The 72,076-nt window shown below is 36.6% G+C and overlaps 1 protein-coding gene across 1 annotated transcript; it reads left to right on the top strand.

Moving 5' to 3' along the window:
* The first annotated feature begins 11,724 nt into the window (after window positions 1-11,724).
* Window positions 11,725-59,351, top strand: MYOZ2 (myozenin 2). Its single transcript, XM_028087387.2, has 5 exons — window positions 11,725-11,800; window positions 36,222-36,391; window positions 41,861-41,990; window positions 47,181-47,364; window positions 59,117-59,351. Exons 1-5 carry the CDS (start codon window positions 11,725-11,727, stop codon window positions 59,349-59,351), a joined length of 795 nt encoding a protein of 264 aa, XP_027943188.1.
* The last annotated feature ends 12,725 nt before the right edge of the window (window positions 59,352-72,076 follow it).

Genomic DNA, 72,076 nt, shown 5'->3' with positions numbered 1-72,076 from the left:
TGTGGGATACAGAAATCCCCCACTCAGAGATCCTTCAACAGGGAAGGCAGAAAAGTGTCTTTCTAGTCCTTATTTGGACCAGTTCATCAATCACTCATCAATTATGAGTCCTGCATGCAAAGATGGGGGGCAGAATGGGAAAAATATTTAACATTAATGAAATTTTATGATTTTTTTGTGGTATAAAAATGATTTAACATAAAATTTCAGCCAAAAAAAGAAGGAAAGTAACAAAAGAGGAAAAAAGAGGAAAATATTCAAAAGAGTAACTGATGAAAGTATAAATGCAGTGCTTCTTAGATAAAAAGGAGCTTCCTATACACATATAGATTCATAGATTCTGATTGTAAAAGTACCAGATGCAATAGTTGCCTTAACAAACATTCTCTTCTATGCTGATGGCATGGTTTAATAAAAAACTAAGAACAGTCCCTCATCTTCTTTGCTACTTGTAGTCAGAATGAACTGCTACATAGTGATTAGGCAAAACTGAAATTATCATTTTGAAACAAGACATTTTCCACACCAAATAGCAATGTTAGATGAATTGACTCAGCTTCTTAGAGGTATATTTGCAACCAAATAATTTGGGTGCTCTTAAAAAGAAAAAATGGCCATAAAACTGAAATATTCTAGAGGAAAGAAAGGACAGTTCCTTTGCTTGACCCATAAATATCTAAAACTTTCCTTTATCCACTTGCTTCCTCCAATTCTTATGAAAACCATTCCAAAATCTTTCTTTTCATTCCCCTCCATGCACCCTATTGCTAAAATCTCAGCCCATAATTATTGCTTGATCATATTCCATCCATCTTACTACCACCATTTAATTCCTTCACTTCCAATATGGCCTTTCTTCTGCAGAAGAAAAAATTTCAAGCACTCCTCTTTCTTTTTAATGTAAATCAAGCAAGTTTCAAATTTGCTGCTGTCTGCTGCCATAGCTCAAAAAAGTATTTAGGAATTGCCACCCAAAGGGAAAGTTGTGAATATTTACATTAAAACTTTTTCTTTTTATGCAAGTCACATAGTATACAACTTTCTCCCCAACTGGACTATGAAATCCTCAAAAACAAAAACAACACTTCAATCATTTTTATAAATGCCTTCTATAGGCATGACCTCAAGAAGCCCTCTGTATGACTCTTGAGCCCCAACCACATGTACTTTCTACTGTACCATCTATGGGTGTTTCAGCATTTTTTAGGAGGAGACTAAGTGACGGAATTTTGAGGGAAGAGCGTATATGAGACAAGTTTGAAACAACATTTGCATAGCAAGCAGACTTTTTGCTGAGATTGTATGTTTATTGCATTCATTCATCCCATCCATCCATTTATTAAAGTATATTAAGCCAACAATGTATTAGATACTATTCTTGGTGTTAGAAATACAGCAGAGAACAAAAAACAGATAATAGTCTGTGCCTTCGTGGCATTCACATAAATATGGTAGATAGTGATTAGTATCACAGAGAAAATTAAATCAGGGAGGTGGAGGAATTCTGGAGGGAAGAGGTATTGTATTTTTTAACAGGGTAGACAAGGAATGCTTCACTGAGAAGGTGGTATTGAGTAAAGACCTGAACTATTTTGGAGAGAGTCACACATACCTGGAAGAAAGTGTTCCTGGCAGAAGGAACAGCCTAGAATGTTTGAACAAAGCAGAGAAATTTGGAGGTCTAGAGCAGCAAGTGCAAGAGAGAGAATAGAAGATGTGGTCAGAAAGTTATCATATGGTAAGAGTGTGGAGGATAATTTTAGGCTATTCTCAGGGCTGGATTTTACTCTAGGATATGAATCCATTAGAGCATTTTTGAGCAGAGAAGTTAAATTTGATCTTTAAAAGGTTCTAGCTACCTTTTGAGAAGATGCTTAAGTGAGATGTAGAAATATATGTAGAAATAGAAGACTGATGTACCTCTGACCAATCTCCTGACTTCTTTCTCCCTTACTTTGCCCTAGTCACACTAGCCTCTTCACTTTTCTCAAATATGCCAGACATGTTAACACCTTGGGATACTTGCTCCTTCTTCCTGGAATGTTCTCCTAGTACAACCGCATGGCTTCCTCTTGCCTTTCCTTTGGGTCTTTATTCGAATGTCACCTTTTCAATGAGGACTTCTTTGGTCATTCTAAAATCACAATCACTCTCCCCAACAATGTTGCCTGCCTTTTCTACTTTATTGTTTGTCTTTATAATTATCACATCTAGCATATGGTATATTCTACCTGTTCATCTTTCCCTATGCCTATCTCTCTCACTGGAATGTAAGCTCCATGAAGATAGCAATTTTTAAAATTTGATTTACTACTTGGTGCCTAGAATAATACCTAATACATGTCACTTGCTCAATCAATATTTTTTGAATGAATAAACTAAGAAGAAATGGGAGGAAAACCAGGAGTATATGGTTTTCTGGAATCAAGAGACAAAGCTTCTCGTATTATAATTGCATTGTATGGTGACAGGTGGTAGTACATTGTGAGCACAGCGTAATGTATAGAGCTGTCAAATCACTGTATTGAACACCTGAAATTAATGGAACATTATGTGTCAACTATACTTCAATAAAAAAAGAAAACCTTTCTAATACTGAAGACGCATTTTTGACTGAAGATATATGTGTCTATTTGAGATATATTGAGGTTGTGTTTGCATGGCATGCACACTAGTTCAGCTTCAAGGGTTTTGACACAAAATAAGGGAGGTAAAGTTCTCCAAACCAGCATCACTCCTTGACCCACCACTGCATATCATGGGATCGAGAGATAAGAATGGAGAATGAACGGTTAAGTTAACAGTGGTGAAAGGAACTAAAATCCATTACAGTCCTGCCATGTGCCATGCATTATACCATGCTATCCGACCAATATTTACCACACGACTATGATATGCCATTACCATCATAAGCACTGGGATTACAAAGTGACTTAATCTACTAGGGAATAAAACATTAGAGTCTTGTTAGAACAAAGAGACTGAATACATAATAGATGTATTGTACATTTAAACACAATACAACATAACCCAAAAGAGCAAGTGACCCAAGAGCAAGCACAAACTACTTGGGAAGATCAGAAAAGGTTACAAGGAGGTGAAACTATTTGTAGATGGAAGCTATGGAAAAATCAATGGAAACTCACCAAGAGAGGTCATCAGGTAGAGGGGAAAACCTGCTGTTAGCAAAACTTCAGGTTCCCAAACAATGAACATGAGTGGAGACCTGAGATCCTAACAACCTCAAGCCCAAACATAATTTTAATATAATCTTGTCAATCATATGAAATGAAAAACAGGAGAGAAGAGCAAGAAGGCTGGGACTGCAGTTGCCTTACAACCGTTGCTGCATGCTTGGAATAGAGAGCTAAGAATGGAACAAGACCTGCTTGTATGACCTATCAACACACTGTGACTACAGTCACCACCCACTCTGGCCAGATTTGTGTCTTGAGAGACAACACTCAAGTTATTATCTCCTCTCTTCCTTTGGGTGAGAGAGATGGGGTTAAGGTAGACTTCCATTCCCCAGGCTAAAAGTGATTTTAAGTGCTTGATTAGATTGTAAGGGGGAAAGGAAAGGAGAAGATTCTATGATGATTCCTGGCTTGGTCTGCAGTGTCGGTAGTGATGTCTACATTCTCTATATGCCTATATGGGGAATTCAGGATGAGGGGCTCATTTGAGAGGAAAGACGATGAGCCCAGTTTGGGATATGTTAATGTTATGCTGTTTGTAGGATGCCAAAATGGGAGTTCTAATTGCAATTTGGAAATACAGGTGAAAAGGCTGGGAGAGAAGTCAGGATCAGCAACTTATGACTGTCTTAAACGTAATTTCACGAACCGACGGGGCACAGCCTTACTAAGACTAATGCAGTTGGGAAGCTGGCATGTCTGGACCTGCTCAGAACCTGGTCCCTTGCAAATTTATCTTGGTGATGGCATGCTGGAGATCCTCCTGAGGGCACCACCTAGCCCTGATACCAAATCTCACTGCACATTTCCTTTTATTTTATTTTTTTAAGATTTTATTTATTTATTTGACACAGAGAGAGAGTGAGTGAGAGAGAGAGCAGCAGACGGAGAAGGAGAAGCAAACTCCCCACCGAGCAGGGAGCCCGACATGGGACTCGATCCCAGAACCCTGGAATCACGACCTGAGCTGAAGGCAGACACTTAACCAACTGAGCCACCCAGGCGCCCCTGCACATTTCCTTTTAAACATTGCATGTCACATACTTCTTTCCTCCTACCAGGATTTCTCTCCAATGATCAACCATCATAGACCTACATCTACCATGATGTGTACCACTCCAAATCTCAAATTATCAAATTTCTTATTGCTTCACAGATGAGTATTTCTCTTTTATCTCCAAATATTTTCGAATTTCCTCTTCCAAAACATGCATGCACACACACTCACACACACTTGCAACTTGTTTTCCTTTTAGCTACTGAACTCTTTCTCCCCTTTAGTTCATGGCCAGTCCTTTCAAATAAATAGTTCCCATTTGCAGCTTACACTTCCTAACCACTCATTATTGCCTTAAATCCTTTCTATTTGGGTTCTATGACTACCACATTAAGACGATGTCTCTCTTCTGCCAAAGACTGACTTCTTGCCAAATCCAATGACCTTTTCTCATATGTCAGTCTCTGTAGAAATTGACAGTGCCTGGAAATCCTCTTTTCTTTTGAACTTTGCTCTCCTGGTTCTTATCTAATTTCTTTAACTTTTTCTTATTCATTTTTTTTACTTTCTTACTCATTCAGCAAACATTTACGAGACACTGAATTTTTTACTTTTAAAATGTGCCATAGTTTAATGAAATAAATTAGTAGGTGGGTTAAATTTACACAAACTCATGGGAAACCAGCAAATTAGTGGACATTTGGATGGTGAGCAGATTCAGAATATGGAGAGTTATTCCTATTTATTTATTAATGCCATTAGGTTGTGAAAACACTGACAAATCACTTTCACATAGGATATATACTTACCAAGTACACGAACCTTCACTGTTCTTTTCTGGATGCTTTATTTCTTAGCAATCCCTCTTCTGATCTACACATGCTTTATTTCTGTGTATTACTACCACAGCTCAAATCATATCCGTCTTTCTTGGTTAAGGAGCCATTCTTTTCTTTCTATCTGTGTGATCTTTAGCATGTGATCTAACCTCTCTGTGTCTCATTGGCAAATGGGAATTAAGCTATTGTTATTTAAGGTGACTTCACATATTTTGCTTGTCATCCTATCACATGTTTATGCTACAGTTAAATTTTTGATGATAATAATAATGATGGTTAACCTTTATTACACACTTAATATGAGCCAGGCATTGTGATAAGCACCATGCCACAGAACTGCTCTAAGACACTGATGCTATGGTTGTCCATGTGATACATAGCTGTGAAATCCAGAGGCTTCGTAAAAAATTGTGGACTATACATTCTTTAAAAAACTTCATATTTTCTTTAATGAACCTTTATTTAATTAGGTCATGCTAAATTTGTATATAATAGCAGGGGTACATTTTCTTGCAGGTGAGAAAACTGTCAAAGAAAATGCTTCCATAGACTGTAGGAAAAATACAGGCTGGCTAGAATTATGAAAGGAAATGTGACAAAGTTCTGGATAAATGCTGGGATTATGCAAGCAAAGGAAAAAAAATGATTTGCGGGTTTGCTTTGGCAACTTGTTTCTTAATAGTCCTATATATGAAACTTTCTTTCTTTCCAAGTTCCCAACCCTATTCTGTGAGCTGTCCTTGACAAGCTGGTCATTGGGTTCTGTTTAACTCTCCTTTTCACCTCAGTTTACCTTAACGCTTAATTTAAGAGCCTAGAAGGAAATGCTTAAGCAAGAGAAATAAATTTGCAGAGGAAGGCAGGTAAAAAACCCTGGGTTTGCCTATAAATGGATTATTTTGATAGAGTTGGATTTGCTTCTTATTTTTGGCCCTGAAGGTAGTAAGCGTGTTTGTGTGTGTGGTACAGCAGCCAGGAAAGGAAGGAGAGGTCTGCACAGCAAATGGCACATGTTTCCATTTGTTTATGTTCAGCACTTGAATAACTTTAGTATTTGCACAGCTGAAGGAAAGGAAAGCACCCTGAGAATAGACACCATGAGGAACTCTAGAAGCTTGCAAACGAGAAAAACATGAGATGGAAAAGAGCCACAAATGTTATAAGTAAAAAGGACCCCAGCCAAAATAAACCACATGTTGGGGTGCTCTCTTCTAAAGGGAATCAATAAGGAGCACATTGAAATAATTATTCTGACAGTTCTCAATGCTGCTTCTTTATTTTTGTTATGAAGATATCAATGCGGAGAAATTTGGAGATTGGGAAGATAGACATTTCTGCACAGTATAGTGAAAATACAAGACGCTCTGGATCAGACAAAACAAATGGTTAATTCCATCTCTATAATTTTCAAAGATGATGCGTGGGGGTTTTACTTGATCTCTCAGAATGTCAGTTTCCTCCTCTGTAATGCAAGAGTAAGGCTAAAAATGTATGATGAAGTTAAAAGTTGTGTGTTTTGGTTTTTTTTTTTTTAAGAAAAAGCCCTTTGTCCACTTTAGACATCATATTTTCTCAGTTTCATCTGGTTTTACTTCTTCCTCTCTCCTCCACTTATTTTTTGATTGGGACCACAAGCACTGCATATATGTGTTTACGTGATGCTGTTTAGTACATATATACACACACACAATTTGGGGGACTTGATTTCTCCTTTCAGATTAAGGTGAAACATTTCGCCCTCGATTTATAGGCAGAGCAGGTTACAAAACCATAGACCAATGCGTGACCAACTGCCCCGCCTAGCAAACATTAACTAAATGGTGGTTTTAACAGTTCCTCTTACCCCTGTAGGTGCCCTTAGGCCTTTGCTATAGTGAGACCAGTTGCAAACTCACCTGTCTTGTACTGTCTCACTTTGGCCAGTGGGATGATCAGCACAGCACTGCTTATAACTATTCTGCCCTTGCTATGTCTGGGTAATGAGATTGATTGTAAGCTGGACCTTCCTCAATGTAGAAAAATAGAAACCATGGAAGATACGGCAAGCCAACTAGCCATAAGGAGAACAGATAGGCCTTTCACACAAACCAAAACCCATGCGTCCTTAGCCTCAACGGCTATAAGTTTTTACACCTTTGTTATCCTTTCTCTCCTCCCAGGGTTAGCACCATACATGACACCCTGAAGGCTGGTGAATAACTGATCATCCTATCAGATTTGTCATTTAACAGTAGCTTGGCAGCTGCCCTGTTTGGATTATGTGTGCGTTCTTCCAGAACTGAGTCTCAATAATGATGATATGTTGTCTGCCCATCTAGCAGACAGTCAGTTCCCACATCCTGCCCCCACCCCCACCCCCGGGGATCCTGCCCTAATCTCTAACTGCCCACAGTCACCTAATATAGACTGAAAATGGGACAAGGAGAAACACAGAATTTAAAAACAAGTGCTCAGTCAGAGGGAGATCAATGTAGACCTTGTTTACCACTTGGCTAAAGGGCTCATTGTTTACCACACTGGCTAAATAAGGTTGCCTTTCATGGTGTGGATTTTTGTTAGGTGGTATATTGGCAGTGAAATTCACCTTATTTAGTCTCTTTCTTTATTTCTTGTAGTAAGTGGCGAAGGAGTTGGAAACACACTGTGGCAGCCCCAGTAATGGAAATAGTTTGGTTACAGAGACACTGACAAGTTCAGCCATAAACTTCTTCCTCACTAGCCTCCCAAGGCACCGAGTTCTACCATTAGAATCCCATTATTTTGCCTACAAGAAAAGATCTCATCTTTTATTATTAGAACCATTTAATTTAAAATACTTAGGGCCTTGAGGGAAACCTAAAGTACTACTCTGCTTATATTAGGGTTAGGAAGAAGCATCAGGGACAAGAATAATTAATAGGACAATTAATAGGGCAAGACAAGTGTAGGTACTGAGATCCTGGGGGTAGGAAAGATCTTTTTCTGATATAGAGTGTGTGTGTGTGGAGGGGCGGGGGGGAAGCCATCTTGGGTCTTGGGGATGGGAGGGGGGCTGCTGAGGACAAAGGAAGATTGCAATACGACAAATGTAAGGGAAGTTTAATCTAGAGCCAGATCTCTGCAGATGAAATAGAAATATATTAACTGTGACTCGATTTAAAATTTAAATGCATTGGATTTCAGAATGGACCATCTGAAAATGCTTTATAAAAACTAGTAGAGTTCTTTTCCAAAATTTAGCCTAGTCATGAAGCACATGGATAGCATACACTGCCTGAAAGCTACAATACCAATGATTTGTTCTTTCTTCTTTTCAGAATAAACAATAACTCAGAAAGCAGAAAGCGATCAAAGATATATATGAATGAGCTTAAATGTAAGGCAAACAATTTTAAGTATAACTGAAAAACAAAAACAAGTAAGGTGTTACATTCTTTAAAACTTTTGCAATTATTTAAAATATCTCCTTTCATTTTAGGGGCTCCTGGGTGGCGAAGTTGGTTAAGCATCTGACTCTTGGTTTTGGCTCAGGTCGTGATCTCATGGTCATGAGATCAAGCTCTGCATTGAGCCTTGCATCAGGCTCCACCCTCAGTGTGGAGTCTGCATGGGTTTCTCTCTCTCTCTCCCCATAAATAAAGAAATAATTAATTTTTAAAAATCTCCTTTCAAAAAAAAATAATAAAAAATAAAAAATCTCCTTTCATTTTAGAAATCAAAGGTAACATAACAATTATTATCTGCTTAGGATACCAGTTCAACCTGTAGAGCTATATAACACAAAATTGGAAACAGATGAAGGTGACTATGTAAGAAAACTGGGGTTTTCTGAACATATTTTTATTTTTTACTGAATAATGCAGTAGATTGTTCTAATACTTTCATATTGCAGGAATAATAATAGTAAATGAAAAAATTAATATTCATTAAGCTTTTATTAAGTATCAGAAATTTCTAAAATTATTACATGTAAAATGTCCATGACATGATGTGGTAGAAACCGTAATCTCCATTTTATAGGTAAGAAAACTAAGAGTTCAGGAGACCTAACTAATAGTTTACTACAGTAAATGCTAGAGCCAGGAATTTAAGGGCAATTAGAGAATCTTAGGGGGGAGTTTAAATTCATTTGGCTTTGGCAAAATGGTTTCCCATCGGTACCTAATTAATATCTTCAAAGCAAACAATTGCTTAGAAGCAATTGTAATAGGTCAGCTTAAACCTACTACTACCTTGAACTGTGATCAGGCAATCCTATGATCAGGCACCAAAAGTATAACCTATTTCAATCTCATTCAAAACAATTTCTCTCATAAGTGGCCACCACCTTCCCATATTCAAATTACTCTTCATTTATTACAATCCTATTTTCCCCCCAAGTGTTTAACATAACAGGAAGAGAATTCCAAATTCATGCCAAACCTTTAATGCATTCCACAATTAATCTCCAACCCACTCATTTATTAATTCGTTCAATGAATATTGAGTGCCCACCACATACTAGTCACAATTCTTGATGCCCAAGCCTTTATGGACTTCCTTGTATTTTGGTAGGAAAAAGAGACACCAGATAGATAAAATAATGTCGATATGTTCTTGTGTCAAAATCTGGGAGTTGTCACACAGTAACCACTTAACTCCTTTGTCAGTAAGTTATCTTCTGAATTTTAGCTGGGCACACAGCCACACAGAATAAAATCTATATTTCCCAGCCTCTCTTGAGCTCTGTATGGCTACTAGACTAAGTTCTGGACAAAGGGATGTAAGCCAAAGAGATCTGAGCAATATCAGGACATGTTCTGAGGAAGAGACAGTGTGCCTTTCTCATTACTTTTTCCTTTTTCTGCTAACTAAAATATGAACATGCTGGCTAGAGCTGGAGCAGCCACTGAGGCCCAAGGGGACTGCATTTTAGGGAATAATGGAGCAAAAAATTAGAATGCAATTGAGCCCCTGATGATTATGTCAATCACACCAATCCTAGATTATTTACCTCTGGACTAAGTTTATATGTGGGAAAAACAAAGTTCTGTCTTTTTAAAATTTCTGTTTTGGGGGTTTTTCATCCACTTCCATTTGACTTTAATATTAATGAAAAATATAAAGAAAAATGAAGCAAAATTAGGAACCAGAGCATGGCACCATGTGATATTTTAGACATGGTGACTAGGGAAGTGCTTTATAAGGAACCAGTAATTGAATGGAGTCCTGATTGCTTGGGAGAGTGAGCCACATGGGTAGAGGAAGAGCATGTTCCATCAAGCAGAAAATAGTAAAAGCAAAGCCCAGAAATGAGAACATACTTCTTCTGTGCTCAAAGACCAGCAAGGAGGCCAATAAAGCCCACCTTCCAAACCTGTTATCCTCTCATTCTCCCAAACAGGAATCTTTCACTTCAGACCTTGCAAAGATTAGTCAGCTTTGTAGGCTCTCTTCTTTATAGGTCTCTTCAAAAAGTATGACCCAGTTATGAGTCTCCACTTTTACTCAAATAGCTTCATGGTTCAACCTTTACACCATTGCCAAGTGTTCCCCCACTTTGCCATTCAAATATTACCCATTTTTCTGTACCTAGCATAAGTTCTCACTCCTGCTTAAGGAATGGCTCTACTGGTTCATCCAACATTGCTTTCTTCATTCTTGAAACTCCATAGATATTATTACCCATACTTTCATTGTAATGGTTAATGATCTATCATCTGTTCTAATTCACATACGTGTCTCTTGCCACCTCAAGAAGATGCAGCATAAGATCTACATCTTAACAAGTTTTAAAAATCCCTTTTGGCTACTATCTCCTCATAGAGAAGGTGCTCCATAAAAACTTTCTGTATGTTCCTTCAACCATCTCACAAACTAGAAACACAATGGAAAGAACCTAATCTTTCTCTGTTCCTCCCTTTCGCCAGGAAGATATGAGTAGCTGAAGTATTTGGTGCTATATATAGTCAGTTGATGTCAGCTGGATGCCAGTCTCTTCAGAAAGGCTTAGTCCCCAGTTTGAGTCAGAGCTAGGGACCATGCCGTCCCAGGCTCAGGGATAAAAACCATCGGGCCCAAGTGCCATCCATATTCCATCTCCACTCTTTCCTCCACAAACTGGGACTCATCCCCGCTGCAAAGCACAGCCTAAGGGCAAGGTGAGTATATTGTTTCTTAAAATGTTTTATTAGTCAGTTGTCCAAGGAGGTTCAGAGTGGTGACTCATAAATGGGCATTCTTTGCTTTAAAGGGCAGCTGTTGATGCTAACATTAAAATGCCACCACCAAAGAGTTCTGGTTTAATCTAGTGTCCTTTCTTCGTTCTTACAGTTTGCTGGAACTGATGTACCGTGATGCTGGTACAAATGAAGGCCAGTAAGGAAACGATGACAGATTAAAATAAACTGTGGAAAAGAAAGAGGGAGGGGAGAGGAGGCAGCTCTCTCATTGTTTCTCATTGCCTGGGGACCATTGTACAAGTGTATAGATAAGACTGGGACTGAAACTCTGAGAATTATCTTCTGTTCACTGTGACATTGCCTGTCAATGAATAACATGCTCTGTCACAAGATAGATAAGGCATATTAAAGTCACTCAGTAGAAACAATAATAGATTCCTAATAAAGAACGAAGATGCTCTCTTTCAAAAGGATGATTATAAAATACTCCAGAGGAGTTCTTCACATTGCCTCAATAACGTTCCTTTATTTTCCACAGGGAACGAAAGACCATGCTTTCACATAATACCATGGTGAAGGAGAGAAAACAGCAAGCATCAGCCATCATGAAGGAAATCCATGGAAATGGTATCAGTGAAAATCCTTTTTTAGCATTACTCTAGCTCAGCATTAACAAAGATCCTTCCTGATGATATTTAATATTCTATAGTTTACTTCCTTTAAATTCTTGCTATTCTGTCATAACAAACCTGGAGCTCTAGGGGATGTAGAAAAGCCTATGGTAACTAATCCTTTTGTAGTCATCCTTTCTCATCTGAAAGCTATTTTCAGATGAACAACTGCTCTAAAGGAATGAAGCAATCTGACAGCTGATGTACATTCTGCTTGGCTTGCCTTTCACATTTCACATTATAAGTTAATATCACTCTCAATTCCTTTTTTTGGACAGGTCTCATACTTGTCTTCATGGTCCAACCCACATGGCATATCTTGCTTTCTTTTACCTTATATATTACATAAAACATTAAAAATATATTTTATCATCTTTTTTGTACAAAAACTCTTAAGTTGGAATTCAGATTGTGAATTTCTATAACCCCTAAACCAGTCTTCATATTTAGTAATTGGTTTACTAAGATATTTTCAATAGAAATCTACTTTTATTTATGATGTCTAGGGAAATATAAAGTTTATGTAGTCTCAAAGCATATGACTCAAAAAATTTAATATAAATTAGATGCAAGATGATATTCCATTCTCCTTTTCCTTAAGTTCTAGCAAATACCTCTAGAAAGCAATGCTTTATAAATTGCATTTTGATTGTTATAAAGGAAACTTTATGAGCGAAGGATAGCATCAATTTTAAAAGTGAATGGGTAGAATATCCAGATGCTTTTAAGGGCTGATTTGAGCCATTCCAGATATATCTGTGGAGTTTTCAGAATGCCTCCTTATTTCCCCTCCATTGACAAGGAATGTAACCTTTCACCTGAACACTATTGAGACCTAGAGGCATGAGATCTGGTGGGGGCAGCCGGGAACAGGGGTAAGTATAGTGTTTTCATATTTCACCTTCCATAAAGCACACTGCATAGAACCAATCAAAGACTGTTTTAGATACTCTCCATACAATGTAGACATATCTGAAGAGTCCTGTTGTTAAGTTTCGTTTTCTATTTTCTGCAATATAAAATTAGCATACTGGATTCAACTTAGTTTCCATGTTTTACTATGATGTCAGACTAGCTTGGAATAAAGTGAAAATAATTCTGAATCAGATTCCAGAACTAAACTTGTACCTGTCCAAAGTTCAGAAATTCACACTTCTTTTAAATTTTTATGCTTCTTTATAGTTCCTGGTTCAGGTAGTTTACTTGAAATTGTTTTTATAGTTTTCCTGATCAACAAGGAAAAACTGGATGAACACTTGAGTTTGAGAATAAATTATTTACCTTAAAACTGGACTTGAGATAAGTTATTTTTTAATTGCATTCTAATCATTAATCAATTGATCCATTTAATGTATTCCCAGTTTAAATCATGTGTTGGATTCTACTCTATGTTAGTCCTGACATAGACCTACAAGGGTAAGAATATTTTTTTCTTTTTCTTATAACGTAAATTTTGTGTTTATGAAAATAAAGAAAAAATACAATTCTATCTCAAGGGGAAAAAACCCTCCAAACTATTATCTTACCACCAGTAGGTCCTGGCCATGTAAAGTCTGCCGAAGCCTCCCTCTCAAGTCATGGGTAGATTTCCAACCCCCTTAAGTGGAGTCACATGCTCTGCCTGTGTTTGGAGGTCAAGTATCCAGATAATGCAGAATGATCGCAGACTTTCTTAACTCATCTCAGATAAAATAGCTGTAGTACTTTATGAAACAGCTTAAATAATTTCCCTCTCTTATTTCCTCTGACATCTTATATGGAATTTTACTATTTGTGTATGATATGGTGTCCAGAGATCCAGAGCTAGGGAAGTGTCGTGGATGCCGAGATGAGACAGACTACAAAGAAACCTTTTCGGGAATAATCCTCCAAACTTTCAAATACTTCACAGCAGTAAAAATCTGGATGATTTAAGATAGAGCATGCAACTGTTTCGATCTTAATTATAACACAGTAAATCAAACTTGGGTTGGATCTTCCCTTATAAAACTGAACAGATAAGGATGTTTTCAAAGCCCTCCTTCTCTCCTTGTGCATCAGGACTTTTTTTCTTTTGTACATTGTAACTCCTTTATTTTTTATATCACTTTTCAAAAACATTTAGCCTGGAGAAGGATGAAACGTGACAATGAACTGACTAAATGGGTTGTCTTTTAACATGAACTGCAAGTTCACTCCAGTTCTTGTCGTTTGGGAGAGACACTATAGCTGGTGAAACTTTGAGATCAATCGGTAGGAAAATGTAAGAATCAAAAAAGGAGAGTTGTACATCAGAGCACTCATTCCATCTGAAGGAGAAATAACCGTCAAGAATTAATGAAAAATCCTACCCATCTAGACTAACATACATAGAACTGGATAGAATGAGTAAAAATGTAGATAACTACCAGCCTCTACTAACTACACCCCAAATTGTTACTCATTACAGATCCATTATGTTTGTTGTGTCAGATTATGTCCCAGCAGCAAATATACCACACTCCCAACAAATAATTAATAGAAAGTATCCCCTGACACTAAGGCTCTATTCTGTCACATCGTTACATCATTACCATCATCATGATGATCATCATCAGTATTAGAAGGAATAGAGCTGATGGTAGCAACTGTCTTGCATTACTGCTGTGAAACAAAACTTCTGTCCTTTATACAGAAGTAAGAGAACCGTGTTGCTACCATCTAACAAGTGCTATTCTAAGACAGGCAAAAATACAAAAATATTTTGCCATTATCCGTGCATGAATTAGTTGTGGGGGCAAGAATAGTTGGCTTATCAAAGTTTCATGCCCACTAGCCCTGTGCCATTTACCTTTAGTTCGTACATATTCTCTGGTATTAATCCTGTTCCTCTTCTCACTAAATCTCTCAGACTTGAATACTGGAGGAGGAAGGAGAGAGATAGGGAAGCATAAAATTATAGTGAGTGATAAGTTGACAGAAAGAGGAGGGGGAGTAAGAAGAGAAGCAGGTGATGCTCTCTAGAGACACTGGCATCTGTCCCGACGTGATGGGGAGAAGGAATTGGAGTGACAATAACCATAAGAAGAACTGGGCGTATGCTGACCCCCAGTCTTACACACAGATGTAACTGACAGGTTAGAAGAACTTCAGAAACAGGAAAGACCACAGTGCCTCGGAAGGCTGCTTCAGTCACCCTACAGTTTTTTCACTGGGGCTCTATGAGGGCTTTTTTGGGATGTTTTTTGTTTATGTTTTTAATTTTTCCCTGCATGACTGGTGAACAGCTTTTCCCAGCACACAGAAGAGGACTGAGCAGCCTGTTTTTGTGACTTCAGGAAAAGAGTTTAGCTTTGTGGTCTGAAAACAGGAAGCCTGGGTTCTAAATGGAGTGCTGTTGTTGATAGGGTACCAGGAGCCCTGGGTTCCAGACCAGACCTCAGATGCCTCATCTGAACACGAGGAGGTTGGATTTGCTGATCCATTTAATTCTAAAATTCCATGATTCTAATTTACTGAGCTCTGTGCTGCAGTCAAACATCAACATATCTGAGTTTCTCCAATAACAAAGACAATGCTAATACTGACATAAATTGCAAGGGCACTTTGAAAAGTATAGAGTGTAAAATCTAGAAATTCAGATGGAAGATTATGTGAAGACCCCTTTTGCTTTTCCTGCATCAGCATACCTTAAACTATAATGTTTTAATCAAGCCATCAATGTTAAAATTAGGATACCGAGAAGGCCTTAAATACCACAGATCAAATATGAAAAGTTTGGGGAGAAAAAGAACTTAACCTAATGCTTCAGTGTACAAGTTTATTTGTCTTCCTTGGTTTAAATTTTCACATCAGCACTCCATAACCCCAAGAAAAAAGTGTGCTTTTTTGGAAAACTGGTGTGCAGTAACATCTTGTGAATTCATAAGATTTTTTGAGCATGCCATAGGTTTCTAAACTTCTATAAAGGTCCTTCAGGAAAGTAGCAGCAGAGAGCTAGAATAAATTCTAGTTACTGTCCAAGTAGAAATCACGGTATTAAGTCCAACCATACAATTCTATCATCCTAGTTTCTTTGTTGTCTTTTTCACTCTAATATGCTGTACATGTGCATTTCATAAACAGTACTAGATGACTGTGTAATTCCAAATTGTGTAATTCAATATATTGGTAATCTCATTTCTTAAATGTTTAAAAAGTTACAGTTATTAAATGATAATATTTTATAGTAAGTTTTTGAAAACTTTATAAAATAGCTGTAGAACTCAAATCAAAGCAAAGAGATATAAAATAGGAAATTAAAGAATCTCAGATGGATTTCAAAATCAACTTTTTAATGCAAAGAAAATTATTAATGACCTTATTATCAACTGTAGTCTTTTCAGGCATTATTCAAAATCACAGTCTGGACTATTATCTTTCATGTAATATGTATATGTGTATGTTACATTTTGAAATAAAGCATATTTTATTGACAATTATTCAATCCACTCAGGCCAACTATCTGTATACAAGCAGAAGAGACCTGTGCAAGTACAAAGAAAAATCACTGGCCTCAGGCTTCTAAGTAAATCAATAGGACCACCCTAGAGCAAGTCAGTTTTGTTAACTCCCCTCCACTGGTTTTGCCCATTCTACCAGAATTGCAACTGCCAGGGAATTATGGGAAAAGAGTTTTTTTTTTTATTAAGATCTTTTGTCTTACTACAATTATGTGTAAATGAGTATCTATATAAACTATGAATTAGATTCACTGATCTAAGTAAATATGTAACTTTTGGTAGGATCAAAATTTCACATTATATATGTAGAACTACCTGTGCACACACAAATCATTCGATCAAGTTTCAGAACGTTAATGTATGAAATAAATATGAAAAAAAGAATGTTTCCTTTTGGAGGAACTTAAGTCCAGCGTTTGTTCATAAGACTATGCATTAATGTAAGGTTTGAAAAAGGAACTGATCACATTTTCAAAGATCACATGTTGTCTCAATAAAATGCCATTTTCCATTTGGTTTCTAATACTCATTGCAATGGGGCTCCACAGTATGAAAGGTAGAAGGAAAGTATGTACTCAAAAATAAAAATATTTGAACTTTTTAATGTAAGATTTTTTTAAATTTTTTATTGTTATGTTAATCACCATACATTACATCATTAGTTCTTGATGTAGTGTTCCATGATTCATTGTTTGTGCATAACACCCAGTGCTCCACGCAGAATGTGCCCTCTTTAATACCCGTCACCAGGCTAACCCATCCCCCCACACCCCTCCCCTCTAGAACCCTCAGTTTGTTTTTCAGAGTCCATCGTCTCTCATGGTTTGTCTCCCCCTCCGACTTACTCTCCTTCATTCTTCCCCTCCTGCTATCTTCTTCTTTTTTTTTTCTTAACATATGTTGCATTATTTGTTTCAGAAGTACAGGTCTGTGATTCAACAGTCTTGCACAATTCACAGCGCTCACCATAGCACATACCCTCCCCAATGTCTATCACCCAGCCACCCCATCCCTCCCACCCCCACCACTCCAGCACCCTGTTTGTTTCCTGAGATTAAGAATTCCTCATATCAGTGAGATCATATGATACATGTCTTTCTCTGATTGACTTTAATGTAAGATTTTAAACCTTAGTTTAACTACAGAAGTATTGCACATTTGAGGACACTACTGAGGAAGAATATTTCTAGTAGATTAAAAATTGTGGGTTTTCTGTGGAAATTAATTTGATTATGGCCAAGACCCTTAGATTATGTCTGTATCAATTTATAATTAGGTATTCAACTGTTCATAAATAATCACTGATTCTTGAAATAGTAGCCAAATACAATATATCAAGTCCTATAAAATCTTTAAAGAACAAAGGGAAAATTTTGGGTCACTATAAATAACATCAATAGGAAAGTATGCTTAGCAATAGTATTTTCAATAGATGATCTAATGCCACAAAGACAACCTTCTAATCCATCAAGGCAAGGATATGTATCCTGAATAAGTTATATCATTTATCAGGCATCCAGATTAAAAACACTGTTAAGGGCGCTTGGGTGGCTCAGATGGTTAAGCGTCTGCCTTCGGCTCAGGTCATGGTCCCAGAGTCCTGGGATCGAGTCCCGCATCGGGCTCCCTGCTCCTTGGGAGCCTGCTTCTCCCTCTGCCTCTCTCTCGCTCTCTCTCTCTGTGTCTCTCATGAATAAATAAATAAAATCTTTAAAAAAAATAAAAATAAAAACACTGTTAAGGCCCTGCAGAGGGGTTTGCACTCAAGGGCAGTGAACAGCTGGACTTGGATTCTATGTGCTCAGTTGACAGTGTTCTTCACTCTGTAAGTTTAAGTAATGAAAGTGTTCATACATTAGATTCCCCTTACAGATGGTTTGGAACTACTGCTCCAGTTATAAATTTAACTGTTGGAAGGGAAGGGAAGAAAACCCTAGAGAATTTAGATACGTCTTTTGCTGTTTGTTTATGCAAAATATGTTGACTTAACATATTCCCCTGTCTAGTACCTTGCTAGTAAATACTTAACAACTGGGTCTTTGGGGCGGGGCGGGGGGGAAATGCCTTGGTTTCCAGAGTTTGCCAATTTCTATGGTATAAATACACCCACCACGACCAATTTCAAGCTACCATCAGGAAGGCACTGAATGGAAATTTAGGAAAATATGTGCAGTAATATGTTATATAGTATTTCCACCATACACATACAAACAGATAGAAATAACATTAGAAGCATAGGTAATAGCAAAATGCAGTAAGAAGACTTAAAAAGTGATATGTTTTGAGTATTTATTGCTTTGTTTTTAAATACTTTTTCTAACTATTAAATTTATATAATTTAATTTTAATTAGGGCTCTGTTTACTGAAGTTAACTACTGGCTCACAGAGTTCTTGAAAATTTATCAGTCAACGCTTGTGAGCCAGTAGAAGCTTGCTCTAGTGCTGACTTATCATCCAGTATTTCTGGCCCCAGAGGTCCTTAATACTTTCAGATGGCCACTCAAAGCCAGTTAACTCACTGTCTATCACAGAGTAGGAGGGAGAAAATGCAGGCTTAGAGGAAGTGGAATGGAGTATGATGAATAAGAAAAGAGGTTGAGTGTCCATTATTTTATGCACCTCCTCCTTTTTCCTTTTTGTCTCTTATTTCTCCTCTCTTATGATACAAATTTACTAGTAATAACAGACTGTGCCAGCTGATTAGTAGGTAAGTTCTTCATGGCTCTTACTGAACATCTATTCCTTGTAGGAGCTTGAGTCCCTGCTCGGTGGGGAGTCTGCTTCTCCCTCTCCCTCTGCCCTTCCCCAGCTTGTGCTCTCTCTCTCTCGCTTGAGTGATGGTTCTGGTACTTTGCTAAAAAGGAGTGAATGTATCTTACGAAACCAGATGAGTCCGTGACCAGCAGGATATCCATTTTTTTTTTAAATTTTTTATTGTTATGTTAATCACCATATATTACATCATTAGTTTTGGGTGCAGTGTTCCATGATTCATTGTTTGTTCATAACACCCAGTGCTCCATGCAGAACGTGCCCTCCTCAATACCCATCACCAGGCTAACCCATCCCCCTACCCCCCTCCCCTCTAGAACCCTCAGTTTGTTTTTCAGAGTCCATCATCTCTCATGGTTCGTCTCCCCCTCTGACATACTCCCCTTTTCTTCCTCTCCTGTTATCTTCTTCTTTTTCTTTTTTCTTAAAATATGTTGCATTATTTGTTTCAGAAGTACAGATCTGTGATTCAACAGTCTTGCACAATTCACAGCGCTCACCGTAGCACATACCCTCCCCAATATCTATCACCCAGCCACCCCATCCCTCCCACCCCCAACCACTCCAGTAACACTCAGTTTCTTTCCTGAGATTAAGAATTCCTCATATCAGTGAGGTCATGTGATACATGTCTTTCTCTGATTGACTTATTTCACTCAGCATAACACCCTCCAGTTCCATCCACGTCGTTGCAAATGGCAAGATCTCATTCCTTTTGATGGCTGCATAATATTCCATTGTGTATATATACCACATTTTCTTTATCCATTCATCTGTCGGTGGGCATCTTGGCTCTTTCCACAGTTTGGCTATGGTGGACATTGCTGCTATAAACATTGGGGTACACGTACCCCTTCGGGTCCCTACATTTGTATCTTTGTGGTAAATACCCAGTAGTGCAATTGCTGGATCAAACGGTAGCTCTAATTTCAACTGTTTGAGGAACCTCCATACTGTTTTCCAGAGGGGTTGCACCAGCTTGCATTCCCACCAACAGTGTAGGAGGGTTCCCCTTTCTCCACATCCCCGCCAACATCTGTCGTTCCCTGACTTGTTAATTTTAGCCATTCTGACAGGTGTGAGGTGGTATCTCATTGAGGTTTTGATTTGGATTTCCCTGATGCCAAGCGATGTTGAGCACTTTTTCATGTGCCTGTTGGCCATTTGGATGTCTTCTTTGGAGAAATGTCTGTTCATGTCTTCTGCCCATTTCTTGATTGGATTATTTGTTCTTTGGGTGTTGAGTTTGATAAGTTCTTTATAGATTTTGGATACTAGCCCTTTATCTGATATGTCATTTGCAAATATTTTCTCCCATTCTGTTGGTTGTCTTTTGGTTTTGTGGACTGTTTCTTTTGCTGTGCAGAAGCTTTTTATCCTGATGAAATCCCAATAGTTCATTTTTGCCCTGGCTTCCCGTGCCTTTGGCGATGTTTCTAGGAAGAAGTTGCTGCAGCTAAGGTCGAAAAGGTTGCTACCTGTGTTCTCCTTTAGGATTTGGATGGACTCCTGTCTCACGTTTAGGTCTTTCAACCATTTGGAGTCTATTTTTGTGTGTGGTGTAAGGAAATGGTCCAGTTTCATTCTTCTGCATGTGGCTGTCCAATTTTCCCAACACCATTTGTTGAAGAGACTGTCTTTTTGCCATTGGACATTCTTTCCTGCTTTGTCAAAAATAAGTTGACCATAGAGTTGAGGGTCCATTTCTGGGCTCTCAATTCTGTTCCATTGATCTATGTGTCTGTTTTTTGTGCCAGTACCATACTGTCTTGATGATGACAGCTTTGTAATAGAGCTGGAAGTCCGGAATTGTGATGCCGCCAGCTTTGCTTTTCTTTTTCAGTATTCCTCTGGCTATTCTGGGTCTCTTCTGGTTCCATACAAATTTTAGGATTATTTGTTCCATTTCTTTGAAAAAAGTGGATGGTATTTTGATGGGGATTGCATTGAATGTGTAGATTGCTCTAGGTAGCATTGACATCTTCACAATGTTGATTCTCCCAATCCATGAGCATGGAACGTTTTTCCATTTCTTTGTGTCTTCTTCAATTTCTTTCCTGAGTATTTTATAGTTTTCTGAGTACAGATCCTTTGCCTCTTTGGTTAGATTTATTCCTAGGTATCTAATGGTTTTGGGTGCAATTGTAAATGGGATAGACTCCTTGATTTGTCTCTCTTCTGTCTTGTTGTTGGTGTATAGGAATGCCACTGATTTCTGTGCATTGATTTTATATCCTGCTACTTTACTGAATTCCTGTATGAGTTCTAGCAGTTTTGGGGTGGAGTCTTTTGGGTTTTCCACATACAGTATCATATCATCTGCAAAGAGTGAGAGTTTGACTTCCTCTTTGCCGATTTGGATGCCTTTGATTTCTTTTTGTTGTCTGATTGCTGTGGCTAGGACTTCTAATACTATGTTGAATAGCAGTGGTGAGAGTGGACATCCCTGCCGCGTTCCTGACCTTAGGGGAAAAGCTCTCAGCCTTTCCCCATTGAGAATGATATTCGCTGTAGGTTTTTCATAGATGGCTTTTATGATATTGAGGTATGTACCCTCTATCCCTATACTCTGAAGAGTTTTGATCAAGAAAGGATGTTGTACTTTGTCAAATGCTTTTTCTGCATCTATTGAGAGGATCATATGATTCTTGTTCTTTCTTTTGTTAATGTATTGTATCACATTGATTGATTTGCGGATGTTGAACCAGCCTTGCAGCCCAGGAATAAATCCCACTTGGTCGTGGTGAATAATCCTTTTAATGTACTGTTGGATCCTATTGGCTAGTATTTTGGTGAGAATTTTTGCATCCATGTTCATCAAGGATATTGGTCTGTAATTCTCTTTTTTGATGGGGTCTTTGTCTGGTTTTGGGATCAAGGTAATGCTGGCCTCATAAAATGAGTTTGGAAGTTTCCCTTCCATTTCTATTTTTTGGAACAGTTTCAGGAGAATAGGTATTAATTCTTCTTGAAATGTCTGATAGAATTCCCCTGGGAAGCCATCTGGCCCTGGGCTTTTGTTTCTTGGGAGATTTTTGATGACTGTTTCAATTTCCTTAGTGGTTATAGGTCTGTTCAGGTTTTCTATTTCTTCCTGGTTCAATTTTGGTAGTTGATACATCTCTAGGAATGCACCCATTTCTTCCAGGTTATCTAATTTGCTGGCATAGAGTTGCTCATAATATGTTCTTATAATTGTTTGTATTTCTTTGGTGTTGCTTGTGATCTCTCCTCTTTCATTCATGATTTTGTTGATTTGGGTCATTTCTCTTTTCTTTTTGATCAGTCTGGCCAGGGGTTTATCAATCTTGTTAATTCTTTCAAAGAACCAGCTCCTAGTTTCGTTGATCTGTTCTACTGTTCTTTTGGTTTCTAGTTCATTGATTTCTGCTCTGATCTTTATGATTTCTCTTCTCCTGCTGGGTTTAGGCTTTCTTTGCTGTTCTTTCTCCAGCTCCTTTAGGTGTAGGGTTAGGTTGTGTATTTGAGACCTTTCTTGTTTCTTGAGAAAGGCTTGTATTGCTATATACTTTCCTCTCAGGACTGCCTTTGCTGTATCCCAAAGATTTTGAACAGTTGTGTTTTCATTTTCATTGGTTTCCATGAATTTTTTTAATTCTTCTTTAATTTCTTGGTTGACCCATTCATTCTTTAGTAGGATGCTCTTTAGCCTCCATGTATTTGAGTTCTTTCCGACTTTCCTCTTGTGGTTGAGTTCTAGTTTCAAAGCATTGTGGTCTGAAAATATGCAGGGAATGATCCCAATCTTTTGGTACCGATTGAGACCTGATTTGTGACCTAGGATGTGATCAATTCTGGAGAATGTTCCATGGGCACTAGAGAAGAATGTGTATTCCGTTGCGTTGGGATGGAATGTTCTGAATATGTCTGTGAAGTCCATTTGGTCCAGTGTGTCATTTAAAGTCTTTATGTCCTTGTTGATCTTTTGCTTAGATGATCTGTCCATTTCAGTCAGGGGGGTGTTAAAGTCCCCCACTATTATTGTATTGTTGTCATTCTGTTTCTTTGCTTTTGTTATTAATTGCCTTATATAATTGGCTGCTCCCATGTTCGGGGCATAGATATTTACAATTGTTAGATCTTCTTGTTGGATAGACCCTTTAAGTAGGATATAGTGTCCTTCCTCATCTCTTATTACAGTCTTTGTTTTAAAATCTAGTTTGTCTGATATAAGGATTGCCACCCCAGCTTTCTTTTGGTGTCCATTAGCATGGTAAATGGTTTTCCACCCCCTCACTTTCAATCTGGGGGTGTCTTTGGGTGTAAAATGAGTCTCTTGCAGACAGCATATGGATGGGTCTTGTTTTTTAATCCAATCTGATAGCCTGTGTCTTTTGATTGGGGCATTTAGCCCATTTACATTCAGGGTAACTATTGAAAGGTATGAATTTAGTGCCATTGTATTACCTGTAAGGTGACTGTTAACTGTCTGTTGTCTGTGTTCGTTTCTGCTCTTTGCTGCTTTTAGGTTCTCTCTTTGCTTAGAGGACCCCTCTCAATATTTCTTGGAGGGCTGGTTTCGTGTTTGCAAATTCCTTTAGTTTTTGTTTGTTCTGGAAGCTTTTTATCTCTCCTTCTATTTTCAATGATAGCCTAGCTGGATATAGTATTCTTGGCTGCATATTTTTCTCGTTTAGTGCTCTGAAGATATCTTGCCAGTCCTTTCTGGCCTGCCAGGTCTCTGTGGATAGGTCTGTTGCCAATCTAATGTTTCTACCATTGTAGGTTACATATCTCTTCTCCCGAGCTGCTTTCAGGATTTTCTCTTTGTCTCTGAGACTCGTAAGTTTTACTATTAGATGTCGGGGTGTTGACCTATTTTTATTGATTTTGAGAGGGGTTCTCTGTGCCTCCTAGATTTTAATGCCTGTTTCCTTCCTCACATTAGGGAAGTTCTCTGCTATAATTTGCTCCAATATACCTTCTGCCCCTCTCTCTCTCTCTTCTTCTTCTGGGATCCCAATTATTCTAATGTTGTTTCGTCTTATCGTATCACTTATCTCTCGAATTCTGCCCTCGTGATCCTGTAGTTGTTTCTCTCTCTTTTTCTCAGCCTCTTTATTTTCCATCATTTGGTCTTCTATATCGCTGATTCTCTCTTCTGCCTCATTTAGCCTAGCATTTAGTGCCCCCATTTTTGATTGCACCTCATCAATAGCCTTTTTGATTTCGATTTGGTTAGATTTTAGTTCTTTTATTTCTCCAGAAAGGGTTTCTCTAATAACTTCCACGCTTTTTTCAAGCCCAGCTAGTATCTTTAAAGTCATGATTCTGAACTCTAGGTCCGACATCGTACTAATGTCCGTATTGAGTAGGTCCCTGGCTGATGGTACTACCTCTTGTTCTTTTTGCTGAGGTGATTTCTTTTGTCTTGTCATTTTGTCCAGAGGAGAATAGATGAATGAGAGAACAAAAGGCTAACAGGTTTACAACGTCCCCAGCAAATATACTGTATACAAATCAGAAAAGACCTGAAACCAGGGGAAAAGAAAGGGAAAGAAAGAAAAAAGAAAGAGAAAAAGAAAAAAAAAAAAGAAAAAAAGATAAAAACAAAAACAAAACAATTCAAAAAAGGCAGAATATGATCAAATATGATCAGGCTAGTGCATAGATCAGTGCCACACACTAGATTTTGGGCGTATTTTGGTCTGTTAGAAAAAAGTGCCTCCTAAAATTTTAAAGGAAGAAAGACATATATGTACAAAATAAGGGTTGATACAATGAAGGGATGGAAGATGACTGTAAAGATGAAAATTATAAAAGATTTTATAAAAGGACTTGGTAAGATAAGTTGTTTGAAAAAAAGAAAGAAGATTTAAGGAAAAAAAAAAAAGGAAAAAGGGAGAGAATGTGATCAGGCAGGAGACTAGAACAAAGCCATACACTAGTGGTTTAGGGTATATTTTGATCTGTTAGAAGAAACTGTACCTCAAAATTTTAAAGAGAGAACAACTTATATATATATGCCAAAAACAAGGATAACTACTATGAAGGGATAAAATATGACTCTAAAAATGAAAAAAAAAATAAAAAATGTTTTTTTTTTTTAAAAGGGATTTATAAGATGTTGGTTGAAAAAGGGAAAAAGAAAAATAAAAAAAAGTCAACAAAAATTAACTTTGATGAAATAATGAATCATGGTAAAAAAAAAAAAAAAAAGAAGCCATGAATCTATGTGCAGTATTCCCCTAGCGCTGGAGTTCTCCTATTCTCCTTGATCGATCAACTTGGTCTTGGCTTGCTGGCTGTTTGTGTTGATCTTCTGGGGGAGGGGCCTGTTGCTGTGGTTTCCAAATGTCTTTGCCAGAGGCAGAATTGCCCCGCCCTTGTCGGTCCGGGCTAAGGAAGCTGCTCCAGTTTGCTCTCAGGAGCTTTTGTTCCCTGCAAGCTCTCGGTACAGCTTTGGAGGACCAGGGCGAAAATGGCGGCCTCCCAGTCTCCGCCCGGAGGAGCCGAGAACTCGGGGCCCCACTCCTCAGTGCGCCCCCAGAGAAAAGCAGTCACTCCCGTGTCCCCGGTCTCCGGCCGCACTCCGCGCTCACCCGGCCTGTGATCGAGCGTTGCTATCTCTGGCACCCGACCCAGCTCGGAGTCTCCAAACCCAGCAGATCCCTGCAGTGCGTTCCCGCACCGCTCCTCCCCGGGAAGGAAGGGGAGTCTCCCCGGATCTGCTGCTTGTTGGGTCCTTGCTGGGGGAGCCGTGCCCCGACTGGGCCGCAGATCACAGTTTATGGCAACCCCGAGCTGAGAGCCCGCGACTCTGCTCCGTATCTGCAGCCGGCTTCCCCGCCCCGACACCTGGGAGCTCTGCCGCACTCAGGCACCCCCGGTCTCTCTGTGACCCCAAGGGTCCTGAGACCACACTGTCCCGGGAGGATTCCACCCCCCGCTTAGCCACTGCAGCGACGTCCCTCCGCGGAGCCAACTTTTAAAAGGTCCGATTTTGTGCTCCGCGGCTCTAGCACTTGCCAGAAGCGGCCGGCGGAGGCCCCTCCCCCGCCGTCTATCCTCCCGAATATCGCCTCGGATTCACTTCTCCGCACGTCCTACCTTCCAGTAAGTGGTCGCTTCTCTGTTCAGATAGCTGTTGCTACTCTCCTGTTCGATCTCCTGTTGAGTTCGTAGGTGTTCAGAATGGTTTGATCCCTATTCAGCTGAATTCCTGAGACCAGACAAAATCTAGGTCTCCTACTCCTCCGCCATCTTGCTCCGCCCCCCAAATAGAAGCAGGATATCCATTTTTGTTATAGCCCTGCTCTCTGTTCTTTCCTCTTTGAGGACCCTACTGCTGGGCTTTTAGGCTGGTCTTCCTCACTCTTCCTTATGACTCCCATCTTGATATAGTTTTTGGACCTACATCAGTGAAATGAAGATCTCAAGAGAATAACTATATCTGCATGCTTTTAGCTGAAAATAAGAGAAAGTCAGAAGCCAACTAGCTTAAACAATAAAGGGAATTTATGGCTCATATATCTGAAAAGTTCAGAGGTGATCTGGTAGGGCTTCATCTAGCCACTCAAGTATGCTGCCAAGGAATCTCTGGTTTTCTGTCTCTGTTTAGATTTCCTTGGGGTAAGCTTCATCCCAAGCCTGGCTCTATCATTCTACCAAGTACTTGCCAATAGTTTCCTGGGCAATATACTTCCGTGCTTACACGCAGCAGGATAAAGAAAGCATCTTTGGCACAACATGCACAGAGAAAAGTCCTGATATTCACTCTCATTGACCTGGATCAGGTCTCATACTTGTTTCTGAATCAATCACCAAGCTGATCAACTCTGGTCAAACACACCCCAGGGACCAGCGGGATGGAATCTACTTAAGTCATGTGGTTATTTCAGAAACGTTGGTGGAATCAGTTAATATCGGGGGGACTTTAAAAGAGGGAAATGAGATAAAAACATTTTCTCAAATTTCTGTCTGGAGTCACAGAATTAAACTTATGCCATAGCTTAGAATTTAGAAGATATAGAAATTAATATAATAATATGTTATTCCTTTTTCTAACACCTCTATTTTCATTTAACTATTTGTAATGACTCAAAACAGTAACAGAAATGGGGAGGAAGAAAAGAGCTGCATTTCTGTTTCAGTTTCTTTATGGAAAATCTTCGTAGCCTTCATTGTAAGGAGAAAGATTCTATAACTATGAAGATTGTCATCTCCACATTTTTTAGTGGTTGCCTGCTTTGGGGCATTTTTCATTTCCTCAAAATGTCCCATTAGAAAGGTTTTTCAGGAAAAACCTAAATGTGTTTAAAAACATTATTTGTAATATATCACATTATATAGAATATGTATTTCTAGAAAAGTTCAATGGAAAAAAATCTGTAGATTTTGATTTTTTGTGTTACTATTTCATTCTCTCTCTCTCTCTCTCTCTCATTGCTAACTGAATTGTTTTGAGAAACATTTAAAGAGATTCCCCCTTTCCATAACTGCACTAAGTATAAGCAATACTGTTTCTTCTATCCTTTGTATCTAAAGGGAACTTGCTATTTTGATTATAGAATCAAAAAGTTGGGCACCTAGGTGGCCCAGTTGGTTAAGCATCTGCCTTCAGCTCAGGTCATGATCCCAGGACCCTGGGATGGAGCCCCACGTGGGGGTCCCTGCTCAGTGGGGAGTCTGCTTCTCCCTCTCCCTCTGCCCTTCCCCAGCTTGTGCTCTCTCTCTCTCTCTCCTTCTCTCTCTCTCTCAAATAAACAAAATCTTATTTAAAAAAAGGATCAAAAAGTTGAAAGAGCCCACCTTGTCACTCTCTTTAGAATATGGAGGTATATATTCATAGGTATGTTGAAAAAGAACCTAGCTTCTCCTTCCATGTTCCAAGCACACAGTAACAAAGATTCCAAACACTTGCAAATAGATGAAGGCAAATATTCCCTGTAGAACTCAACAGGTTTGGCAAGCAAATCCCAGGCAACTGTTATAAAACACCCTCATTTATTTTGCTCTGTTCCTCCTATTCCTTTTTCGTAGGCAGTCCCTGCCATCCCTGGGGATTGTAAAGCATAGCTTTTTTTTTTTTTTTTTTTTTTTCATACTGGAGAGCAGACAAAGCTGCTCCTCTTGCATTAGAAGGGGCCATGAATTTTTTCAATTAAATTTTTTTTAATAATACACTTTTTTTAGAGCAGTTTTAGGTTTACAGAAAAACTAAGCAGAAAGTAGAATGTTCCCATATACCCCTTCTCCTCCCAATACATAGTTTCCCCTATTATTGATGTGTGATGTACTGGTTATGGCTGATGAACGAATATTGATACACTATTAAACACTAAAGTCCAGGGGCACCTGAGTGGCTCAGCTGGTTAAGCATCCAACTCTTGGTTTCGGCTGGGCTCATGAACTCGGGGTCCTGGGATCAAGCCCTGAGTTGGCTCTGCACTCAGTGTGGAGTCTGCTGGATGTTGTCTCCCTCTCCCTCGCTCTCTCTGTACCTCCCCTGCTCATGCACACACACACACACTCTCTCTCTTTCTCTAAATTAAGTAAATAAGATCTTAAAAAAAACAAAAACACTAAAGTCGATAGTTTACATTAGGGGTCACTCTTTGTGTTGTAGTGTTCTATGGGCTTTCACGAATGCATAATGTCATATATCTGCCATTATAGTATCATGGGGAATAGTCTCACTGCCCTAGAAATCCCTTGTACTCTTCCTGTTTATCCCTATTACCTCCCCTCAAGCCCTTGGCAACCACTGATTCTTTTACCGTCTTCCAGGGTTTTGCCTTTTCCAGAATGCCATGTAGTTGGAACCATACAGTGTGTGGCCTTTACAGACTAGCTTTTTTCACTTAGCAGTTTACACTTAAGGATTATTCATATCTTTTTATGGCTTTGTAGCTTTTTTTTTTGAGATAATTGTAGTTCATATGCAATTGTAAGAAATAATACAGAGCTATCCCATCATGTACCCTTTCCTAATTTCCCCCAAGGTAACGTCTTGCAAAGCTATAGTATACTATCACAACCACAATATTGTCATTAATAGTCAAGAAACTCCTGCCAATTACTACTCTGTTCTTTATTTCTCTCTCTATATTTTTTCATTTCAAGAATGCTATATAAATGATACACACACACACACACACACACACACACACACACACAGTGTATAACCTTTGGAGGTTGGCTTTTTTCCACTCAGTGTAATTCTCTGGAGATATGTCCAGGAGATGTATATTTCAATAGTTTATTCCTTTTTATTCCTGAGTACCATGGTATGGATGGACCACAATGTTTTTAACCATTTACCCATTGAAGTACGTCCGGATAATTTCTGTTTTGTTTTTAATTAAGAATAAAGCTGCTATGAAAATAAAATTTAAAAAAAGAATAAAGCTGCTATGAATATTTGTACATAGCTTTTTGCGTGAACATGAGCTTTCATTTTACTGGAATAAATGCCCAGTATTACTGTTAGTTCTACAGTAGGTTTTTAACAGAAACTACTAAGTTACTTTCTAGAGTGGCTGTACCATTCTACATTTCCAACAGCAATATATGAGTGATCCAGTTTCTCCACACCCTCCCCAGCATTAGAAGCTATCACTATTTTTCATTTTAGCCATTCTGATAGTGACATTGCCATTATGGTCTTAATTTGCATTTCTTTAATTTGAATTGACTGATGATGTTGAACATTTTTGTATGCTTATTTGCCATCTGTATTTCTTCTTTGGTGAAATGTCTCTTCATGTTTTTGTCCCATGTTCTAATTGGATTGTTTGCATTTTTACTGGTGAGTTTTGAAAGTTCTTTATATATTCTAGCTTGTTGTCAAATACGCTTTCCCACTCTGTAGCTTGTCTTCTCATCCTTGTAAAAGTCGTTCTCAGAGCAAAAGTTTTTAATTTTGATGAAGTCCTATTTACCAATTTTTCCTCTAATGAATTGTGGTGTCAAGTTCAATAGTGTTTTGCCCAGCCCTCGATCCCAACGGTATAATCATGTAATTTTTCTTCTCTAGCCTGTTAGTATTGTAGAATATATTGATTTTTTGAATATTGAACCAGTCAGTATCCCTGGGATAAACCCCACTTATTCATGGTATAGAATAATTTTTATATATTGTTGAATTCTAATTATTAATATTTTGTTAAGGATTTTTACTTCTATATGCATGGAGAATATTGGTCTGTAGCTTTCTTTTTGTGTGTTGTCTTTAGTTTTGGTATCAGGGTAATATTAGCTTAATAAATAAATTGGGAACTATTCTCTCATCTTCTATTTTCAGGTAGAGATTATGAATTGGGTGTTAATTTTTGAAATGTTTGGTAGAATTCTCCAGTGAAATTATCTACTCTAAAGATTTCTTTTTTGGGAGATTTTAAAATTATAAATTTGATTGTTTTGTATTTATAGGATTAATCAACTTCTCTACTTCATATTGGTGAGATAGGATACTTTGTGCTTTTCAAAAATTGGTGAATTTTTTTTAAGCTTTCAAATTTATGTGAATTTATGTATACAATTTTTCACAGTATTCTTTTATTATCCATTTGCTATCTACAGTGTGTGTAGTTCCTGTAGTTCCTTCTTTTGTTCTTAACATCGGTAATTTGTGTCTTTTATATTTTTGTCTGTGTCAGTCTAGTTAGAGATTTGTCAATTCTATTTATCTTTCAAAACTCAACCCCATGCTTAACTGGTTTTTTATTTCAGCGGTTATCTTTGTTATATCCTTCCTTCTGCTTGCTTTAGGTTGATTTTGCTCTTCTTTTTCTAGGGTTTTGTTTTTTGTTTTTGTTTTTTCTTTTGAGAAAGAGAGATAACACATGTGTACATGCGTGCAAACCAGCAGGTAAGTGATGAAGGGCAGAGGAAGAGGGAGAGAGAGAATCTTAAGCAGGCTCCATGCTCAAGGCAGAGTCCCCCTCGGGGTTTGATCTAGGGTCATGATCTGAGCCGAAACCAAGAGTCTGACACTTAACTGACTGAGCTACCCAGGTGCCCCCTTTATCTAGGTTTTTAAGGTAGAAGCTTAGATTATTCATTTAAGACTTCTTATTTTTTTTAATGTATACATTTAGTGCTATAAATGTCCCTCTCAGCACTGCATTAACTGTGTCCCATAAACTTTGACATGCTTTATTTTCATTTTCATTCAGATCAATGATTTTTTTTTATTTCCCTTGAGACTTCCTCTTTGACCCATGGATTATTTAGAAATATGTTGTTTAGTTTCCAAATGCTTAGAGATTTTCCTATTATCTTTCTGTTACTAATTTCTAATGTGATTCCGTTGTAAACAGAAATCATATTCTGCACAATTTTAACTCTTTTAAATTTGTTAAGGTTTATTTTATGGCCCCGGATATGGTCTACCTTGGTATATGTTCCATGGGCACTTGAAAAGAACGTGCATTCTATTGTTGTTCAGCAGAATCTAATTCTATAAATGTCAATTTGATCTTCCTGGTAAATGGTATTATTGAGTCCTCTTACAACCTTGCTGATTTTCTGTCTGTTGTTCTATCCTTTGTTGAGAGAGGGATGTTGAAGTCTCCAACTATAACTGTGGATTTGTCTATTTCTCCTTTCTGTCCTTTAATTCTTTTTGTTGTTGCTGTTGTTGTTTGTTGCATACACATTTAGAATTTCTAGATCTTCTTGGTGGATTGGTATTTTAATCGTTATATAATGCTTTTTCTGTCTCTGGTAATTGTCTTTGCTCTGAAATCCACTTTATTTGATATTAATATGACCACTTCTGATCTCCATGGGTTAATATTTGCTTGATATATCTTTTTCCATCCTGTTAGTTTCTTTTTTTTTTTTAAGATTTATTTATTTATTTGAGAGAGAGAGAAAGAGAGTGCATGTGTGCAAGTGGGGGAAGGGGCAGAAGGAGAAGGCAAGAGAGGATCTCAAGCAGACTCTCCGCTGAGGACAGAGCCTGACACAGGGCCCAATCTCATGGCCCTGAGATCATGACCTGAGCCAAAATCAAGAGTCAGATGCATAACCGACTAAGCCACCTAAGTGGCCATCCATCCTGTTACTTTCAACTTGCCTCTATTGTCCAACTCACAGCATATAGTTGGATCATGGTTTTTAATCCAATCTGCAATCTTTGTCTTTTAATTGGTACATTTAGAGCACTCATATTTAATGTGATTTTTGATGTGTTAGGGCTTAACCCTATCATTTTATTTTTTTGTTTTCTGTTTGTTGCCTCTGTTTTTCATTTGTTTTCTTTTTCCTATTTTTCTACGGTTTACTTGAACGTTTTTAAGATTTCCATTTCTATTTATCTATAGTGATTTCAAGTCCATCTGTAATAGCTTTTTTGGGAGTTGCTTTAAGAATTACATTACATATGCGGGGCGCCTGGGTGGCTCAGTCATTGGGCTCTGCCTTTGGCTCAGGTCATGATCCCGGGGTCCTGGGATCAAGCCCTGCATCGGGCTCCCTGCTTTGCGAGAGGCCTGCTTCTCCCTCTCCCACTCCCCCTGCTTGTGTTCCCGCTCTCACTGTCTCTCTCTCTCTCTGTCAAATAAATAAATAAAATCTTAAAAAAAAAAGAATTACATTACATAGGCATAACTTATCAAAGTCTATGGATGTCATCACTTTATCAATTCAAGTGAAGTATAGAAAACTTACTTACCTTCATGTCCCTTTATCCTCTTCTGTTTGCAATATAATTGTCTTAACTATTTCTTCTACATACATTTATAATTATATCAGAGAGTGTTACAGTTTTTGCTTCTAACGTCAAACATAATTTAGAAAACTCAAGAGGAGAAGGGAAGCTTATTGTATTTACCCACCCTGTTGCTCACTGTATTCTTTCTTTGCTCCATATTTTATTGTTTCCCTCCTGTTTAAAGGACTTCCCTTAGCTTTTTGCTATGGTCTGAATGTTTGTGTCCCCACCAAACTCATATACTGAAATCCCAATGCCCCTGTGATGGTATTAAGAGATGGAATCTTTGGAGATGATTAGGTCATGACAGTGGAGTCCTCGTGAAAGAGATGAATGCCCTTACAAAAGAGGTCCAAGAGAGCTATCTTGTCCCTTCCACCATGTGAGAACACAGCAAGAAATCTGCAATCTGCAACCCAGAAGGAGGCTTTCACCAGAACCCCAACCATGCTGGCACCTAGATCTCAGACTTCCAGCCTCCAGAACTGTGAGAAATAAATTTCTGTTGTTTAGAAGCCACTGGTCTTTGGTATTTTGTTATAGCTGCCCGAACCATTGTTTTAGGATAGGTCTCTAGGAAACAAATTCTCCTAGTTTCCCTTCATCTGAAGATGTTTTAAATTCTGCCTCATTTCTAAAGGATATTTTCACTGGGTTGACAGTTTTTTTCTTTCAGTAACTTTGTGCCACTTTCTCCTGGTTTTCATGGTTTCTGGTGATAAGTTCACTGTCATTCTCATTTTTTTTTCCCTCCCTATAGGTAAGTTGTCATTTTTCTCTGGCTGCTTTCAAGGTTTTTCATCTTTAATTTTTAGAAGTTTATAATATATCTTGTGAAGTTCTATAAATTTATCTTGTATAAGACACTCTTAGCTTCTTGAATCTGTAGATTTATCTTTCTTGCCTAATTCGGGGAGTTTTTAACCATTATTATTTTTTTTAAGATTTTATTTATTTATTTGAGAGAGAGAGAGTGAGAGAGAGAGAGCATGAGAGAGGGGAGGGTCAGAGGGAGAAGCAGACTCCCCACCAAGCAGGAAGCCCGATGCGGGGCTCAATCCTGGGACTCCAGGATCATGACCTGAGCCGAAGGCAGATGCTTAACGACTGCTTCACTGACTGAGCCACCCAGGCACCCCAACCATTATTTCTTTGAGTACTTTTCCAGCTCCACTTCCTTCTCCTCTCCTGGGACTTAAGTGACACAAATGCTCTATCTTTTGTTCTAGTCCCATTAATCCCTAAGGCTCTCTTCATCTTTTTTTCAATTTATTTTTTCCTCAGTTTTTCTTATTGGGTGATTTCTATTATTCTGTCTCCCAGTTCACAGATTTTTTTTTCCCATTCTGCCCTCTATTCTGCTACTGTCTCCATCCATTGAACAGCCATTTTTATCGTGGCTGCTTTGAAATCTTGGTTGTGTAATTTTAATATCTCAGTCATCTCATGTTGGCATCTGCCTTTTTATTCACTGGGTTTGAGATCTTCCTGTTTCCTGGTATGAAAAGATTTTTTGTTTGAGCTTGGAAATTTTCCGATTATGTTCTAAGACTCTTGCTCTTATTTAAGCCTTCTTTTTCATCTATATTGGTCTGACACTGCTTCAGCCAGGGAAGAATAGTGCTACCTCATCACTGTCAGGTGGAAGTAGAAGAGCAGGCAATTTTTATGATTAGTGGAGTTCTCTTCATGTAACATCAAAATATGTGGACAAATTGATTTTTTTCCAAAACAAAATAAGGAGAAAATTCAAGTAATTCTGTTATTTCATCCCTAACACCCCCAAAAGCTTAATTATTAGGGTTAATTTGTCACATCATCAAAGAATGTTGCCCCAATCAATCAGAATAATGAATTATTTATTTTACTAATGGCCCAATTTTTCTTCCTGTGATTTACGAGCAGTCTACAATGGCAAGAGAATTCTGTGGGTTACATAGAAATATATTCTTGATTAAAGGAGAAAATAGAAGAGTTTCATCTATTTTCAACTTTAAAAAAGTCCTTCAGGGGCGCCCGGGTGGCTCAGTCGTTAAGCGTCTGCCTTCGGCTCAGGTCATGATCCCAGGGTCCTGGGATCGAGCCCCACATCGGGCTCCCTGCTCAGTGGGAAGCCTGCTTCTCCCTCTCACTCCCCCTGCTTGTGTTCCTGCTCTTGCTATCTCTCTCTCTGTCAAATAAATAAAAAACTCTTCAAAAAAAAGTCCCTCAGTACTAAAAATAGAAAATAACAGTCGTTTACTGGACATCTCCTCTATGTAAGGATGGGGGACACAAAGACTAAAACAAAAACAAAAAAATACAAACCATTAAGTAAGTAAAATGGAATCAAGTAATTGTGGTTCATTGCTATGGAGATATGAAAAAGGCATGAATAGGGGCACCTGGGTAGCTCAGTTGAATAAGCAACTGCCTTCAGCTCAGGTCAGTCATGGTCCCAGGGTCCTGGGATCAAGTCCTTCATCAGGCTCCCTGCTGAGCAGAGAGCCTGCTTCTCCCTCTTCCACTACCCCTGCTTGTGCTCTCTCTCTCTCTCTCTCTCTGTTAAATAAATAAATAAAACCTTAAAAAAGAAAAAGAAAGAAAAAAGCATGAATAATTATGAATAGAGATTTAGTGAAGGGATTCACAGAAATATCATTAAGCTGAATCGGGAAGGATTTGTCCATTCAGTACTTACCACCTGCCTACTTCATACTAGGCTCCTGGTGGTGGCTGCAGAATGAATGGTATTTTGACAGAGATAAGGAAATGGAGTGGCATGGATGGAAGGGTAGGCATTCAAGCAACAGGGATAGCTCAAACACATAAAAACGTGGGGTGCCAAACAGAACTTATTAAAACAACTATAAGCAGTGCTGTTTGAAAACTCGTTAAATTTGGAAACACTAAATTATACTAATAGTGTTATTAGCTAACTTTCATTCACTCTTTCTTTTTTTTTTTTAAAGATTTTATTTATTTATTTGACAGAGAGAGACACAGTGAGAGAGGGAACACAAGCAGGGGGAGTGGGAGAGGGAGAGGGAGAAACAGGCTCCCCCGAGGAGCAGGGAGCCTGATGCGGGGCTCGATCTCAGGACCCTGGGATCATGACCTGAGCCGAAGGCAGATGCTCAACGACTGAGCCACCCAGGCGCTCCTCATTCACTCTTTCTATGTGCCAGGTACCATAGCTAAGTGATTTCTATGAAGCATTTTATTTAATCCTCATATCAAGCATATTCAGTAGGTATTATCTGAACTTTAGAGATGAGGAGCCTCAGGCTTAGAAAAATAAGTAACATATCTATAATCATACAGTTAGAAAGTAAGGGAGCTAGTATTCAAGCCAAACTCTGAGTAAGTTGTCTCTGTCTTACCCACTACACTAGCATATAGCAGGCAATAAATTATGGAATTTAGCAAAGCATTTAAAAATGCTTACCTTGGGGTTTTCATGCACATGAATGTTGTTTTACAGATGTAGATGGCATGCACCTGGGCAAAAAAGTCAGCATCCCCAGAGACATCATGTTGGAAGAATTATCCCATCTCAGTAACCGTGGCGCCAGACTATTTAAGATGCGACAAAGAAGATCTGATAAATACACATTTGAAAATTTCCAGTATGAAACTAAAGCACAAATAAATGTAGGTATAACTTGGTTATGTGGTATCTAAATAAACAGGTAGTACTTCTAAGTGTCTATGTATCACTAGATTCCCAAACAAGTATTCTACATATTCATTCAACATATTTTTTCTGTTGATTCTGTTAGATTTTTTTTTATGATAGTAAATAGCTTAGATGAATAAACAAAGGAAGTATTATATATGTTATGAGTATCTTTTTAGTTCTGTGGGGACATTGCAACCCCGTAAATTTGGCACTGAAAAGCTGGTATGCTCTGCTAAGGAGGGAGAGGGAGTGGAGATTGGTGGAACTAAAAGTTTCCATGGTTTTATCTCTACTAGTTAAATGTTTGGGATGGAAACACTTCCAAAGCACACAGCACTCCACAAAGTAAGTGTACGCATTTTACTGGCTGAATACATCCTGGCACTGAAACATGCCTGAGAACTACAGACGTAGTTGAGCTTCTCTCACTCAAAGCATTTACGCCACATCGTGTAGGGAAGTCTGATTCCTATTAACAACAAAACCAAGGTGGGCAAAACTCTTTAGACAAAAGTTTCCCTCAGCTGAAAGTTAATAAACAAATGAATAAATTAATTACATCATATTTTACATATTGCATTAAGACTATGTTCTTTTAAACTGTCGTGTAGAGAGATTGTCGAGGAAGAAGCTCATGGTAGAAAACAGCTAGCTTTGGGGAATTGCCTTTAAAAATAAAATACCAGGCATGAAGAATCAAAACAGAATGAAACATTGGTTCTAAATTTGAAGAGGTGGTGGAGACTACAATAAATTTCAGTTTTATTTACTGAGGGTTTCTTCTTACAGCTATGGGAAGTCTATAAGTTTACTTGTGAATTTGAACCCAAACATTTGCCAGCTTCCATCACTAATAAGTTGTTTTGAATGGACATCTCACTTCTTTACAACAAACAGATTAGTTCCACTAAGCTCTTTTATCATAATTACTAAAATACATCATAGAACCAACAACTACACCTACAAACAAAAATGTTAGTCATTCAAAAATGTCTGTTTCTCTGGTTAACAATAAATATGAGGGGACAATTTAAATGAAATAATTTCTTTTTCACATTAATCAGCTCCTTCAACATCCATAGATAAAGTTTAGTTATAACTATGAATTCAGTTAGACATTGTGAAGGATGATTTTTTGCTTGAAGTCATGGATAGATATAATGTTATGGTACTCTATAATTATGTCTAATATCTAGTTATTAAAAAATGTCTATAGCTAATACAGTGTGAGCCTAAAATAATCCCTATCCCAGCTGATGAAATCTAATTACATAATCATATTCTTTTAATAATGACAACAGCTTTAAGGAGTAGTATAAAATAAGGTGGCTTAAGGAAATTCTTTGAGAAGTCATCTACAAGTCTAGACATCTGAATAGATGAATAAATCCAGTTTTCATAACTTACACTTAACATCTCTAAGTCTATGCTTTAACTACAGTTCTGGAGGAAGGGACAATGAGTTTTTAAATGTCCTTATGAACACGACATATTCCCTCATCACCAGTATCTCAGATTATTGTCACTAACCTGTGACCAAATGTTCTGATTATACATAAAATGTAAGAATATGCCTTGATAGTTTTTCAATATTCCTAGAAAGTTGAACACTAAATAAATAAAATAGTCAAAAACAGGCATATTGAAATAAATAAATGTTGATAAGTAACAGAGCAATAAACAATAATAATGTATGCAATGAACTAGTATGTCACTGAGCTACATAACATACTGTGAAGTCTGATGAAATCTATTCTCTCTTTAGAAATGAGGAAAGTAGTGTTCAAGGAAGTATATTATTTGTCTTAAGCAACACTATAATAAAGAAGATTGAAACCCAGCTCTCAGAATTCTAGAATTCTTGGTACTGACACTTAACATGGTGTAATCAAAGGAAACTGGGCTGGAAACCAGAAGACCAGGGTTCCGTTCCAGCTGTTCCACAAGCCACAATTTGAAGTCAATTTAAAAGTGTCTTTGCTTTCCTGGACCTGTTTGCTCATTTAGAAAATAAGAAAATGGACTCAAATGTTCTTTAAAGTGCCTTCTTTAATGATCTGTGTTTAATTCTAAAAATGACCTGTATAATAAATCATTGAGGAAAAGAGTGAGCCACATTATATAGTGATATATTTGCTTTATCAAGGCACTAAATTGCAACTTGGAGCAAGCCTTGTTAATATGATAGGAATTTTTAAAACAATATTAGGTTCAAATCTATTTCCACTCATTTATTTATACTTTTGGCAAATATTTATTGGATGCCTACTGTGTTCTAGATATGATGCTGGGAGCTCAAAGATAAATAAATAAATATAGCTTTTGTGTAGTGAAGTGGAAACAAAATAACATTGAAAGATAGAAAACAACTATTACTTATAGTCTACTTCTTGAATCATCTTTTATGATTTATATCACATTTTCCTAATTTATTGACTACATTTTCTGAAATGAACTTTTATTGCTTCCCTCAAGCTATATTGTCAAAATAATTATTTAACTGTATATACAAGTTTTATTTTATTATAATGTTTAGGACATTATTAGATGAAACTATAAACAAACTCCCTGGTAATTTAATGCCATTTGTCCAAATATTAAGTATCATTTTAAAAATTAAAAAATTAAGGGCAGTTTTGGTCTTATTCCACTGCTGAGAAACTGGCAAATTCAAGCCACACAAACCTTATGACATAAATAATAACAGGAAATGTACTTTCTTAACAAGAAATGAAGATACACAGCTTGCTACACAAGCCAATTTTGAAGCCCTAGTTCATGAATTGATCAAATTCTTTTTTTTTAATTTTTAATTTTTTTTTTTTTTTAAGTAGGCTCCATGCCCAGTGTGGAGCTTAATGCAGGGCTTGACTCATGACCCTGAGAGCAAGACCTGGGCTGAGATCCAGAGTGGGACACTTAACTGACTGAGCCACACAGGTGTCCCTAACTGAAGAAATTCTTACACTAATAGGCAAAAAATGAAATGGATGAAGAAAATGAGCATAAGGAAAAATAAAATAAAAGAATGATTCATGATAATTAAAAATTATCTTCTATAAATCACTATAAAATGATACTGAGGAAAATAATCCACATTTTATAGTAAAGACTACATATGTATTTAGTAACTATGGACTTTTTGAAATCCTTTGAAGTCTTAAATAATAGTGGGGAAAGGGGAAGTATACTATAAAAAGTAATTCTGAGATAAGACTAAACTATATATACTGAGATTCTCAAAATATATTTATTTTGTGCAAAAAATAACTTCTATGTGTTTGGCACAAATTATAGAACAGGTTTTTAAACAAATCCTCTTATTTCTATTGGTATTTCAACAGAAATCATGTAATAGACATTATCCACATGTTTATAACTTCTATGTTTACAACCTATAAGATGCTGCTTTAGTTTTATTTTGTTTAGGGTCAACTTAAATAAAAAGAAACACATTTTCATTTATCTTTTCAACTTTTCATGAAGGGAATCACATATGATGGAACTCTGTAATTTAAGGCTTATGTCATAACTAAAGTAAGTTGCTACCCAACTATTATTAGGCTTTGTTTGTATACTTAACAATGACAATAGAGATACTGGGTGTCTCCTGATAATTAGTGACTAGCTAGAAACAGTTGATTGTCCGGTTCACTAATCCCCAGGAAAAAGTCTCCAAAGAAAGTCAGTATTATAATTCTTAAATTACCATAGATAGAATGATTTGTAAGTTTAGGTGAAATGCATTTCATGGACGCATTTCAGGAACTCAGAAAAAGAATTCTAAATGCATGATATTCCTATATTTCTCTCAACTGGCTTTTTATTTATAATTAATGTTTTAAGAGGTGGTGTAGGTTCAGAGTGAAAAAGATATTAATCTAGTCAAAGAAGTCTAATACTTAAGATAATAGTTATATTCCAAATGCTAAATACTAATGTTTCTAAGGACAGCATTACACCAGTCTTTAGAAATTGTTCCTTATTGCCTATGGAATAAAATGTAAACTCCTCTGCCCAGTAATCAAGCCCTGCGCTCACCTAACAAACATTACCTCTCATGCCTTTTTGCACCTTTCCACAAGCCAGCTCACCATTGCTAACATGTGTCCTATTCATTTCCACAGCAGCTTTACCCATGGTGCTGCAGAGAATAAAGTGACTTTTGTAAAAAGCACCTAGAGAGTGGCTGTGGGTGGGTAAAGCCTGAAAATGAGGATAAACTTTATTTAAATATTAAATGCAAAATTATTTTTCACCATATCACTTTATAAATAAATGCAGAAGTGAAAAAGCATCTAAAAATATTTTCTGCTTATGTCATACAGAGAAAAGTCAAAACTGGTTTTTATTTGCTGTGCTCCTCACTAAATTTTTCTTTTTAAAGTTAAAAAGATTGACTTTATGTACTTCTTAGATAGATTGGCTTCTTTCTAAAAAACACATATTTTGGGGTGACTGGGTGGCTCAGTCGGGTAAGCATCTGCCTTCGGCTCAGGTCATGATCCCAGGGTCCTGGGATTGAGCACCGCATCAGGCTCCCTGCTCAGCGGGGAGCCTGCTTCTCCCTCTCCCTCTGCCTGCCGCTTCCCCTGCTTGTGCTCTCTCCTCCCTCTCTTTCTCTGTGTCAAATAAATAAATAAAATCTTTAAAAAAATAAAGTAAAACACACAGATTTCTCAGATATAATTAAAACAATTCTTTATTAAAGAGATAAGGCCTAGCCATGCTTCTAAGGACATCACTTATTACAATGTCTTTTTTCTCTGTTAAAATGCCAATTTTTAAAAGTGCTATATTAATGTCATAGAATAAATCTTAAATTATAATAGTAAAACAAATTCACCTAAAACTTAAAAGACAAACATTTCTTCTAAGCATTTTATTCCCTAGAAATCCCAAATTCTTCCTTTTACAAATCTATGCAGCTTCATATATTAATATTTTTTAATATACAGCTGGTATTCAAATTTCAGATTAAATTTTAAAACAAGACAAGTTAAAGAATATAATAAACATAAACACTATAAACAAAAACAGTAATGTAACAATGACTAAGCCAAATGTTTGGCCAGTATGCTCTATAATGTTAGATTAGTAAAGACTTAAAAATTAAATAGATTCACCTTTATAGGGACTTTGTGAATAGTACATTAAATAATTGATACAAAGCCCTAGACACTGCTTGGCACATAGTAAGGTTCAATTAATTATTATTAACTGGAGTGTTATCATAAAACATATCTTAGGTTAATATTAGTAAAAGTTCTCATTCAATAGCTGAACCAATTACATATAAATTATTGAGGCCCCAAGAAACAAGGAAGTGGCACTGTACTTAAATTTTAAATATACAAATGGAGTTTTGCACATATGGTATCTCCATTAGTGTGTCTAGAATTTTTGAGTCTTCAGCAGAATTTACTTTTGATCACATACAGCACAACATTGCCATGCAGAATGGGAAACTGGATGGAAGCAACTTGGAAGGTGGCTCACAGCAAGCCCCATTCACCCCTCCCAACACTCCGGATCCACGAAGTCCCCCAAATCCAGAAAACATTGCACCAGGTAACTATTCCCTTAGAAACAAGAAATAAACAGTAAGTGAAATAAGTAGAATGAAACTGCTGTGCCCTTAAATATATGATCCAGGTAATTTGGATGCTTTAGTAAATGGTATCTAAATGACACAGCTTTACTCATTATATATCTATTTTGTGGTTAAGTTCAAGATAAATATAAAGATTCAGATCTAAGGAGTCATGTAAAACATTTACTACGTTCTTTCAGATGGTTCATTGTATTTGTTGGCAATCACCTGTTATATTAAAAATTGAGTCACTTGTAATTACATTGAAATTCTGTTTGTATAGGACTACAATTTATGAAGTGCTATGATACATCTTGTCTTCTTTAATTTCAAAATAACTCTGATAGATTTATTGTAATCCTCATTTTACAAATTAAGAAACTGAGGTCATAAATGGCTATAAATTCATATTGATTGATCAAGAATTCAATCCAGATACCAAATTTACAGATGCCTCATGAAAGTGACCTTGTGGAGATTACTATCATTATTCTCTGCTTCCTTAAAGGACTTTAAATGCAATTCTTCATGATTGCATATTTGTTTATTGTCTTAAAAGAGAAACAGATCCTTATCTAGTCAGTATATGTTATTCAGAAATACTGTTAGATTTTGAAATATTAAATCTGTCACAAGGATTATCTATTTAGACAATACCTTTTCAAAATAATTGACAGCAAGTGTCTTCGAGTATTTCCTCGAGTAATGTACAAAGTAGATTTTTTAAAGGTTCAAATACTTTTATCTTGAAATTAGCAATATCTATGTCATATTTTTGCAAAATAAAAAGTAAATTTAGCAAAAGCAATTCTAGAATTCTTCTCAAACAGCAACAGTTTTTGAAAATATGTAAGTAAAACAATTGTATCATATTAAATCTTACCTAAAAATAAATAAACTGTCAGTCATTGAGGGGCTTAGATTTATTAGGACATTCTTATTGAACACAATGAGAAAAAGTATTGATAAACATAATAAAATATCGCTGAAGGAGACCAAGTACACACTTAGAATGCATAGAACTCTGAAGTGAAGCATCATAATAAAGTTCTCAAATAGCTTTCAAGTAGCATTTTTTGTGGCAGAAAAGCAGATAATCAGACCGACGTGGGTTCAACCTTCTGGCTCCGTCCATCCCTGCCCATTTTACTACTTTGTTGGGAAAGAAAGTAACTCTTTTTGAGTCTCCATTGCTTTCATCAGTTAAATGAGGAAAACAAATCTCACTGCCTAGGGTTGTGAGAATTAAGTGTGATAAGTATAATCGCAAACATATAATAAAGTACAGTAGTCCTCCTTATCCACAGGGGATACACCCAAGACCCCAGTGGCTTCCTGAAACTGCAGGTAGTATCGAATTCTATATATACAACGTTTTTTTCCATACATACGTACTTACGATAAAGTTGAATTTATAAACTAGGAACAGTAAGAGATTAACAACAATAAAATAGAACAATTATAAAAATATTCTGTAATAAAACTTATGTGAATGTGGTCTCTCTCTCTCTCTCTTTCAAAATATCCTATTGTATGGTACTTACTTTCCTTCTTGTGATGATGCGAGATGATGAAATGCCAGAGTGGTGAGATGAAGCGAGGCGAGGGACGTAGGCGCTATGACGTAGCATTAAGCTACTATTGACTCTGACCATGAGTCAGAAGGAGGAGCATCTCCTTCGGGACAGGCTCGGACTAGCCTTTAACTGAAACCACAGAAAGCGAAACCAAGGATAAAGGGGATACTACTGTACTTAGCTAAAGTTAATTCTTTCCTTATCAACTTTATATCCAAAACAGAATAGAATACATACGTATTCTTTTAGCTCCAACCACTATTTGGCAACTCCTTGCTTTCTAATATTTGGAGTGTTTTTTGTTTGTTTTTTCAAATAGTGAAGAGAAGACATAAAGAAAAGTTTATGTTGGTTCAGTCTGGTACTCTCAACACTATGTTAGAACTTTTATTATATGGTCAGCATTGTAAACTATGTCACTGCAAAAGGAATAAAAAAAATTCATCTCTACCCTCAAGGAATTCATACACAAGGAGACAGTACAAAAGTTCATGTTACATTTGTTGTCTCGATTCCTCTCTGCATACATAATTTAATATCATATTTTATTTACTTAATAAATATATATACACATATGCATAATATTTATGTATATATAAAGACAATGTTTAAAAGTATAAACTCATACAGTTCTTTAAATCTAAATATCCAATTATTAAATATTAGGAAATGTCTGTGTAATATAGACTAAGAAAAGGGGGAGTTTGGAGGTTATCAGGTAGTTTGTTCTGAAACAATACTAATAGATCCTTCCTTCTTGGTTGATAAGTTGAAAAGTATAGCAAATTGAGAAAGCAAACTTCAGCTTATCCTAATTTAGCAAAAATTTTTATTGGTTAACATGCTATGTATCCAAAAGCTAACTTTTTTCAAACATGGATCAGTAAGAGTATTATGATGCCATAATATTGCAGGAATTAAGTTCCTTTGAATTAAAATCAGTTGTGTTAAGGACATTATTTTGAAATTAAACAAGAAATGTTATCATGTAGCATTATTGAAATGTATTATATCTGAGAGCTTAAACATATGCACATTCTTTCCTGTACATAATTCAGCATATCAGAAAAGAGTTATTAGTTAATTATATCTATAAAAAGAAATTGGAAAACCAGGAATAGTAAAAAAAAAGTGAAAAGATTAGACCCTTTATCATATTTTAAGGTAGTAGGTTATTATGAAACTCTTATTAAAGTGATTATAAACATGACGTAGAAACATTGAAAAGCAGTCCAAGCAAAGTTGGTTAGGAATCAAATATACTAGAATGTATACTAGAATTACAATTATGTGATCATTATGTTTATGCGTGAGAAAAAACTGAGAAAAAATACATCAAGGTAAAATAATTGTATTAGGGTAGTGGGATTTCAAGGAATTTTTAAAAATATAAAATTCTAAAATTTCCAGTTTCTAGATGGCTGACATCTGATCACTTTTAGGAAAGGAATGGGAAATAAAATGCTAGTTATGATAATGGAGTTATGTATACTATACAAATGGAAAGAGCAAGAAAAGTAACTCTGCTTTCCTGGGGGAGACAGGAAAGGCTAAATAGAAGAGGTAACCTCAAGCTAAGGCTTAAAATAAGAATTTCCAGGTAACAAGAATTAGAATGAGCATTCCAGGCACAGGGAACTAATGGAGCAAGCATAAGGGGACACAACAAGTGTCAAGTAGCTCCAAGTTCTGGAGCATAAAAATGTGAGAGGAGAATGGTAGGAGATGAGGCTGGATGAGGGTAGGGCCATGTGTGCTGTGCTGAGTAATCTAGGTTTTTGTCATGGGGAGCCATTATAGCACCCTAGGAAAGGGAGGTCAATGACATGATTCAGTTTAGAAAGGTCACTCGGGCAGCAGTGTGGAGGGTCCGGGGGAGAGATTGGGGGCTAAAGGATGAGTATGAGGCTATTGTGAAAGCCCAGGCAAGAGGTGGTCAAGCCTGAAATAAGGCAGTAGTAATGGAAATGATGAAGAAAGAGGGAATTTTCCAGAGCAAGTTTTCCCAATATTCTGTTTGCAAATCTCTTGCCTAAGATTTGCAAGCCATATTTGAGACTTACTGAAGCCAAATCTCTGGAGGGAAGAACACATTTGGCCCAAAGTGACTCAGAAACAAAGTTTGAGAGCCGCTATTTTAGCATTCCTTAAGAAGTACAGCTGGTAATACTTAGTGATTTGCTGTGGGAAGGAGAGGAAGTTTAGGATAATGCTTCTGTCTTGGGCATCTGAGAGTAGTGTTGGCATTCACTAAGATAACCAATATAAAAGAAGAAGCAAGTAGAGAATGGCTACATATAGGTCCAGACAGATTATTAAGGGTGCCAGGGGATATTCATTTGGACAAATATAATGGGTGGTGGAACAGAAGTGCCTGGAGATTAAAAAAGAGAGAGAGAATCATCAATATTTAGGTCACAATTAAAACCATGAATACAAATGGAATTTTTTAGGTAGAATGTATAGTATAAGAAAAGAGCTTTGAGTAACTAAGTGGCAAGCAGAAAAAAGAAGTCTATCAGAAGAGACTACCATGAGATACTGGAGGCAATCAAAAGAAAATTAAATTACTGCAAACAAATAACTGCCTAGAGGTGGCATTATCAGCAAGATATTTTGGAGGAGATAAACTCTTTAGTGTAAAGAAAGGATAGGCATGATTGGACAGGAGAAAATAGAAAACATTTTAGAGAAGAGAAAGAGCATCAGAAAAACCTAAAAGTAAGAGTGATCAAATGGTAAAGGGTTTTGACATCATGGAAAAGAGAATTATGCAAAGGACACAATGAGGTAGTACAATGGTGTAGATGGAGAGTACACAGCTGTTTTTGAATACTTGAAGAATGTCACTTGATGCCTGTGAAAACAGTTTAAAGTTGATGCTAGAAATTTGTGTGATTTTTAAATGGCACTTACAAAAAATTTCCAGTTCCCAGAAGAAGTTGAGGAGGTGAGACTAGAAGCAGAAAAGTTAGGTAAGAAATCTTTAGGAACAAAGTAAACATGGGATGGGCACACCAGGGAATGAGACTGGGGCCTGATTAAGGCAATGGAAACAAGTTACTTCACCATTTTGAAGTTTTAATGGTTTGCAGATCACTCAGCAATTTAAGATAGACAAGACCTAAATATTACCTCTACCGAATCAGCCCCCAGAAGAGGGACATTTTGTCTTCACTGCTCCTTTCCCAGCACCTAGACCACAGTAGACACTCAATATATATTTTTAACTTAATTCATTCACTATGGTATCTAAAGCCTACTATAAATTAACACAAGGGATACAATTTTTCGAAATTAAATGAATAGTTTCACTGAACAAATACATACTAAGATAATCAAAGAAGAAATAACTGTATGATTTGGTATAAACATTGAGAAACGTGGGTTTCTTTTGGAAAATTCCGTAAGTGTAAAGGGGTTAAAAATGTCTTACAGTTTCAGACTACTCTTTTCTGAGAGATCATAGAAAGGATGCATTCTTCATAAATTCACCCCCACTTGGAAAATTAAACATGGTAAAATGTTAGGTCGAGTTCAGTAACTCCTAGACACTCTGTATTTATTTATTCTTGCTATATTTTTCCAAAGGATATTCTGGACCACTTAAGGAAATTCCTCCTGAAAAGTTCAACACCACGGCTGTCCCTAAGTACTATCAGTCGCCCTGGGAACAGGCCATTAGCGATGATCCGGAGCTTTTAGAGGCTTTATACCCTAAATTTTTCAAGCCTGAAGGAAAAGTAGAACTGCCTGATTACAGGAGCTTTAACAGGTAATCCAATTATCCTGGTGACATTGTTGGCATGTAATACCAAGGATTTTATATCGTGGTATGGAGAACTGAATTCTCTGGTAGAAAAAGAAATTTTCTTTTAAGAATAGACTCAAGATAGCCATATAGGATAACTCCTAAGCCTAGGCAAGGACTGATTTTTGCAATATTACTAGTATGGCAAGCCTTGATTTTTTTAGTACAAAAATGAAGGAAATGATTCAGGAACTATCACAACATCAAGATTATCTGCTACATTATTAAATGTTTTTAAAAACATTTTGATTAAAAAGTTTTTTTAATTAGTAATAATTTCTCATTCAAAAGTTGATATTAGTTTTTATGTGTTGATTCAAATGACAGTGCTATTCAAGAATTTCAGAAATAATTTACATATATGACTATGAGAATTACTGTGTAACTCCAGGCTCCAACTTACATTTTTTAAACCAGATTAAAGGTAATTTAAGGATTTGTGGCCCAAGACTCCAGTATATGTATAAACCAAAATGTATGCTACTAAAAATATTGCCAAATAATATCTGCATGATAATACAATAGATATCTATTTCTCCCTGTTATCCAATTTTAATAATTTCCATGGATATTTTAGATAATTTTTAATGGTCTCATAATCCATTCTTTGATCATTTAATTTTCATTTTAGAGTAAAGTATTTTTAGTATGGGGCGCCTGGGTGACTGAGGCAGTTGAATATCCAACTCTTGAGTTCGGCTCAGGTCATGATCTCAGGGTAATGAGATCCAGCCCCGTGTCAGGCTCGTGCTGAGCATGGAGCCTGCTTAAGATTCTCTCTCTCTCTCCCTCTGCCCCTCCCTACCCCCTAACCCCCCCCCCACTCACACACATTCTCTCAAATAAATAAATAAATAAATAATCTCCAGTATGCTGTTTGGCACCACAGAAATGTATTCCTAATTTATAGGCTGCTTAATGACCATTCACTTGAAAATTAATAAATTAAGGAATAAGTCTTTGATTTACAAAAGAATACCACAAAGCCTGGATTTAAATAGTGATCTTCTTTAGTACTTTTAAAATTATTGTACTATTGGAATGTTAGTTTTCACACAATACTATAGTTGGAGTATTAATATTATGTCTATCATTAGTAATAGATCTACTAGGATTTCGCCTAATACTATTACTAATTAGTAATGCTAATAGTATTAGTACTATATCTATTGAATAAATGAGGTATACCACAGAATTTAAGGAGGGATTGATGAATGTCTGGGAAAGGGGATTGGAGGGCCATTCTAATAACTTTTTTCCAAAATGACCATGTAGAAAATTATAAAAAGTTAAACACTAAGGAAAAATGGAAAATAATGGAATACTTGAGGCTTGTTTTTGAGATTAGAGCTTTAGAGATGCTATGTGACTTCTTGTGTATCTTGTGGCTTTCCTACCCCATGCCTGCCAAGAAGCTTGCTTCCAGTTTTACGACACACTCATATATTTGGGTTGGCTATCAAGAGATGCTATTGTTTGAATAAATACCCAGTGAGTGCTATTTCAGTGAGAGAGAGAAAAAGAAAAGTTAACCTGTTAATACTTTTCCTTTACTTGAGAAAATTTTATTTCTTTTTATATACACATCACTATATAATTAAAAACTTCAGAGCTTAACGTTAATATTACAGTCTATTCTTAGATTCTTTTATGAACATAGTTTGGTATAAGTCAATGTACATTTCATTATTATTTCAATGGGTACAAATGTCATTTCATACAGATATGCCAATATTGTAGCCATTGCACTGATTTTATGAGACAGTAAATAAGCACTGATCAATTTTTAAAGAAATTTTGAGTATGGTTGACACAAGATGTTACATGAGTTCCAGGTGTACAACATAGTGCTTCAGCCTCTCTATACATTAGGCAGTGCTCACAAGTGTAGTTACCATCTGTCACCATACAGCTCTATTATAATACTGTTGACTATATTCCCTATGCTGTACTTTTATTCACATGACATTCCTTCTATAACTAGAAGCCTGTATCTCCTGCTCTCCTTCACCCATTTTGCCCATGCTCCCAATTCCCCTCCCCACTGGCAACCATCAGTTTGTTCTCTGTATTCGTAAGTCTGATCTGCTTTTTGTTTGTTTGTTCATTCATTTGTTTTGTTTTTTTAGATTCCACATATAAGTGAAATCATATGGTATTTTTCTCTGACTGATTTCACTTAGCATAAGTGAAATTCACTTTAGGTCCACCCATGTTGTCAAAAGATCTCATCCTTTTTTTATGGCTGCGTAGTATTATATTGTGTATATTCCAATGGAATATATACCACATCTTCTTTATCCATTCACCTACTGAGGGACACTTGGGCTGCTTCTATATCTTGGCTACTGTAAATAATGCTGCAATATTCTTAGATTCTTTATCATTGTTAAATAACAGATGAAAGAAAATATGATGATACATAGGCAATCCCAAACAGGGAGCTTTAAGAGTCTTTTTGCCCTTAAAGTATACGTACCTGGCTCCACAAAATTTGAGGCCTTGTCTGTTGCATACAATGCTCTAAAAGCCTACTTAACAAAAAATTAAACAGTATAACCATATCTTTGCCTTGAATGCTTGCTAAATAAAGGAGAATATAAAAACTTACATAGGTAAGAAATGGAAATCCATTTCCAGCTACTAGTTTATATTAGAACAACTTCACAAAAATAACTAGAAAAGCTAGCTATTATAAAGTGTTTGAAAAGCTATCAAGGAAATAAGGACTTAAGGGCCAAGCTAGGCATGAGGTAAATTTAGAGATGTAAACACAACATTTGGTACCACTTTTCCCTGCTAAGGCATTTGCTGATTTATTGGCAACAAGTAATAAGCAGAGAAAGTGAGTGAACTTTTCAACAATCTTGAATCTGGGAAGGCCAAAAATAGGAACATAGGGTCTGCTAGGAGGAGAGGCCCAAATATTCTAAACTTTTAGTTGGGATTCTTACAGGCTATACCACTGGAATAAAGGTAAACAAGTAATAGACCAGCTTTCATGAAAATAAATGGTGGTTCTAATCAACGATTTCCTAGGTTGGATAAAAATCACCTCTTTTATGTCAAACCACCTGCCATGGCCAAAAGTAAATCATCTCTGAAAGAAAGAGAACACCATTCAGAGACTCAAAATATTTCTACAGTTTTCTATACATAATGCTCATCAGTCAATTAAAAATTATGAAGCATACTATGAGACAAGACCAAATGACTAAAAATAAAGAGAAAAATAAAAAAAAACAAAAGAAACAGACACATAAAAGATCAAATTTTTTTTAAACTCTTTTTTTTAAGATTTTTTTTTATTTATTTATTCATGACAGACAGAGAGAGAGAGAGAAAGAGAGAAGCAGAGGGAGAAGCAGGCTCCCGAGGAGCAGGGAGCCCGATGCAGGCCTCGATCCCAGGACCCTGGGATCATGACTTGAGCCGAAGGCAGACACTTAACCATCTGAGCCACCCAGCCGCCCACAAAAGATCAAATTATTGGAATGTTGGCTACTCTAAAATAATTGTGAGAAATATGTTCAGGAAAATAGATAACAAGATGAAGAATTTCAGCAGATTGGAAATACTTTTAAAGAAAGAATCAAATGGAGGGGCACCTGGGTGCCTCAGTCAGTTAAGTGTCTGCCTTCAGCACAGGTCATGATCTCAGGGTCCTGGGATCAAGCCCCATGTCAGGCTCCCTGCTCAGTGGGGAGTCTGCTTCTCCCTCTCCTTCTGCCCCTTCCCCCTGCTCATGCTCTCTCTCTCTCTCAAATAAATAAATAAAACCCTTTTTTAAAAAAGAAGCAAGTGGAAATTGTACAAAAATGAAAAATATACAGAAATAACTTGGAGATATCATAAGTTCAGTTCTAGACCACTGTAATGAAACAAATATCACAATAAAGTGAGTCAAATGAAGTTTTTGGTTTCCCAATGCATATAAAAGTTATATTTACACTATACTGTAGAATATTAAGCATGCGATAGCGTTATGCCTAAAACAACATATACTACCTTAATTAAAATATACTTTATTGATAAAAAATGCTAACCATCATCCGAGCTTTCAGAAAGTCATAATCACTGATCATAGATAACAAGTTTAATAATTATGAAAAGTTTGTAATACTGTGAGAATTATGAAAATGTGACACAGAAACATGAAATGAACAAATGCTGTTGGAAAAATGGTGCCAATATATTTTGTCAACACAGGGTTGCCACAAACCTTCAATTTATTAAAATGCAACATCTGCAAAGCTCAGTAAAATGAAGCACAATAAAATGAGGTATGCATGTAATAACTGAAATTAAGAAGTCAAAAGATTAAGTGGTTGGATCCATATAAAATTTATAGAAAATACAAAGAACAGAGAAACATGTTAAAAATACCAAGGGAATGTAATCAGTAAAAGTCAGTCTGTGGGAAACTCTACAGGAAATATGATCCAGTGTTTTCGATAAATAAATGCAAGGAAGAGATTAAAGGAAAACTCCATAATGTAAAAAAGTTTTAAAAGATATTTTTAAAAGACAGGCAAAACTAAACCATAGTATTTGGAGATACAGAATTGGGTTATTAACATATAATGAAAGGTTTTTTTATATTTTATAAATTGGTATTACCATAAAAGTCAAAATATTGACTACAGCTAGGGTCAGGAGATGGCTGGGATTGAGCTGGGACATGTTGAGGGCTTCTGGAGGAACCCCTTTTTTTTTTTTCAAAGATCTTATTTATTTATTTGACAGAGAAAGAGACAGCGAGAGAAGGAACACAAGCAGGGGGAGTGGGAGAGGGAGAAGCAGGCTTCCCGCTGAGCAAGGAGCCCAATGCCGGGCTCGATCGAGGCTTGATCAAGGCTCGATCAGGGCTCGATCACTGCTCGATCAGGGCTCAATCCCAGGACCCAGGGATCATGACCTGAGCTGAAGGCAGATGCTTAACGACTGAGCCACTCAGGCACCCTTTCTGGAGGAACTCTTAACATGTGTAGTAGTTACAAGGTTGTTCACTTTATAATAAGCTATTGTCCATTTTTATCAGGTTTTCTGTACTTCTGTTATATTTAATGATAGAAATGTTTTTAGATATTAAATAAATAGATTTCATGGCAGATTACACACAGCTGAAGAGAGGATTCATAAACTGATATGGAAAATGATCAAACTGAAGCAGAAAAAAGGATTCAAAATGCAGTAAAATGGCAAAAGATGCACCTGGGACAGTAATAAAAAATGCCAATATACATGTGTGATTAGAGTCTCATTAAGGAATAAGAGAGAAAATTAGCCAGAAGCAATATTTGAGGAGTTAATAGCTAAGAATTTTTCAAAACTGACAAAAGATATCAAGGTTCAGGTTTAAGAAGTCCTACACAGCCCAAGAAGGGTAATGTAAAGTAGACCATGCAAAGGCACATGACTGGAAACCTGCTGAAAACCAAAGACAACAAGAAAATCTTAAAACCAGGGAATAAAAGACAACTATCTTAAAATGGTAAAAATAAGACAACAGGAATTTATAGAAGACAATGGAATAACACCTTTAAAAATGAAATAAATAACTGCCAGCCTTTAATTCTATATGCAGTGAAAATATTCTTTAAAGATAAAAGTTAAAATGAAAACATACTTACACATTTTCAGACAAAGAAGTTGTTTTTTGACCCCTGCTAGACAATGAAAAAATAATAAACAGAAGGAGAAGGAAAGGAAAAATAAAATTATCCTTATTCACAAATGGCAGGATTATGTCCACATGAAATTCAAAAGCAGCAGGTTAGTAATTAGAATTAGTAAATAAATTTAGTGCAATTACAGAGTACAAGGTCAACATAAAAATTAATGACATTTTATATACTAACAAATAATTAGAAAGTAAATAATATTCATCAAGTTTTACCTTATGATTTGTATACTTTTTTTAATGTATCTTACACTTAAATTAAATTTAAAAATCACATAGGCAATATAATCTCATTAGGCATCTGGGCCATTTTAAGTCAGAAGTGATACAACCATTCTTTGAATTAGTCTAGGACACATTCCAGTAATTTAAAAGAGAGGTTAAAATAATTTCTAGGTACAAATTGGGTTAATGTCTTTCCTGCTATAGGTTATTTAATGGGACTTTATTTTATCAAACTATTCAAGATTGTGAGAAAATGATTTGACCAGAAATTTAGTTTTTCACACCATTATTATATGTTTTAAAAATAAAATGTAATAGGAAATATTGTTACCCTTCTGTTTCAAAAATAATCAATGTTATTATATTAAGACTTACTTCTAATGTATTTTTTTCATTTTTGCAATAATAAGTGAAAGCAACACAGAGAGAAGGAAATAAGCAGTTTCCAAATATTCCCAAAGTCCTTTGCAAAGAGTAAAATAATATTATTTGGTAGCGCCATATTATTATACATAATTATTGACTATTGTTAATAAGCAGATGAGGGTAAGATACAGTCTACTGCATTCAGTGGTGATAATGACTGGATTAGAATTGGCTCCCAAGTCTAATCATATATTCAAAATGGCCCATGATTTAATACAACTTTGTATTCTTGTACTCATTTTGAGTTTATTTAAATATTATTCTTTGTCAAATAATACTATGTTCAGCCCTTATAACATGTGAGGAAAAGTAAAGTAGGAGCAAGATTTCCAATTCTGTTTCAAAAAGCTGTATGACTTTGAGTATGTCACTTAACCTCTCCTTATGTTAGTTTCCTCATCTGTATATATCTATGATTATATAAGTCCCTTTAAATGTATTACATACATTATCGACTTAGTAGAATAATTTATTTTAATTTCCATATAACCATTTTACATAATTCTTCACCTTATAGAATAATCAGTAATTATTATGGGCATATTATATGTCCAGCACTATTAGTTTTAACAAATGCAATCCCATTACTGATCAATCTATATAATCAGGAAAGCATCTATTAATTTCAAATCTGAGTGAAACACACTTCTTACTACATAGATAACAGGTGTAAAAATCATTTTAAGTCAGACCTATGTTTGAAGAATTTATGTCATGGAAATTATAGAGATGCACAGTTATCTTTTAATAGAATATTCCAAATCTTTTAGTAGAAATTTTTGCTTCACTAACTTTGAGTAACACTTGACACTGTTTTCAGAGATCTGAAGAATCTTACAGATAATCTTTCACTTTGAATGTTTAACATCTCTGTTAATGGACTTTATTTTGTGTGCTGAGGGCAATAAACATTCAAACAAACAGGATATAGTCTCTATGGTGCCAAGGAAAAGAAAACTCTGCTTTTCAAAAAACAACCTTTCACTGGATCAGTAGTAGGTAGGAGATGGGTGATGGAATGGAAGGGAATGTTTCCATTTAGAAGAGAAGAAAACGACCCACAAATTGGGAGGGAAAAACAAAACCAAACTGGATAAAATGGTAAAAAGTCATGCACTAAATGTCATACTCAAATATTATATGTCAGTGGCAGAAGAATATTTCTTCTTTGAATTAATTTAGGACAAATAAATGAGTAAAATTCATTCTTGAAATTACTAAGTACAAGGTTAACTGGCCAAATTCAGCCTATCTCTAGAAATGTTGAACTCCAGCGTCTTGTATCCAATGGATAACCATATATTCTTGAGCTCCCACGAGTGAGTGTGAGGCTTGTGCAATTGCATGGGGTGCCCATGCTTTGAAGGGCTATGCTTGGTTTTCAATGCTTTGCTGTCTTTACCTTGAAATTCTTAACAATTTTTTAACAAGGAGCCCCAAGTTTTCATTTGGGGCCTACAAATTATGTAGCTGGTCTTAATCCGCGGCTCCAAGCTTAGGAAGTGGTTACTGACCAACCAGCCAGACTAAGGTGTTTTTTACCCTAAGCTTCTCTGCATGCAGGACACTCTTCCCTTGGAGCAACTATCTTATTCAATGATGTGTTGTTTTTTCCCTCATGTTTCACTCTTTACTTGTCTGTAAGATCTACTGCAATCTTTACATCTTTGAATTCTTAGCACATAGCAAGGTGTTTAGACATAATAAGCCATCAGTAATTTGTTGTGTGAATAAATGACTATTGATATCCAATGGCCACCTTCTGAAATGATAAAATATTGTCTTGGACATCTTGGACATCCAAGATAAGTTTTACTTATGTACTGAATCAACTTTGAGTCATAAAGGCTCTTCAATTCACTAAATCAAATGACAAAATGTGGGACATTGAATCAGCTATTTGCATCATGAATGGGGTAGCAACCTGGTTTGACATCCCTTAGACACAGCCCAAGTAGGCTGACATTCTTAAACACACTGCTCTACTTAGAAAGTGATCTTATAAGGCCCCATATTCTCCAAAAATTATCTTGTGGGGGTGTGATATAGAGTAGTGACTAGAAAAACAGGCCTCCCATGAGTCAGGCTGACTGGGTTTAAATCCTGGTTCTTCTACAACTTAATAGCTGGGTGACTTTGGGCAAGTCATTCAACTTAGCTCTGTCCCTACTTCATCTATTAAATAGGGATATAAGTAGAACCAGTTTATAAGGTTGTGAGGATTTAATGAAAAAAATCATATAAAACCTTCGTATACAAAGTATGATCCACAGACCAGTAGTACTGGCATTACCTGGGAACTGGTTAGAAATGTGGAATCTCAGGACACACACTAGACTGACTGAATTAGTGTTTGCTCTTTAACAAGACCCCAGTGTGACTCCTCTACCAATAAAGTTTGAGAAGCATGTAAAAAAGAGGTCTGTTATATTAGTACTTAGTCAATAAATAATAGCTTTAATCATTACTATGCCTTCTGAAGTTTAATAATCATAAAGGACCTGAAATGAGAATCTAAGTTCTTCAATTTCTTTTCTAAACTGATCTCTTTTACCTCCAGAGTAATAGTTTTAGGCCCTGGATGTGAAAGTCTTTACTGATATGATTGCTAAGTACTACCTTGGACTGAGGTTACTGTACCAATCAGTGACTTGTTATTATCCATATCTTCCACAGCAATTTGGTGGAAATATCATCAGGTCAGTTATCCTGAAAACAGATGCAATAGAAAATAAAACATACCGTTCTTCAGAGAGGAGCAAATTAGAGGAAGACAAGAAAATTATGGGAAACAAGACAGAGATTCTATACCATGTGACACCATGTACCATCTGTTCAGCCATTGTTGAGATCTTCCATCTACTCTGTGGATGTTCCCTTCGCTGAGGATTTTAGTGTCTGGCTCCCTGTCTTCCTCCCCAGGACTATTCCTGTCATACTTCTTGGTAGCTTCACTATCCACATATGATTTACTGAACTCTCCACCCTTTCAAGTCTTTGACTGTCTCATTTTAAGGACTGCTTTCTCAATCCCACCTCAACGACTCTTGGCTTTTTTTTTTCCTTCTTTCTTTTTTTCTTTTTTTTTTATTATGTTATGTTAGTTACCATGCAGTACATCATTAGTTTTTGATGTAGTGTTCCATGATTCATTGTTTGCATATAACACCCAGTGCTCCATGCAATACATGCACTCTTGGCTTTTCTTAAAGTTTGTCATTACCAATACCTGTGTTGCCTTCAAAAATCTCAATTTCAAGCACACTCCCATCACATTGTATCTTTACCTTTCAACTTTTATTCAATAATACTTCAGCTCCACATGTCAAAGCCATCCCATATTTCAAAGTCCATCAGTCACTGTCTCCTTACTTAATCAGACTCCGTGGTCTCTCACTACTGTCACACAAAAATTAAGATATTCATGAAAGATCACAGAGTGGCTGAGCTACAAAGAAAATCAGATCTCTTCTTGGCTTTAAAACAATCTCCACAATATTGGACAGTCCCTATAGTCTTCCCAGTTCCATTGTCCAAATGTGTATGAGGATCTTCTAGGTACAATGCATTATACAAATATATTGTGATGAGTTACAAAGATATGTCAGAGAGAATTCCAGTCCTCTTGGAGTACAGTTTGGCTAAATAAATAAATAAATAAATAAATAATAAGGCAGATATATCAATGAATGTAATGGAAGATAGGAAATGGGGTTAACAGGGAAGGTAAAAATAGAGGCCATGGAAACTTAGAGGAGAAAGAGCTACTTCTGACTGTGGGAGATTAAGGAAATCTTCAAGAAGAAAGCTACATATGTTACTTAAATAACATACTTAGACCTTAAAGAACTTAAAGGTGATTTGGAAGTGCAAATTAGAACTTAAAGTTATAACCTAAAAGAGACTTAGAAATGTAGTAGTAAATGTCAGAGTACTCCAACAGAGAAAAAAGAGTATGACTAAAGGTAGGAGAGCATAAAGGAGAAGAGTAAGCTGTGCATTCATTTTGGCTGGAATGAAGGAGGCATAAAAAGAGAACAGGGCAAACAAATGATTGACCTGTCCACTGGGATGTCAAAATCATTTTCCACCCACACACCAAACCTGTTCCTTTCTGTCTTCCACCAGCCAGTCGCTAAAACTCTAAATGTACAACTAATCCTTGATTTCTATATTTCTTTGACAATTTTTATCAATTCTACCAGAAAATCCTGTTGACTCTACTCCCAAAACCCATCCTGAAACCACCTACTTCTTTCCATCTTCATGGAAAACACCTGAAATCCAAGCCACCATCATTTCTCACTTGAATTGCCACAATATCTTCTCTCCTTCCACTCTTGTCCTCTTATAATCTATTCACAGAGTAACAGCAGCCAGAGTAACCTTTCCAAAAATTTAATCAGATTACACTACTCCCCTGCTGAACATTTTACAGTGTTGCCCTTCGCACTTAGAATGAAATTCATCTTCCTTACTTGGACAAAGTCCCATACAATCCACCTCTCTGTCCTCTCTTCTATCAACTTTTACCTACTTGTCTACCAACATAGGCCTTCTTTCTTTCCCTGAACATATCAACACTATCTCTTCCTTAGATTCTTTGCATTACCTACTCCCTATGCCTAAAATGTTGATGTGTTTCAGCTGTACTGCCCATGGCTAACTTCTTACCATCAGATGATTGTTTAAATGTCACCTCTTCAGAGAAGTCTTCCCTGACTAGCTAGTCATTCATTTATGCCCTAGTAAATTATACGATTTTAATTTTCTGCATAGTTCTCATTACTATCGGATGTTTTGTCTATATGTTTATTTTTTTATTGTCTGTCTTCTTCAGTGAATTATAAGAGCTTGGGGCACCTGGGTGGCTCAGTTGGCTAGGCATCTGACTGTTGATTTCAGCTCACGTCATGATCTCAGGGTTGTGAGATCCAGCCCCACATCGGTGTAGAGTCTGCTTATTCTCTCCCTCTCCTTCTGCCCTTCCCTCCACCCCATGCATGCATGCTTTATCACTCTTAAAAAAAAAGAATATAAGAGCTCAAACTTTGACTCCATTGTTCACTGTTCCATCCCTAACACTTAGAAATGTCTGGTGCTGAATAAATAAATTAATTAATGGCTAAATCAAAGAAAGTTGGAATGTTATGTGGGGCCTTGAATGCCAAGATAAGAAGTTGGACTTCTTCTTTTCTGTTTTATCATAAAAGCATAGTCCTTAAATAAAAATGCTTGCCTCAAAGATCAAAAACTGAAAATTGTACTAAGAATATACTATAACAACATGCCCATAGAATCATGAATTAAATTGTTTTCTATTTTCTGGCAAGTAAATTTGAAAATTAATAAACATATTCTTTTTCTTTTCACTTCCCACAGAGTTGCCACCCCATTTGGAGGTTTTGAAAAAGCATCAAAAATGGTTAAATTCAAGGTTCCAGATTTTGAGCTACTACTTCTAACAGATCCCAGGTTTACAGTTTTTGCCAATCCTCTTTCTGGCAGACGGTCCTTTAATAGGACTCCAAAGGGATGGATATCTGAGAATATTCCTATAGTGATAACAACTGAGCCTACAGAGGATACCACTGTACCAGAAACTGAAGACCTATGAAAAGAAAGTTGTATTTGCCACAAAACCTCTAAACATAAATGTTGCTGTTTTATTATTCTACTTACTGGCAAAGCCACTTACATTCATTAGTAGCAATAATTTAATAGCAATTTAGCAATTTTCCTTTTATCACATTTAAATTCAATCTCAGATCAAACACTAATAAACAATTTGAAATCTTGTTTTAAAAACTTTCGACTCGCTTGTCTTTATTCATAATTTTGTTTTCACCTGGTCTAAACAATCCAGGCTTTTCACCGAGAAAGTCCAGAAGAGTAACTGACAACAAAAGGTTTCATCTTCTTTTCCTTTAATATGAGCTATTTTTTAATAAGTTTTTCAAGTGGAATCTAGAATTAAAGTGCAGTGCAAGATATTTAGACTCATTTGGAGTTTTCTTTAAGGGATGAAAGCTATGGAAGCCAATATACAAACATTATTGATGGAGAAAAGTGTTGGAAAGGGTTCCTTTCTGGTGACCAGGATAAAATAGCATGTCTGGATAAAGACTTTTCATTAGTCATTCTTAGAATCTAAACTGCTTGTATTTTTTGATTGGCTTTGAATCACTAGGTAACTATTCCAGATGACATTCTCCAAAGTTCAGTTGGGTTACTATATTCATTTAGTATTAAGTCAAGCAGACAGAGAGACAATGACTCAACGAACATCATACTTGTCTTAAAGGCCGGGGTGTACTTGGAATTCAAGCTCCATAAATCTCAAAGCTGTGCATTGATTAGGTTTGACTTTATGTATGCATTTTTAGAGGAGTAATAACAAATAAAATATATGCTTGAATATGTCTAAATCTCTCTCTCTCTCTCTCTCTCTCTATATATATATATATATATATATACATGAGAGAAAGATGTATGATTTGAATTAGCAGCACTTTTTTTTTTTTTCACTGAAACTTTAAAGTCTACTTAGTCCTTAAATACTAGGGAGTATATGTTATAAAATGCAAACAAAAACAAGAAATGAAAGAGTACAAAAGCATCTGAAAGCAAGGTAGCACACATCAATCATGAGATATGTGAACATATTGATATACAAGGCTCAAACTAATATAAAGTTATAGATCTGTCTTAAAATATGATAGAGGGAGTAGATAGCATAGAGCTGGTAAGAAATAAGTATCAATTTTTTCCATTTCAATTCAGTTGAGAGTTCTGTGATAGATGTTTATTCCAGAGAAGGAATGCCTCAGTCATAGAAAACTATGCACCAGACTAAGTTTAGGAAGGAGAATGGATTGTAAAGAAAATGCCACATAACAACATTACATATTTACAAAAGAATCTGTGTATGCAGTGTTGGAATTGGTGGTTGTTTTAATCATCCTCTAGTCTTGTAAGCAGAGAAATTTTTTTAAAAACTACTAATGACAAAATGCAATCTCTAGAAAGTAGCAATATCAAAGTATTGTACTAATACATACTGAAATTATAGAGAATTTGTATAATTTAAAATATATCTTTAAGATAACTTAGTTTTATTTAAGTTCTGGTGTTTATCTGTTTTAAAATAATAACATTGGCATTGTGATAAACTAGATATAAGGCTCCCATCATGCCATTTTTTGGTCCATTTTTAATGTTTTAAAAAAAATAAAAATTAGTCATATTCTATTATGCATTATGAAGAAATCATTTAGTTTTTATTAGCAGTTTGAAATGAGTTACCATTTCTCATTAAATTGAAATTTTATTGCATGATTTCAAGCACCTCCAAGTAATTAAACTGTATGCTCAATGTCACCATTCTGTCAACCACCAAAAGGGGGCCCAGCGATTAAATATGCTAGCTAAAGAATACTCCCCGCTCTGCAACTACCATAAAGGAGTATTTAAAAAGGGAAAATCTTAAGTTTTTTTTTTTAAGATTGGATAGAAAATGATGGAATAACTCTCTGTTTACTATTATATTTCTTCCTTTCCTGGAAGTGTGTATTAATTTAGCTCAGCTGTCTGACACCCTTAGAAATGCCAAAATTTCATACTCTGGTTGCTACACAATTGAGAATTTGAAAGGAATTTTGAATAGGTTTCCATTACCCTGAAAAACAGCTAAATTTTTCCAAGTCTGAAGAAATATGAGAGTCTATTTAGAACAGCAGAAAATCTGTGATATCTTTTCCAGTCATATTTGTATACATGAAAAATGGAATAAAGGAGAAAGAAAAAGTAAAAGAATAAAAAGAATTTTCATTGATGGACTATTAAATGCCAGGCACCATACTCATGGTTTTATAAAGGCTTCTTAACATATATTTGTAGTATTTTATTTGTATAATTATCCTGTGAGGAATGTATTAGAAATAATCTCAATGTTATATAAGAAAATTGAGCCTTAGAGAACTAAGGTGATTTGCTTAATTCTAGGAGGAGAACTTGGTAAGTCTGGCTCTAAAATATATGCTTGGCATTGTTTATCTTCTCTTTCAGAATAAAATTCAACCTTAAGCTATTTTTTTACATTAGACAAAATAAGAATAAATCTCTATTATCTTAGTTTGAGGGAAATACAGCTATAAACTGGACAAATTCAGAGTCCCCCTCCAAAGTCACTCAAGCACTCATGATCAGAGAAGGCTGCTGTCAGGCTATATTGAACGTGAACTCAATAAAACAAGCAACATGCATGTTTAATTTTGAAATTTGAGAACCACAAAAGCGAACTCTGTTTAAGTTTGCTCATTTCTGCTCAGGATCGTGCATCTTCCTTTTCTTTCCCCTGCAGAGGCAAAGGAGGAAAGAAGAGGAACGAAAGGCAAGGAGTGCATGACACTAAGAACCGTAAGGTTGAAAGAAATCATCTAGTGTAATTAATTTGTTTTCTATTTTCATAGATAATACACCAAAGCCATTCCTTTAAAGGAAAATATTTTCTACTTTACAAAACTAGACAGAACTCTCTCAATTTCCATTATACTGTTCAACAGACTTCCAGATCATGAAATTATATCTCCTATTTTATGTAAGCCAATTTCCTGATGATCAGCTGGCCAATTGTTCTCTAGATAATAACTAGAGCGACATTAATAACTAGAGCTACAGTTAAAAAGACCACTCTTGGTTTTTAACTCTACTCCCTTCAATCATTTCTCAAAGTTAGGATTTTCCATTTCTTAACTCACTATTCAAAGGCACTTGATAATTAAAAATAACTAATTACCGCTCATTACAGAATCAAGGCAAATATAAACAATAATTTTGAATCTAAGTGACCATTTATTGAATCCATTTAAACTTTTACATTTTCTAAATAGATCCATTTATAAATGTTTTAGCCGCTTGGAAATGGAGGGAGCCAATTATTCTTGCAAAGGCTAATGTGGAGCAAAATGTCCAGTCGTGAGCATGAAAAGAACATCCTGAACTTTCCAACTCAGGGCACAGCTGTACCAGCAGACTTATTAATTCTGGAATTTCCTCACTCTGCTGCTTATGCAAGATAAAACTTACATGACATCATTGCAGATTCTCAGCCACAACTGCTTTTTATTTAGCTTAGGGAAGTATTGCTTTGAATGCTTCTTTTCTTATGAAAAATACTTTCGACTTCCACATGCTCTATTCTGCAGGAAGAAGGGTGGTTTGCTTTCTATGAAAGGTGGAAGAGTGACAGCTTCTGCCCAGAGAACAAGCAAGGGGAATCTACTGATCAAAGCACTTCACCAATATATCAACAAGTCTTTGGAAAATTATAATACTTAAAAAAGTTCAACTTTCCAGAGCCAAGAAAAAAAAATAAGTAAAATTGTGTAAAGATTTCCAGGGCTGAAGCTGGAGTGTTATCAGATAAAGAATTGGGTGTGTCTCTATTTGAATTCCTTAGACAGAAGGGCTGGATTTTAATCCAGGAATAGAAACTTTTTCTGCTTTCTCAATATAATGTGATATCAATAGGAAGATTTGGTCCAAATGGGCAGACCGGGGGAAAATGCTAATTTTCAGAGGTTATGGTTCAGCTCCAAAAAGAATGTGCTTATTTTTCTGTACTGTGTTATATATTGTGAAACAAATTTCAGTGACAGCTTAGGCACTGTAGGGGATGGAGATGTTTCAGGAAACAGGACCGGAAAAAGTCAGAAGGAAAAAAGATAAATTCAATGTCATACCCTATTTTAAAACTGCTGATTGAAGAACTAGTATAGAAGCTGCAGCACTAGCAAAATAAATATAAATGAAAGGGGCAAAAAAGGAATGGCAGAATGAGCTGAAAGGAAATCCATGCTAGCCTGGGCAAGAATTAATTGTGTCATTTAGGGCTTTCTGCAGGTTTCTCCGCATACCTTTTAAAGTACTTCTAATTCTACATGTACACAACTATTTTTTTACATTAGACAAAATAAGAATAAATCTCCATTATCTTAGTTTGAGGGACATACAGCTATAAACTGGACAAATTCAGAGTCTCCCTGCAAAGTCACAAATTCTACATGTACACAAATTGCAGTTAAGATAGCCTTTTTAGGATCTTGATAGAAAAGTCTTCCTTCCTGTGAGCTTTTCCATATTTTGTATGTCATTTAAGAATTTTTTTCTTAGTACTTGGACTCTATTTAATGTCACACCAGGAACAAGAGCCAGCTTGGGAACCCACAGTCAGGACAGAGTCACACGGCCCATGGCTCATCAGGACCAGCATTCTCCCAGCCCACTCTGTGCCCACATAAGGAAAGGAGCCTGAATAACGAAGGTGTAGGACTTGAGGTTTTCACAGATCACTTACAGCTTTTTATTTTTATTTTTTAAAAAGATTTTATTGATTTATTTGAGAGAGAGAGAGAGACAGAACATGAGAGGGGGTTGTGTCCGAGGGAGAAACAGACTCCCCACTGAGCAGGGAGCCCGATGTGAGGCTCGATCCCAGGACCCCAGGATCATGACCTGAGCCGAAGGCAGATGCTTCACCAACTGAGCCAGCCAGGTGCCCCCACTTACAGCTTTTCAGAGCCCTTGTAAAATGAGCTCCCAAACCAGCCACTTTTCATAGACACTCAGACACCAGGTGGGTGGGTCAGGTGGGCTCTGGTCTTCTTTTGTATAAATCTAAGCTTGTTCCAAATCCTCTCCAGGGCCATTCTCCCCATGAAGAAAGTGATGGCAAAATTAGGCCGTGCCAGTCTCTTATAAATCATGTTTCTTAAAATTTTTACTTAAAAATTCCTTGTAAAAGTCAGCCATTTCTTCCACATTCAATGTCACTTTTTGACCTGATTCCACTTCAGTTCCCAGGCCTTTAGCTTTTAGTCTTGAGTGAATAAATTCTTTTTTCTTATGATAAAGTCAAATTCTGTTTTGCACAGAAATGTTGGTTACATCCTTCAGTATTTTGTCTTAACTCTCTTAGCCTTTGTTCCAATGGTGATTCAATTTTCAGGGATGTCAAAATGAACAAATCAAAGGTTTGCATTTTTATCTGGGATTCCTATCCAATCATGGCAAGATGTTCTTGGCAGAATCTTGAGACCCTGCTGCGCACCATGCTTGTGCTTGGGGGTGGGGGGTAAGCTGACAGCTGGGACCAGTGAAGTTGTTAAAGAAAGGAGAGAGGAAAGTCCTCTTGGGGGCAGCAAGACCTCCATGTCCCAGGCAGCCTGTCACTTAAGAGTTTTTAAAAATCAATATGGCGGATACTTTCCTTGATCAGTGTACCCTGCCTCTTCAGAAAACACATCATACAATCAGAATGGAATTTCTATGTAATTGATGGCTACATAACCTTTTTTTTTTTTTTCCAACTAAAACGATTTTTCCTTTAAATTCCTGTTTGGAATGTTTCAAATCACGGAGTATGTTGCCTCTGGGGCGCCTGGCTGGTTCAGTCAGTGGAATCATCAACTCTTGATATCGGGGTTGTGAGTTTGAGCCCCACGGTGGTGTAGAGATTACTTAAAAATAAAATTTAAAAAAAGCCATATTGCCCCTAGATTCTAATGTTTTGGCACAATTATCTCTAGACTATAGTGAATAAAAACAATCACTCCCATTCCCTTTCGGGGGTGGGCAAGGGGTAGAGAGGGTCCTGCCTTGCTTAAAGAAAGTAGGCATCTGGAATTCATAACCAGGGGAAAGAGTTGATTCCTCTATGAGCTGATGTTAAAATAATGAAAAATTCACCTAAACGCAATCTACCTGAGATAACCTTTTCTTCTTTTCCACCTTACCTTGTAAAGGCAGGCAGGAATACTTTCCAATTTCCACTCTCAAGCTTAATTTTCAAACTCACTTTCTAATATCCATTTTACCTTAATTCTACCTATGTAAAAAACTGGGGCTAATGAAGATTCTACAACATAGCTGATTTGCTTTAGGTCCCAGGCCTCCTGCACAAGGCTCTGTTCTGGGCCATGCAACACTCCAGGCTCAGCATCTATTTTGGAACATAAAGTCAAATGAGAACATGGGCCACACTTATTTAAGAAAAATATTCTTTTCTTCTGATACATAGAAAGAGATGTGAACATAGTATATGATTACAGTTTCTCACAAACTCATCAAAATAGTAAAAACACATTAAACTTATCATAAACTTACCAAACTTTTTTAGGTATAGACTGAATGTATGTGTCTCTTCTAAAATTCATATGCTGATATCCTAACCCTCAATGTGATGGTATTAGCAGGTGGAGGCTTTGGGAGGTGATTTGATCATGACGGTGTAGCCCTCATGAATGGGATTAGTGCACTTATAAAAGAGACATCAAAGAGCTCCCTCACCTCTTCCCCCACATAAGTATACAGTGAGATAGCCATCTGTGAATCAAGAAGTGGGCTCTCACTAGACACTGAATCTGCTAGCACCTTGATCTTGGGCTTCCCAGCTTCCAGAACTGTGAGAAGTAAATTTCTGTTGTTTATAAACTACCCAGTCCATGATATTCTGTTATAGTAGTCAAACAGACTAAGACACATAGCAACACAGAAAAATCATTGTATTTTCAGATGCATATATGTATAAATATATCAGTTATGGTTAGTGATCATAATTATCAAAATTATTAGACTATGCCATTTGTACAATTCCATACCCTGATGTTTACTTAAGTGTTCTCTTGTTAGCATAGCAAAGGACATTAATGTTTTAGATATAATAATAAGCAAAGATGTTATTATTTTCCAAATGTCATCCATTAGAACTATGTTAATAAGTGTAATAAAACACTCTCTTTGGTTTAAATGAACAACCATCAAAGAATCAAAGAACTTTATATGCTATCTTGAAATTTTCTAGATCAATTCCCTCATTTACAGAATGGAAACTTAGAGAAGTTAAGAAACTAGCCCAATCTCACACTGCACATCTAAAATTAGGACACAAGAATTCTGCTTCTGATCTCACATTCCTTCCACTATCTTATTCTCTCTCTCCTATCTCAGTTGAGAACATAGTCATCCACATAGATGTAAGCTGCACATCTTCTGGTGGCATACTGTAAATGATTTCATATTTATCTATAACTGTATGGATATAGCCTTATCTAATTTGTACATCTCATTTATTAACCATAGAGGATTACAACTGTGAATAAGGGTAATGTTAGCAAAATGTGGATCCAAAGAGCAATGGCCTTTTTATAATGTTAGGAAGTTTTTAATGGGTGAAAAATTGTTAATGTGATAATATCAAACCAAAATGAATTATTTTTTTCTAACTGGAAGGGAGTAAATTTCCACACTATATTGAAGGGGGAACTGCTTCTTCTATTAAAAACCTCTAGCTCACATCTTTCAAACTATAGTTTTGTTCTGTTAGGGGGTCTAGAAATCAATTTCATTGGTTATGATCAGAAGATTTTCAAATGAAATAGAAATGAATAAAATATCAGAGTGCAACACTCAGTCATAATATTGTTTTAAGGAACTATTGATTTTGTTTTATACATGTCCATGTGAACTGGAGAATAGTGTAAAATATATACTGCTTTCTCTAGATTACAGTCTACAGTGTTAAAAGCTGCTCTTCTACCTACTGCTAGCTGCTGTTTGAAATGGAAAGGTCAGCACAGTTTTTAGCAACTGAGATGGCTTTTCTTCATCACATTAAAACTATTATAATTAATTCCATAAGGAGAGTTATTCAGAATAAAAAGGATTTGAAACAGTAACAAGACAAAACTTTTAGAAAACAATTTAATCAAAAAACTTTGATTTTAAAATGTACAAAGTCTAGGGTGCCTGGGTGGCTCAGTCTGTTGAGCGGTTGAGTGTCTGACTTCGGCTCAGGTCATGATCCTGGGGTCCTTGGATTGACCCCTGAGTCTGGCTCCCTGCTCAGTGGGGAGTCGGCTTCTCCCTCTTCCACTCCCCCTGCTCATGCTCTCTCTCTCAAATAAATAAATAAACTCTTTGAAAAAAAATAAAATGTACAGTCTTTAACATACATTCCTGGGATATTATTTGCCAAGAGTTAGATTGTTTTCCCCCAGCACAATTTCAGTTTTACAGATAAGAGAATGAAAGACTCAAGAACACTAATAGTTGAGAATTAGAAATAAATTCAGTCCTTTCGAATTCCTGCTTTATATATACCTATAATTCCTTGAAGTATTTCTATCACTGAATATTTTTCAACAATTTTATTACTCTATTAAAAAGTGTTGTATTTCCCTTTTTCCTTTTGACTGTGAAGTGAATTTCAATAAGGAAGTTCAACTTGAAAACACTGGTGCCCTGAATATTTTTGTCATCTTTACAAAGAAAAGTGCTCTCCAGGGCAACTTCCTTTGGGCTCAGTGCTTCAGCCAATATGCTATGAGCAAAAGATATGGTGTTATTCTACTATTTATTTCTTAAAGAACTACTTTAAAAACAAGTCAGTCCGAGATGTAAAGTCGTGTGTGTGTGTGTGTGTGTGCGCGCGTGCGGGCGCGTGTGCGCGCGCACGCGTGACTTAGAATTGTTAGGTTCCCAGGAGTGAGAAAACAAGTTTGGTAAATTTCCAAACTGCTTAGTATTTTTCATGAAGTCAAAGTACTACCATAGATATCACAATTCAGAAAAATCTTTACTTGTGAAATGCTCTCAACTTCCTTATGTTCCCCTTCCCTTGTCTTTCAAAAGGGTACAAAGATGCCAAGTATGTTTATCACCAATACTTGAATACAGAAGAAATTTCATTGTACTTCAAGAGACAAAAGAATACTATCTCTTATGAAACCTCAGAATATTTCAGGGAAAATATTTCACACAGGCCAATTCCAAGTGTTTCAGAATTGGGTTTCAGTTCTGGCTCTACTTAGCGTCCAGCACAAGCTTGGGTAACTTTACTTCCCTGAACTTAAGTTTCTCATCTGTACAATGAGAGACTTTAACAAACTAATCTCTAAGATCCTTTCCATCTCTAAGATTCTAAAGAACCTCATATGTAAAACATGTTATAAAACTTGTTTTATAAAAAATTAAAGAGAAAGAATATTTATGCACAAACCATAATTGGGCTAGTTAAAAAAATCTGTTCTTATTTTTCAGTGTCACATTTTCTCAGAAGTTGACAGCAAAAGTGCATCCTGAGCTCAGTTTCATGGATGGTACATGAAGCCTGTTACTACATTTTCCAGGGACATGTTGATGAGTCCATTGTCAGTGAACATAGATAAGAGCCTCCTTAGATGAAGGCCCACCCACATGGGGGAAAACAATTTTAGGTGATGACAGAAAAATGTTTTCCTGTCACCGATACCTTAAATACCATATCCACTTTTGATTTTAGATCGGAGCCAAACAAGTTTAAGCTACAGGTTTGTGCATATTTTTGTTCTTTTGCTCTCATTCTTTATATTCTACTTGTATTTTAACTTCTCATAGCTCTGATTTGTCTTCTTATTTATATTTCATCACTACATTATATGTTTGAATTCATATTATTATTCTTTAGAATTCACTTTAAATATTTTGTAGGGTGATGCAAAATATTATGAATGAATGGATTGATTAGCTTAATATTAATTAGGCCTTCAAAAAATTGAGAGAGAACTGAGTATTTTTAGCTTGAAAAAACAAAAGTATTTTCAGTTTAGTGTCTTATGGAAAAGTGAATAGATTTCTGTTGTTGCAAAGAACAGGAATAAGACCAGTGTGTGGAAATTACTGATAGAATTCAATTCATTGTGATGAAAATTTCTTAACAGTATTTTTTTTAAAGATTTTATTTATTTATTTGACAAAGAGAGAGAGACAGCGAGAGAGGGAACACAAGCAGGGGGAGTGGGAGAGGGAGAAGCAGGCTTCCCGTGGAGCAGGGAGCCCGATGCAGGGCTTGACCCCAGGACCCTGGGATCATGACCTGAGCCGAAGGTAGACGCTTAACGACTGAGCCACCCAGGCGCCCCTTAACAGTTAGTCTTAAAAAGGAATAGGGTGGGGGCGCCTGGGTGGCTTTGTCGTTAAGCATCTGCCTTCGGCTCAGGTCATGATCCCAGGACCCTGGGATCGAGCCCTGCATCGAGCCCTGCATCGAGCCCTGCATCGAGCCCTGCATCGAGCCCTGAATTGGGCTCCCTGCTCCACGGGAAGCCTGCTTCTCCCTCTCCCGCTCCCCCTGCTTGTGTTCCCTCTCTTGCTGTGCCTCTCTCTGTCAAATAAATAAAATCTTAAAGAAAAAAAAAAGGAATAGGGTGTACCACAAAGCATCAAGTTTTCTATCATGCGACTATATTTGAACAGAACCTGCACAACCACTGTTGGGGATAATCTTTCAGTGAATGGGAGGCTGGCCCAGACGTAATCTAAAGCCTTCCACATCTTTGAGATTGTAATAAAATACATAGTACAGCAAGGAAAACAACATATAGGTCCTAATAGCATCACATTATCATTGATGACAACAGTATTGGTAATCATAATAATAGCACTAATGGCTGTAATAATACAGTATGGGACTTTACTTGCTTTTATCTGGGTATCAAAAGACATCATATGTCAGTATTATTTCTCATCACAGTTTACAGATAAGAAAATTAGAATGTTTCAAAGTGAAATAACATAAAAGGGTAATGAAATTGCCTAAGCTGACAATAACTCAGCAAAAATTAAGGAGGCCACTGGCTAACCACTAGCTGTGGTTAACTAACAAATGTTGACTCTGGTATAGCAGAGCCTTAGAAGAATTGGGATGTATGGCTAGTAAAGTTTTGACTAAGGAAGAGCTGGCTAAGATGCTAAGGATATTGAATTTGACCTTCTGATACTTAACAAAATGTCATGCTGCAGAGCTGAGGAGTCTGGTAAGCACTCAACTCCTGAATTTCCTATTTTATAAGAGGATAGAGGACTTTCAGGGATACTCTTCTCTCTCATACTTCCTCCCACATCTGCATTATTCTTTCAGACCAGCTATTCTAAATGGCAACATGCATTGCCACAAGCAGCTCTGAGCTCCCATCTTTACAGCTTTATGACCAGAGAAAAGATTCAATTTGAAACTGCTCTGAAAGGATGCTGATTAGCCTGAATCACCCATACACCAATCATTGGGCCAGTGAAGGGTGAAATACCCCACTTGGAATTATGCCCACCTTGTGGTTGTTATTAAAACCTGTGGGTGTGTTATTATTAAAAGCAGGAAAAGACATTCCTACCTACAAAGTTTTCTGGGTGGGCTATGTAGTACAATGTCAATTTTCCTTTTTCCCATCCATTTGCTTCAGACTGCTTTTTTGATGCTTAACTTGTGACCTATTACAAGCCTATAATTTAAAACTCAGTACTTAGATAGGCCAAGAACTGGTAGAAAGTTTCAACTTAGAGGATTAAAAAAGTGTTCAGTCAGGGTTTAGTCAAATTCTCAAGCAGGGTGAACTAAAGGGCATTCTTCTGTAATTTTTAAATGAGGAGAGGAGATAGTATGAGTCTTTTTATTATCCACAGTTCAAATTATTTTTCAAGAGTGGAGACAGGGGTTGACTTGTCAGTTACATTTGCAAATAAATAATTACAGTACAATATAATTGTTATAACAGAAATAAGTCCAAAATGGTGAAGGAAAGGCAAGTCCGTCTTGGAAAATTATGAAAGGTTCCGTGAAGGAGGTAAGTTTTCAATTCAACTGAGACCCAAAGGATCCTGAAAGAACGTGGTAGGATCACAGAAAAGCAAGGAGTTCAGTATGGCTAGTATGGAGTAAATGGGCAAGAATGGCAGATGATAGCAGTCTGAAGCAAGATCATGAAAGGCCCTACTGGTGATGGGAAGCCCCTGGAAAAAAATCTCTGCAGACAAATATTGTGATCATATTTTCATGTTAGAAAAATTATTAATAGAATATAGGTTGGAGTGGAGTGGGAAATAACAAGAGGCTATTGCAATTGTCCAAGGGAGATGAGTCAGGAGAGGTGTTAATTACTTGGACTGACAGTGAGAGTGAAGATTGAAGAAGAGTGGATTTGAGGGATACTTAAGGAGACGAGTCAATAGAATTTGATATTAGGATAGAGGAAGTGAAGGAAATGTAATGTAGGGGTACTCCTGGATTTCTGTCTTGGGTAATTGGGTGCCATTATCTGAAATGAGGAATGAAAATGGGCTCGTTTCCAGATGGGTGGGGAGAGTCTCAGGAATAGGGAATGCTAAAGATATCAACATCAATTTAGGACCTATTTAAGGTATCTGTGTGATATCCAAATGAAGATGTTGCTTAAAAGTCTAACCTGAAGATATACATCTGGGAGTCCTTGGTGCACTGGGACACCTGGTAAAAGAGATTTTTCAAGGATA

The sequence above is a fragment of the Eumetopias jubatus genome, unplaced genomic scaffold, assembly GCF_037043125.1.
Source record: "Eumetopias jubatus isolate StellerSeaLion01/CBP00866 unplaced genomic scaffold, mEumJub1_p1.0 scaffold_2, whole genome shotgun sequence".
NCBI classification, from domain to species: Eukaryota; Metazoa; Chordata; class Mammalia; order Carnivora; family Otariidae; genus Eumetopias; species Eumetopias jubatus.
The sequence above is the reverse complement of the archived record's forward strand: the minus strand, read 5'-3'. Positions and strand labels throughout refer to the sequence as shown.

Excerpts from the sequence above, each read along its gene's own strand:
- MYOZ2 (XM_028087387.2), top strand. The coding sequence starts at position 11,725 with ATGCTTTCACATAATACCATGGTGAAGGAGAGAAAACAGCAAGCATCA. Across the intron at positions 36,392-41,860 it reads AAACTAAAGCACAAATAAAT|CACAACATTGCCATGCAGAA; the intron begins GTAGGTATAACT and ends GATCACATACAG. Across the intron at positions 47,365-59,116 it reads GATTACAGGAGCTTTAACAG|AGTTGCCACCCCATTTGGAG; the intron begins GTAATCCAATTA and ends CACTTCCCACAG.